The sequence below is a fragment of the Papaver somniferum genome, chromosome 10 (genome assembly GCF_003573695.1).
Source record: "Papaver somniferum cultivar HN1 chromosome 10, ASM357369v1, whole genome shotgun sequence".
Taxonomy (NCBI): Eukaryota; Viridiplantae; Streptophyta; class Magnoliopsida; order Ranunculales; family Papaveraceae; genus Papaver; species Papaver somniferum.
The window spans coordinates 77,133,139-77,197,200 of record NC_039367.1 but is presented as its reverse complement, the minus strand read 5'-3'; the positions used below and the strand labels follow the sequence as shown (position 1 = coordinate 77,197,200).

The 64,062-nt window shown below is 35.4% G+C and overlaps 3 protein-coding genes across 3 annotated transcripts; 1 reads left to right on the top strand and 2 right to left on the bottom strand.

Annotated features, from left to right (window-relative positions):
• The first annotated feature begins 35,477 nt into the window (after positions 1-35,477).
• On the top strand, positions 35,478-39,102 carry LOC113315809 (protein tesmin/TSO1-like CXC 2). Its single transcript, XM_026564059.1, has 11 exons — positions 35,478-35,538; positions 36,045-36,205; positions 36,325-36,874; positions 36,924-37,022; positions 37,158-37,618; positions 37,690-37,761; positions 37,902-38,082; positions 38,167-38,256; positions 38,335-38,401; positions 38,573-38,711; positions 38,838-39,102. The coding sequence occupies exons 1-11, from the start codon at positions 35,488-35,490 to the stop codon at positions 39,100-39,102; spliced, it is 2,136 nt and encodes a 711-aa protein (XP_026419844.1). The 5' UTR covers positions 35,478-35,487.
• Positions 39,103-41,069: 1,967 nt separating this feature from the next.
• On the bottom strand, positions 41,070-41,510 carry LOC113315808. Its single transcript, XM_026564058.1, has one exon. The coding sequence runs from the start codon at positions 41,508-41,510 to the stop codon at positions 41,070-41,072; it is 441 nt and encodes a 146-aa protein (XP_026419843.1).
• A 391-nt stretch (positions 41,511-41,901) lies between these two features.
• On the bottom strand, positions 41,902-44,388 carry LOC113318824 (40S ribosomal protein S3a). Its single transcript, XM_026567080.1, has 7 exons — positions 44,234-44,388; positions 44,085-44,132; positions 43,849-43,954; positions 43,301-43,438; positions 43,026-43,211; positions 42,733-42,933; positions 41,902-42,303 (listed from the first exon to the last, which is right to left on the bottom strand). Exons 1-7 carry the CDS (start codon positions 44,242-44,244, stop codon positions 42,208-42,210), a joined length of 786 nt encoding a protein of 261 aa, XP_026422865.1. The 5' UTR covers positions 44,245-44,388; the 3' UTR covers positions 41,902-42,207.
• Positions 44,389-64,062: the final 19,674 nt, after the last annotated feature.

The following is a 64,062-nucleotide window of genomic DNA, read 5'->3' as shown; positions in this document are numbered from 1 at the left end:
TATTTATTTTGCATCTTATAAAAAAAAAAAAAAAAATTCATTGCATCGTATTTTGGTTTGTTTAGTTCATTTTTGGTTTTGTATTCATTCAATAAAGCCAATGGAAGAAGAAATATCCATAATGAAGTTCAACCAACAAGGAATTAGAGGAAAGAATCATAGTGTCAAGATTCTACGAAGTTCAAGATTTCATCATCAAGAGTTGAAGACCGAAGACGAAGATGAAGACAAGGATTGAAGACCGAAGACGTTTCTATGGATGTTGTGAGAGTGGTGCTAAATGCACGTCGAACGGATAACGAGGTAAGTAAGCATATATCCACCTTCGTTAAGTGGTTGATTTCCTTTCTTAGAGATCGTCAGAAAAAGGGTTTTCAAAAATGATAGAAGATGTGGGTTTTCAAAACAATTCGGAGGGTTTTTGCCTTCCTACCATTCAAGGTGTCGCAGGATTCTCTCTTCACTCCTACCTGGACACATGTGTGACCCCATAAAAAGCTATTTATTATTGAGAGCAACTTCATAAAACCCTTTCTTGTGAGGCAGAGTCGAGATTTTCGATCACTCCGAACCCAAATTTCTTTCGATAAGGGATGGTTATTTCTCTCTCAACTTTTAAGGATGAGATTGTGTTCATTTATGTGTCTAACTTCTTATGACTAGTGTGCAAAATTTTTATGTCTTATTAGCGCGTTGGATGCTATCATTTTGGGGAATTAGCAAGTTGGAAAAGTAGGTTTTGTAGGTAGACCTCTTGTAAACCTTCACGAGACTAAAAATCGTCCACTAGGGACACCTGGGGGTACAAAGGCCTGTTATTCATGCTAAGAGTAACTGTAGCCTCGACGACACGGAGTTGTATGTATTTTAGTTTAATTTGATTTGCTCGAGGACTAGATAAGTCTAAGTGTGGGGGAATTTGATAGGTGTTTAAAACACCTTGATTTATTATCAATGTTTATGCTTTCTTTGCTATATTTCTTGTGAAATATGTATCTTATGTTTGCTTTTGAGTTATTAGGTGCTTTGGAGTCATTATGAGCAAAAGAAGGAGAAAATGTTCATTTGGAGCGTAAAGAGCAGAGTCGTCAACTCGCAAGCGAGTGATATGGGAGTCGAGCCAAGTCAACATACATGGCTGCCATTTGGTTATCCCTTATCCTTTTTATGGTGCCTAGAGTCATTATGGGTATCCCATATCTACTTCACTTAAGTGGGTATAACAATTCTCATTCCTACACAGAAACCCTAAAATTAAGAGAAATGACTTTCTCTTGCCATTTCAATTCCGGCTGAAATTTAGAGAGAAGGAAAGGAGGCGCAGCCATGGAGAAACAGGGATTGAATTCAACAAGTAGGAAGTGATTATTGTTGAAATTAAGAAGAATCTGAAGTCGAGAAGAACCATGGGAAGACTGAATTGATGGTTTAACCGAGATTATGTGATTGAGAAGAAGAAATTGAATGGGTTTTGAATCTGGTGTCGCGTTCTTGGAGGAATTGATGGGGTCTTGCTTTGAATTTGCAGTTGGTAGCTATATTGAGAGATGGAAATGCAGTTGAGTGCCAAGGGTATGGTTTGTGAAGATGAATTCAAGCACAGATGCAGATGAAGAACCCAGGGAAATAATGGTTTAGCTGGTGTTGTGTCAAAGTAGGAAATGGAAAGAATGGCTTTGGTGTTACTGAGAAAATGGAGATGTTGTTTTGGTTGAGAAGAAATAGTTCTTACTGCAGTTGACAATGAAGACTTAAATGTGAGGTGTGTGTGCGAGAATGTATGAACTGCAGGAACTAATGGAGGTTACAACTACAGTTTCAGGGAAGAGAATACATGGAATTACAGGAATTATAGTTGGAGAAGCTACATAATGGAAGTCTGGGTCTGACTTTAGAGAGTATATGAGAGTGCCAGGAGCCGGTGGTGCACAAGGAGGAAGAAATGATGCTGCAATGACGGTTTAGATGGCTCGAAGGGTGTGGATGTTGTTGCTGCTTCAGTTGCAAGATTGCAGGTGGTGACAGTAGCTGAGTTGCATTAGAAGTTATGTTGGTGGAGATCAAAGAAGCCGAGAATGATTGGCTTACTGCTACAGAATGAAGTGAAGGTTGAAGTGGTGGAATCTGTCTGACGCTCAAGTGCAGGCAGTTGGAGTTGTTGCTGTTGTCTCAGGTGGTTTGTGTGGGCTGAACTACAGGTGCTGATTGCAATGGTTCTTAGTTTTCGTGGTTGGAAGCTAGAGTCGAAGTGTCTGGAGTTTGTTAACATGGAAGCAGAGATGGTTACCGTTGATTTGCTGTTGAGGTGAGGCCGAGAGTTGGTCAGTATTTGAAGAGGAGATTGAATTGGTGTTTGAACTCAGGTGAATTCAGGGAGAGAATGAAGCTGCAAAGGATAAATGAAATGGCACTGAAGCTATTGATTGTGTATGCTGTATGAAACAGATTGCTAGTGGTGTTGTTATGTGGAAACTCGAGAATGTTGGTTGTCTGTAGATGAAGATTGGAACCTGAAATAGAGAAGACGATGCAGTTTACAAGGACAAGCTGATGTTGCAGTGAATTAGATGTATGTTTTAGGTTCAAGGGCATTGCAGGTGGATGGTTATGCTGAGCTTGTGCAATGCAGGTAAGTGATAGTTACAGCTGAATTTGGGGCTGTTAACTGGTGCTTCTGGTGTTGAACATGACTTGCAAGTAAGGAGATGAATGCATAGAATGAGATTTGGTATGAGGCAGAGGTGTGAAATTAGTGGATAACTTTGAGAAACAAGTGAAGGCCTAGAGAGTGATGCAGTGAAATCTTGCTGGTGGTTGAAGCAATGATGATGTTGTTGGTGTTTTGCAGGGGTATTGAAGCTGAGATGCAGTGAACACATCCTTGGTGTTGTGTTGTGGTTGTTGCCGTTGTTCTAAGCATCAGGTGGTAGTGTTGGTTGGCATGAAGCTGTTGCTTTGAGTTGAGGTTGGCAGTGGTGGATTGCAGGTATGAGATTATAGGGAAGATGATGATGTGATGCTGCCAAAGATTGTTGCAGTTACAGGATCGTGGAGCTGAAGAAATGGTTGCACTTGTGTTGTGGATTTGTATTAGAGCAGAATGGAGTTGGTGCTTGCTGCCATGGGAAGGAATTGCAGAAAGAACGGTCAGTTTCACCAGAACTAACAATTGAGATAAAACTGGGTTGTCAGTTCCATGAGACTGACAAGCCAAATATTAATTGGGCATAACATCCTATGGGCTGGTTGGAGCGGACAGTTTTGGCAGAGTTGGTTGAAATGGGAGATTCAGAAGTCTCAGGATATAAAAAAACCTATTCACATAACAACATGATCTTATCTTTACTTCTACTTTTGTTCTAGGGTTTAGAAACATGAGAACTTTCCTTTTTCTTCTTGTTATGAACTCCATGAACATGAGATATATTATTATTTTTGGTTATGGATAAAGTTGATTTCACATGACAGGAATCCTTGTTTGATATATTAGTTTTGTCTCAGTATTATCGTTTATGATTCACCATTAATATTGTCTTATGATCTGAATACTTGTTTGATCGAGTCGCGAATCGGTTGAGTTTGTGTTCATCTTCATTGCTAGATTAGGATTTATTATACGCAAAAGGGATAGATTCCTGATGACAAGTAGCATAATTGTGATTATTGCTTGTAGTGATACATCCTAGTAGTCACATGTGAGTCATAACCTTTGCTAAATCGGATTAGTGCTTTTACACGTTCAATTGCTTTGATTGGCGTGATTTCATAGAACTTAATGCATATAGGGAATTAAACTTGATTAGTGCTTTTACACGTTAGGTTGTTCTCTTAGGTAGAATTCATATTCGCATCTTTTAATGTGTTTGTTGATGACAAGAGGAGATTTGCGGGATATTCTTGTGATCAAGGTATCCTAGGGCCTTTGATAAAAGTTGATATTAAAATATCAATTCTAGTTATTGTGTAGAAAACATGTTTGTGAATGAAGATGAAATCCGTGACCAATACTTTCTCATCCTTGATTTGATTTTTTTACCTTTATTGTTTGCTTTTATTTAGTTTATTATATAAAAATAAAAAAAAACCCATTGTTATTTATAGGAAACCGAAGCATATTGACAACCTAAGTCCTCTCTGTAGGAACGATCCTTTCTTGCCCTTGCTATATTATATATTTTGAGTAGTAAGAAAGTGTAATTATTTTTGACGCCTACGACAACGATCAAATATTTTTATGGGATATGTATTGTTTGCGTCCGTGAACTTGAAGGTCCCATATTTTGTCTAAAGTAAAGTCGTTCATGAATCGGTATTCTTATTGATGAAAGGACGAATGGACTTTTGACATATACAAAAGTTAAGCCTATGCAATCATGTATTTGATGGAAAATAGGATAAAATCTTTTGTTCAACAAGGATAAAGTCTATTATGTTGTTATGATGGAAAATATAATAGATCCTTGTATGTTATCCACGGTATTGATCTTCATTGATCCATTTTATTATGTTTTACCGTGAAGGCTCCATTGTGTGTCTTATGTTGAGCACCTTACAACTAAGTCGATTTACCTTGGCTCTGTTGGTTGTTCCATAAGATGCTATATGTCGAGCATTAGGAACTAAATTAATCAACTAGCTCGGTTATTTAGTTAGTACTCCATAAGTCTTTTTTCTTATGTCGAGTACATGTACGGTTAAGGTTGTCATATTCTATGATGAACTTAGTCGGGGTTCCATAAGTTCTCTTATGTTGAGCCCAAAATAATTAAATTGATTATTTCGGTGATTAGTTTGGTTGTTTGTATTCCAATTAGATTAATTATAGGTTCTCTTGTAATTAATCTAGTTGAGTTTTCATATATTCCACAAGTTCTTGTGTTGAGTATATGAAAGGCTACACTATCATGTTCTTTGGTTAATGTAGTCATATATTCCGTAAGGTTTTCCTTATGTTGAGTATTTGAACGGTTAAGTTAGTCATCTTCGTGTGATTGACTTAATCGTAGCTCCGTGAGTTTACTTATGTTGAGCACTTTCAATTAAATTGATCACTTTTGTGGTTTGATTTAGTTGCGTATTCCAATTGAATTAATCATGGGTTTACTTGTGATTAATTTGGTTGAGCTTTGGATATAGAAAATCATTCCTATGGTTTTTGGTGTCCAATAAAAAATCCTTATTTTCTTTCGAAATTAAGGTCGCTCTTGTTGTTCTCTCGGGAATGACTTCAAATGGGGGAGAGTTTTTTGAACTTGTGCATAATGGTAATATCTTGCGGGGAGTGCGGCTGTGGAATTTTATAGGGGTTATCTTGTATCTTAAAACTCCTTGATGAATGTTGTTAGCTTCGGCTATTAGATTGCATCTAAATTAAGTTGGTATGTATTTTTCTTTTGGTCATGAAATGTCTCTTGTGGAAATTTCATTATGATTTCATTCTTGTACCTTTGCCAATTTTATTGACAAAAAGGGGGAGAAGTATTGTAGTTCACACTAAAAATACATATGGTTTTCGGATCATTGTGTAAGGGGGAGTGGTTTCCATGATCGAGATAGAGTATTGACTAAGGGGGAGTGATACATATCACTGTAGTATTATTTTTAAAGTCGTGGTACAATTGGACTTTGATGTTATATAATAATACTATGACACTGTATAATTATGATCGAGAATCTCGATTTCTCTCATTGTTATAGCTGCTAAACTTACAACCTTTGGGATCATTGGAGTACTTGGAAGAACGGAGATTTCAAGGAACGTTGAAGATTAGACTATGGCATAGGAGCCACTAAAGTTTATCTTTTTTTGTATTCCATATGTATTAATAGTTTTGTCACTAAAATTGACAAAGGGGGAGATTGTTAGAGCATAGCTCGGTAAACCTCGCATGCGTTGCTATCTCAAGCATGTTTGTCAATGTTAGTGATCAAAACTATAAGTCTTGATTTCTAGCCTACATAGCTGAGTCTCGGACTAGGATAGAAAAGTGTAGTTGAGCTCAAGGACTTCATGGCGATTCATCATACAACGACGAAGATCTGTACAAGGAACCGTGAAACTTCATCAACAAAAAGGTATGTGGAGACTTGAACTTATCTATCACTCAAAAGTCTATCTCTTCTATCTCCTACTTCTTATGAGACAAAAGTCGTATGATATATAGATTAGATCATACACATTTGACATTTCGAGTTGAGCATTCATTGCTTATCTTTTATCTCAAAATCGTGTGTTGGTAAAGCGTTTCACTTTGATCAAGTTTATCTTCACCTAGTGACGAAAGTCATGAAAAGTTTCAATCACTTTGAGAATTGCTCTGACGTGAATCGGTATGTGAGTAACGGCTACATAGCGTCCTCTGATAATGTCTCAATGATTGAAATGAGAGTTTAGATTACATAACCATGTATTCCTTGAACCGAAGTTTTCGAACTTTGTTGATCAAGAGAAATCGGGAGGATTGTGGAAATGGCTTGCCAAGTCCGCGAATTGTTAGAAGTTCTCGACCGAGAATTTCTGCTGGGATTTTCCAAATACTCGTTTGTGTGCTTAGTCCGCGAACTCAGTCCGCGAACCCAGTCCGCCAACTGGCGGAAGTTCTCTTTCCGAGAATTTCTGCTGAGTTTGGAAAACTCAACCGATTAACTTAAGTCCGCGAACTTGTTTGTGAACTTAAGAGGTTATGATCTAAAGATGTGCTCTGAACATGAAACATTAAATTACTAAGGAATGCTTTATGCAAACCGTGGCTATAATGTTCATGAGCCGATTCAATCGAATCGAATCATGTTTGCTTCAATTGTGTCTTGTATAGTTACATAAGATCTCATAGCAATTGAACAACTCTGTAACTAGTTCATTTGAGTCAATTGAACTAGTTATGGTGAAGAAGAACAAGGTTAATATGAAATGCTCATATGGTTAACCTTTTGGGTTACTATGTTGAACCAACATACACGTACACGTTTGGGCATGGTTTTCACGAACCCAGTAAACGTCTACCCAAGTGTGTGTGACAAGCTAAGTTTTCGATCTAACGGTTGAGAAATATTAGCTTGAATCTAAATCAGGTTTTCATCTAACGGTGAATAAGGATTGCTTTGTAACTAAGGCAAAACCTTGGTTTTAAGGCTATATAAAGGAGACATCTAGCATTGCGCAAAACTAATCCCCACACGTCTGTGTGCTACTAGGGTGCCTGCTAGAGTCGATCTCCATTAACCTTTGATTTTCTTCTCTAAAATAAGGTTAACGACTTAAAGACTTCATTGGGATTGTGAATCCAGACCGATACTACTTTATCATAGTTGTGTGATCTGATCTTGCATCTTCTATCGTACGAGTACAATCGATTGATTGGCTTGAGATCGTGAGAGTTCTCCGATAGGCAAGATAAAGAAGTCACAAACATCTTCGTCTCACTGTTTGTGATTCCTCGACAATCCGCTTGTGTAGTCAGGAAGGATTGTAGAGTGGTGATTGATTAATCTAGGTTGTTATTCGGGAATATAAGACCGGATTATCAATTGGTTCCTGTTACCTTGATTTTATATCTAAAGACGGAAAAAAACCTAGAGTTTATCTGTGGGAGACAGATTTATCCTTTTATAGACTTTTCTGTGTGAGACAGGTCTGTTTATTATCAAGTCTGTGATTTTGGGTTACAACAACTCTTGGTTGTGGGTGAGATCATCTAAGGGAATCAAGTGCGCAGTATCATGTTGGGATCAGAGGCGTAGGAGTACAATTGTACCTTGTATCAGTGGGAGATTGATAGGGGTTCAACTATAGTCCTGTCCGAAGTTAGTTTGCAGTAGGTTAGTGTCTGTAGCGGCTTAATACAGTGTGTATTCAATCTGGACTAGGTCCCGTGGTTTTTCTGCATTTGCGGATTCCTCGTTAACAAAATTTCTGGTGTCTGTGTTATTTCTTTTCCGCATTATATTTTATATAATTGAAATAATACAGGTTGTGCGTTCGTGATCATCAATTGGAAATCCAACCTTTGGTTGTTGATTGATATTGATTGATCCTTGGACATTGGTATTTTGTACCATCCAAGTATTCCTTGTATTTGATAAAGATTCGCTATTATTTTTAGCTTGAGTAAAAATCAAATCAAGAGAGAGATATTAATTCCTTGAGATACTTTTATCTAGATTGAGTCTGACTGTCTAGTTGATTCTCTAGCAAAGTATTTAGGAGTTAGTCCATACAGATTGCTAATCGAAATATTGGGTGGTGTTTTTAGACCCCCGCTTTTTCAATTTTGTTACCCAAATCAAGTGACTCTAAACCACATAGTGCGTTTACAGTTAGATATAACGCCCACTTATAGATAGAAGCAATCAGGCGGATATGGTATACACGTCTAAGTGGCTATTTGATTTGGAGGGGATAGACATGTAAGTTATTTTTCCTTGCGTATTCAAAAGAAAATTCCTTATTTGGAATTGTAACTATCTATGTCAATGGCACATACATGATGGGTACTCTTGATGTAATAAGAGACCTTAAAAGCTATTTGAAATCCGAATTTGAGATGAAAAATCTGGGGAAAGATCGACCGAATACTGATCTTGTGGTATATTGTTCCACAAGTTTGCATATGTCTAAAGTTTTCAGGCAATTTAATAAAGACATGCATCCTGATAGCACTCCCATGATTAGTCGCGTTTCAAATGTAAGTAAGTAACCATTTCGTCTAAAGGAAGATGACGAAGATGTGTTGGGGATGAAATTCCCATATCTAAGCACAATATACGCATTGTTGTACTTAATATAATAATATACTCGAAATTTTACATCCTCAGGGAACTTGTTGGCTAGATATAGCTCAGCGCGAACGCAACGTCATTGGAATGGTACAGTGAATGTAATCATGTACTTAAAAGTAACCATTGACATGAGTTTGTTTTATTCCTGCAAATACATAAAAAGGAATGCTAAAGGAATTGCAATCCAAAGGTTGTTGATTATGAAGGAACTATGATCTCTTCTCCAACTAAAGTAATCAGGGGGAGATAGGGTAGACTATTTTCTAAGTCATTACCGATATTCAGTTTTGAAAAGTACATGACTAAAGGAACTGTCAGGAACAACTCTGAAAGTAATCATGGGGAGATGCCGACATCAGGGGGAGGATCCAAGGATATGATGTCGACATATTTTACTTCGAAATTAAAGTTGTGTTGTACTCTTTTTCCCTTCGATCGAGAATAGTTTTTCCCAAAGGGTTTTGTTACTCGACAAGGTTTTTAGCGAGACAACACTAAAAGCATCAAGTATGTTAAACGTTGAATACATAAAGATCGCTTTGATATTACTGAAAATATCTGAATCAAAGAAATGAAACGTGATAGTATGTTAAGCAACGTAACTTTCAGAATCAACAACAGGGTCTTATTAAAATTCAAGTCACCAAAGTAAAGTGTGATAAACTCCTTTTGACTGCACAAGACTAATGAAAATTGTCTGACATCAGGGGGGCACCTAATGGTGTGTTGAACTATTTTCCTTCACCGAGGTTGCTTTTTCCCACAGGGTTTTGTTACTCGGCAAGGTCTTTAATGAGACAACAACAAACACCGGGAAGCAATTTCCCAACTAAGGCTATTATCTCTCCCACGAGGATTTTCTGCCTTAGGAGTTCTGATGCAACTAGTCAACTTTTATGGAAAAAAGTGATCATCTGCAACAGATCACCTTTACTTGCATCCGTCACGTTGTACTCTTTACCCTTCATCAAGGTTTTGTCCCACTGGGTTTTTCCTTATTAAGATTTTAATAAGGCAACATATTCGAGTCCATTTATGTTCTAAGTTTACTTAATATTGTACTCTTTTTCTTTAGTTCAGGTTTTGTCCTTCTGGGTTTTTCCTGGCGAAGTTTTAAGAGGCAATTAACTTAGACTCTTCGATCTTTGAAAATCGTATTGCATGTGATGAACTACATGTAAAGCACGTGACAACATTGAAGTACTACATGTGAAGAGTTTTACCAAGGTTTTATCCCACTGGGTTTTTCCTTGTCAAAGTTTTAATTAGGCGATTGATTTCGGCACAAGTCATCAAGAAGAGGATGACATTTGAAGAACTACATTCAAAGCACTAAATGTGAAGTATTATGTATAAAGCTTTGTTATTGAACCGCACAAGGGGGAGTGTTATAGGGCCTGTGGCCCATGGATGTGTGGTCCATTAGATGACTAGGTTTTCCCTTTCCTATATATATAAAGAACATTGTATTATGTAATCTTTGATGCCTATTTATCAAATAAGAAGTTCTTCTCCTTCTCTATCTTTATCTCTATATCTTGCTTTAACCTAATCGATACTACAAAATGTTTCTATCTCCTAGGGCGATGTACAGATCTTTACTTTTTATTTTCTAAAATTCTTCTTTCATGTTATACCAAGAAGTGAGTTTGGTTAGTTCTTTGGATTTGATGTTATAGGGGAGGTTTTTGTTGGCTATGTCTAACTTCATTTTGAGTTTTTTTTATGTTGGTATTTATGTTACCCTAAAATTCTCTATTCCACTTTTTTGGAATGCGCTCAACATTTACCAGTTTTTTGGAAGATGATATCACCCCATTTCTTGGGAAATCCAATTTTTCTTTATGATTTTTATTAGAAATGTCCATTCGACCCTGTCAAAGGCCTTGGACATATCTATTTTGAACTCGTTGAGTTTTTTTAATTTCTCATATTATGTATGAGCTCGTGAGCAACAACTATGTTGTCGGATATCTGCTAAGGAGGAATCATTTTATTGAGGAGTGGTTTGATTCTGTTGGCTATTAATTTGGATATTATTTTATAAGAGGTGTTACAAACGGCTATAAGTCTGAATTCAGCTGCATAAGAAATATTTATAATTTGATAGCCATGTTTATATTTATTGCGCAGGTGTTTTAAAATGCTTTTCAATAGTATAAAATTTACGAATATCCGTGGAATAGTTTGAGAGAGAAATCATTTCCAAATTTTACTGATTATTTTAAAAAGATAGTTAAAATTATTTTACTGATTATTTCTAAATAATTATAAAAAGAAAAAATATTTGGAATACTCCTCCCTTCTTCTTGCCTTTAAGAATTGCGCAAACTTGAACTATGTCATCTATTTAGGGACGAACGGAGTATACTTTACAATGAACCGTATTATCCAGCGCAGCAATTTAATAAGCAAACAAACGCCGTTGGATGGTTTTATAAAGGTTTTTTTTTTATAAGAAAATCAGAATCATCCAGACTAGAAGTATCGACTTGATACATTTCATTGATAATATCATTTCTCATGTCGAGATGATTTATCAGTTGTTCTAGTTGTTCATTTTTCATCTCCCGGCGGTTATAATTTTGTTACATAAAACTGAAATGTTTGATGTAAGAGCGTTTAACTATTTGCTAACAAAAATAAAACACATAACTTTAAAATTAACAAGTGAACCTAATTGTGAACAAGAACTCTTGGACGATCTCAATAATCAATATCCAAGATAACCTAGTATTGCAACAGTGCGTGAACTGAATTCCAACAAGAGCAAATCTTGTGATCTATATTTCAAGATACGAATTCTAAGAACAAGTCTTGTAGGTTTACTACAGTTTTAATTAAAAATTGTTTAGGTTGATTATGGAATCATTTGCGTCTACTTGAAATATATCAGACAAAATATAATGCGGAAAATAAAAGTAAAGCAAGGCACAAAGAAATTTTGTTAACGAGGAAAACTGCACCTGCAGAAAAACCACGGGACCTAGTCCAGTTTGAACACTGAACTGTATTAAGTTGCTACAAACACTAGCCTACTATCAATACTTCAGACTGGAATGTTGTTGAGATCGAACCCACCGTCACAACGATCCAGTTACAGCCGTGCTCCTTATGTTTCTTGAATCTCGCAAGATTCTGCGCACTTGATTCCCTTAGTTGATGTCCTTTACAGCCTAAGAGTTGCTTCAACCTAAGTGAAGACTTTTTGGGTTTTGAATCCACAAAACACCGGTTTTGATTTCCCTTTAGGTAATGAACCAAGGTTTTGGAAATCTTGTGTTTGTTTCGAACAACTACCAGATAAAAGTAGAGATATCAAAAACAAACTTGTATATTAGGGTTTACAACTTACAATCAGTATGCAAACGGACAAGGAGTCTGTGAACCTGATTTTGCGTTATTGCTTGTGTTGGTTGAGTGTCATAAAAACAGCCAAGAAGGAGTTGTGTTCATAAGTTGGTTGCAGTTGGTTGAGTATGTGATGGCGTGAAGCTTCGAGCAAGGGCAACATATGTTCTTGGCATGGATTGAAATGGGTTCATTTTGGGAGTAAGATCAGTTGGAAAGAACGGATTCCTTGGGTATGTAGGTTCTATTCTAAGATTATGGGAATGTTTTCATAGACAAATCTAGGTAGTTGGTGGTGATATCACCATGGTTATGGCAGCAAATGCAGGAGGGTCCTAGTCTCGCTAACAGATAGTTGAGTTGGTTTTGCCAGTGATAGGAATCGTTGCTGGTGGCGATTTCGGCATCCATTGAGACTTTACAACTGAAAAACATCATTATACAGCATCCTTCATGGAGTAATATGAGCTTCTAACAACGGTTGGATATGGTGTTGTAATTGTTCCATGCTGCTCATGTGTTATAAGGCATAAAAAGATATGGGTGTTGCTGATTTTTACATTTCAATGACGCGACAAAATATGAAGAAGAGTTTCTTATGTTGGTTGACCCGGTTCGATTTGTATGTGTTAGAGAATTGCTCTGTCGAACTCGCATGCGTTGCTATCTCAAGCATGTTTGTCAAGTTTAGTTGTCAAAACTATATGTCTTGATTTCTAGACTACTTATAGCTAAGTCTCGATTTAGGACAGTTTAGTGTAGTTGAGATCCAGACTCCATGACGATCATCTTACGAAGACGAAGAACTACTCAAGAAACCAGTGGAACTTCATCCGACTAAAAGGTATGTGGATACTTGAACTTATCTATTACTCAAAAGTCTATCTACTCTATCTCCTACTCTTGAGACAAAGTCGTACAAGTATGATAGTTTTCATACATACACATTTTCTATTTCGAGCCGAGTTTACTTGCCTAACTTTTTCTCGAAATATGTGTTGGTAAGCTTTTGCTTTAACCACTTTTTATCTTAACCCGTGACGAAAGTCATGATGACGTTTCAATCTTGAAAATAGTTTTGATGACGATAGTTGTGATTGAAACCTAGAGTTGAGATTACGTAAACAACTATGGATATAAGCATATATAATGTGTTCGCACATTAGTGTATAAATACATGTGCCGGAAACCAAGTGTATGCATATGTGTGCATACGGTATTGGTGAAGGAGACAGGTTGGGTACATGTACCCGTACGCGTACCAGCGGAAGTTTTCGAACCGAAAAATCTGCTGAGTTTGTAAGTTTGCAAACTGTTAAACCAGTCACCTTAGGTACGCGTACCCACAAAAGTTTTCGACCGAAAATTTCTGCTGATTTTCTAAACTCAAATCCGGTAGCTATGGTACACGTACCCGTACGCGTACCCAAGTTGGTTATATTTCTCAAATCGGAAGATCATGAACTTAAACAATAAATCAATAAGGAATGCAATCTTTGCAAACTATGGCTATATTGTTCATGAATTGATTCAAGTGAATTAAACCGATTTTTTTTCAATTGTGTCTATTCATAAAGACCTAAGCAATTGAAAAACTCTTCAACTAGTTCTTATGAGTCATTTGAACTAGTTATGTGAAGAAAATGAATAGGTTAATATGAAAGTACTCATATGGCTAACCATTGGTTAACTATTTGTGAACCAACTAAGTGTACACGTTTATGTATGTTTAATCAAACCTTAATGAAATATATTTCGTTTGTGAGTGACAATCTATGCTTCGATCTAACGGTTGAAACATATTAGCTTGGTTAAATCAGGTTTTTCATCTAACGGTGAATATTGAATGCTTTGTTACCAAGGTAACTTGGATAGCAAACCCTGATTTGAAAATACTATATAAAGGAGACATCTAGCAACTTGAAAAACTAATCCCCGCACCTCCTGTGTGATACTAGTTGGTTTTGCTAGAGTCGATTCTCCTTTAACCTTAGGTTTCTTCTCGAGACCCTGTAGGTTAACGACTGAAAGACTTCATTGGGATTGTGAAGCCAGATGAAACTACTTCTCTTGTAGTTGAGCGATCCGATCTTTCCATTTTCTATCGTACGAGTTCAATTGAATAATTGACTTGAGATTATATCTCCGATAGCGCAAGATAAAAAGAAATCACAGACATCTTCGTCTCATCGTTTGTGATTCCACAATCTCTAGTTTCGCTACCATACGATTTAGATTATTGTGAGGTGATTGATAATTCTAGGTTATTCTTCGGGAATATAAGTCTGGGTTATCAATTGTCTCTTGTTCACCTTGATTTTATCAAAAGACGGAACAAAACTCTTAGGTTTATCTGTGGGAGACATATTTATCTGTCATCATAAACTTTTCTGTATGATACAAATTTGTTTATTAAAGTCTTCGACTTTGGGTCGTATCAACTCTTGGTTGTGGGTGAGATCAGCTAAGGGAACCAAGTGCGTAGTATCTTGCTGGGATCAGAGACGTAAGGAGCGCAACTGAACCTTGAATCAGTGTGATATTGATTAAGGTTCAACTACAGTCCATACCGAAGTTAGTTTGTAGTAGGATAGTGTCTGTAGAGGCTTAATACAGTGTGGTGTTCAATCTGGACTAGCTCCCGGGGGTTTTCTGCATTTGTGGTTTCCTCGTTAACAAAATTTCTGGTATCTGTGTTATTTCTATTCCGCATTATATTTTTTTATATAATTGAAATATCACAGATTGTGCGTTAAGATCAATCAATTAGAATATCCAACGTTTGGTTGTTGATTTAAATTGATTGACACTTGGATATTGGTCTTTGGTACCATCCAAGTTTATCTCTCTAGTAATTGATAAAGACTCGCAGATTTCCATTTGCTTGAGTATAGATCAAATCGAGGGAGTGAGATATTAACTCTTTGATATACTTTTATCTAGATTGAGTTTGACTGTCTAGTTGATTCTCTAGAAAGTATATTGGAGTTAGTCCATACAGATTGTTAATCGAAATATTGGGTGAGGTTGTTAGACCCTCGCTTTTTCAATTGGTATCAGAGCAGGCAAACACGTTTAAGACCTCCAAAGTCTGTGTTTGTAAGCGATCTGACTTGATGGACAGTAAATTCTCTATAAACGCTTCACCAGGAATAAATCACAATCTTAGAGAATGTTCAAAAAATCTTGTTATTCTCCAAAAGAAGTTGGATGAACAAATCCAGATCAACCTTGATCTTATTGCAGAAATTGCAAAACATATGGATTTGAAATCTGTTAAAACTCCTTCAGTTGTGATGAATAATCCCTTTGATTCCTCTCTAGTGAATCATAGTAAGTCAAGTGTTAAAAAAAGTGCATGCTTTGAGAAACTTGATAGAAGGAAGAACTTCTCAAATAAGATTACTGATGTTGGCCCCTGTATGTTTTGTGAGTCTCACAATCACACTCAACATACGTGTACACGCTTTCAGAAAAGCATAAATGTTGCGAGTAATCTTCTCAAGAAAACTGAACAACTGTTTACTTGTCTAAAAAGGTGTACAATACTAACAAGAAACTCTAAACAGGAAAGTAGTGTTAGTATGGGAGCTTTTGCCTTAAAATCAACATCACCCTTTCAATGGTTTCTTGACAGTGGTTGTAGCCGACATATGACTGGAGATCTTTCATGGTTTGTTTTTACAAGCGACTTTGAAGGAGGACCAGTTACTTTCGGAGATGGGAGATGTTGCTACATTAGCAAGAAGGGAACGATTAAGCTTCTCGGTGTTCCAGAAATCATGATGTAGTATACGTCAAAGGTATGACTGCAAATCTTCTTTCTATTAGTCAAATTTGTGACAAAGGCCATAAAGTTGTTTTCAATGCAAATGGATGTGACATTGTAGACAAAACTGGAAAAGTGATTTTTCAGGGAACTCGTGGCAAAAATAACTGTTATCTTCTTGATACTCAGTTTAGTAACTGTTGCAATTTGACTAAGGTGGAATCTACACATCTTTGGCATGAGCGTTTTGGTCATATCAATTATCGTCTCTTAACTAAGATCATTAATAAGTACTTATTAGAGGCGTTCCCAAAATCAATGCAAAGATTGACGGTGTATGTGGTGCCTGTCAACAGGGTAAGCAAACGAAAGTTCACCATAAGTCAGTCATCTCGAGATATTCTCACTAAGGCTCCACTTGATTTAATTCATATGGATCTCTTCGGACCAATTCAACAACCCACTGTTGGAGGAAAGAAGTACGCCTTAGTTATGGTAGATGACTACACCAGATTCACTTGGGTAGCATTTCTAGCTCATAAGAATGAAATCCTAGGTGAATTTAAGATTATTGTTAATAGGATCTAGAATGAACAAGGTCGTAAACTAAAGAAAATTAAAAGTGTTCGTGGCACTGAATTCAAAGACCCCAAAGTATTTGAATTCTGTGATAAACTGGGGATTATTCAACAATACTCACCACCCATCACTCCTCAAGCTAAAGGAGTTGCTGAAAGAAAGAATAGGAATATTCAGGAAATGGCCAGGGTAATGCTCCACAACAAAAACTTACCTCTAAGGTTTTGGGGAGAAGCTGTCTTTACAGCGTGTTACTTGATCAACCGTGTCTACCTACGGTCTAAAACCCTAAACACTCCATATGAGTTGTGGTATGGTAGAAAACCCAACTTACACTATCTTAGAGTGTTCAGAAGTAAGTGCTACATCTTGAAAGATCGAGAACAAAGAGGGAAATTTGATATTAAAAGTGATGAAGGTATCTTTCTGGGCTATGCGTCTGATAGTCGTGGTTTTCGAGTATTTAATCCCAGAAAACAAGTAATGATGGAATCTGCTAACGTTATCATTGATGATATTAGTGATTTTCACCATGATTTTTCTCCTGTTGAGCTGCCTCCAACCGAGACAACTGAGAAAGTCAAAGAAATTCCGGATTCAGTAGAAGTTATACCTACTGTTGCTGATCCTGATCTCTCTAGTGACGAGGAGAAAAACACTGATCAGGCCGTGCATGTTGAACAAGAACGTATCCCACTGCGATATCTCTGGGTTCAAAGAAATCATGATCCAAACAGTATCATTGGAGGAAGAGATTCTACTGCAAAGACTAGAGGACAACTTCAAAATTTATGCAATTTTGGTTGTTATTTGTCACATGTAGAACCAAGAAATATTGATGAAGCTCTCAACGATCCCATATGGGTGAATGCAATGCATGAAGATTCAAATCAATTTCAAAAACAAGATGTATGGAAGCTTGTACCTTGTCCTCCAAATGTCAACATTGTTGCACCAAATGGATATTTAAGAATAAGTCTGATGAGTTTGGCACTATTGTCAGAAACAAAGCAAGACTTGTCGCTCAAGGATATTCACAAATCGAAGGAATCGAATTTGACGAAACCTTTGCTCCTGTGGCACGCCTTGAGTCCATCAGATTATTATTAGCTCATGTTTGTTTTCTTAAGGTAAAGCTATTTCAAATGGACATCAAATCCACTTTTCTAAACGGAACCTTAAAGGAAGAAGTCTATGTAGCTCAACCTAAGGGATTTGAAAAAACTGACTTCCCAGATCACGTCCTTAAACTTAATAAGGCGTTATATGGGTTGAAACAAACACCTCGTGCCTGGTTCGAAAAACTGACCTCATCTCTTCTTGGGAAAGGTTTTTCGAGAGGAGGAGCTGATAAAGCATTGTTTACCAAGTGGAGTGGAAAAGATGTTGTGATTTCTCAAGTTTATGTAGATGACATCATCTATGGATCAACATCGGAGAAACTTGCACAAGAGTTTCAAGTGTCTCTTGGAAAGGAGTTTGAAATGAGCAATGTTGGTGAATTAAAATTATTTTTGGGTTTACAAATTCAACAACATAGGGATGGAATTTACTTATCTCAAGAAAAATATGCCAGAGATCTTGTTTCAAGATTTGTCCTTGCTAAGTCTACCCATAAAATAACTCTTATGCCTACGACTGGTAAACTGCATTGAGATGATAAAGGTGTAAATGTTGATCAAAAACTTTATCGATCTATCATTGGAAGCCTTTTATATCTGACAGCCACTCGACCTGATATTTCTTTTAGTGCTAGGTTTCAGGCAAATCCAAAGGAGTCTCATCTTGCAGCTGCAAAAAGGATCATACGCTATATTAATCACACTGCAGGAAAAAGTACATAAGGGGGTTTCTACCATGTATGACTGAATCTTGTAGCTTGGCATAGAAAGAAACAAAATTTACAATCCCTCTCAATATGTGAAGCAGAATACATTGTTGCAGGCTCATGTTGTACTCAACTTCTATGGATGAAACAAATTCTTGCTGATTATGGAATCAACACTGGAACAATGAGAATCTTATGCGACAACACTAGAGCAATTTTCATAACAGAAAATCCAGTCGAGCACTCAAGGACTAAGCACATTGACATAAGATATCATTTTATTCGAGATCTTTATGAAAATAGTATCATTAATATGGAGTTTGTGCCCTCGGAACAACAATTGGTTGATATTCTCACCAAACCATTAGATATTGCTACGTTTCAACACTTACGACAGTCTATTGATGTCGTTCTGGTTCATTAGTCTTCCATAACTCTTTCCCCTGTTATTCTCTCGATCTTTTGGGAAATTGAGTTTGGAATTTGAGGTGTAAGGCTATATTGCACATTTGTTTCTAGTAGATGTATATTCTAAGTATCTTAGTGTTATCTTAAAATCCTTATTTTATTGTAAAAGTAAGGTCGCTCTTGTTATTTTTTCGGGAATGACATCAAATGGATGAGAGTTCTTTTGAACTTGCGCTTAATTTTCATATCTTTGTGGGGAGTGCGGTTGTGGAATATTTAGGGGTTGTCTTGTATCTTTATAAACTCCTTGATAAATGCATTTAGCTTCGGCTTTATGATTGCATCTAAACAAGTTGATATGTACTTTTTTTTGGTCTTGAAGCATCTCCGTGGAAATTTCATTAGGATCCCGTTTTCGTACCTTTACCAATTTTATTGACAAAAAGGGGGAGAATAAATATGTAGTTCACACTACAAATACATATGATTTACGTGTTTTACGGATCATTATGTAAGGGGGACTGGTTTTCATGTTGAGATGAAAGTATTGACTAAGGGGGAGTGATACATATCACCATAGTATTGTTGTCGAAGTTGTGATATAAGAACTTTGATACTGTGTAATAATACTATGACATTGTATAACAATGATCGAGAACTTTTGTTTTCTCATCGTTATGGCTACGGATCTTCAACAACTATGATGTTGAATTGAACATCTATGGAATCATGGGACTACTTGGAAAAGACGAAGTTTTCGAGTAATGATGAAGCACCAAGGAGATCAAGCATGTGGACGAGAAGCTATTAAGTTTTATTTATTTTGTAATCCATATGTATTGATAGTTTTGCCAGTAAAATTGACAAAGAGGGAGATTGTTAGAGCATTGCTCGGTCGAACTCGCATGCGTTGCTATCTCAAGCATGTTTATCAAGTTTAGTTGTCAAAACTATATGTCTTTATTTCTAGACTACTTATAGATAAGTCTCGGTTTAGGACAGTTTAGTGTAGTTGAGCTCTAGACTCCATGGCGATCATCTTACGAAGACGAAGAACTACTCAAGGAACCAGTGGAACTTCATCCGACTAAAAGGTATGTGGAGACTTGAATTTATCTATCACTCAAAAGTCTATCTACTATATATCTTACTCTTGAGACAAAGTCGTATAAGTATGATAGTTTTCATACATACATATTTGCTATTTCGAGCCGAGTTTACTCGCCTATCTTTTTCTCGAAATATGTGTTGGTAAGCTTTCGCTTTAACCACTTTTTATCTTAACCCGTGACGAAATTCATGATGACGTTTCAATCTTGAAAATAGCTTTGATGACGATAGTTGTGAATAGCGACTATTATAACATTATAGAAGAATGTTTCAATGATTGAAATGTAGAGTTGAGATTACGTAACCAACTATGGATATAAGCATATATAATGTGTTCGCACATTAGAGTATAAATCCATGTGTCGGAAACCAAGTGTGTGCATATGTGTGCATACGGTATTGGTGAAGGAGACAAGGTTGGGTACGCGTACCAGCGGAAGTTTTCGAACCGAAAATTTATGCTGAGTTTGTAAGTTTACAAACTGTTAAACCAGTCACCTTAGGTACGCGTACCCATGGAAGTTTTCGACCGAAAATTTCTGCTGAGTTTCTAAACTCAAATCTGGTAGCTATGGTACACGCACCCGTACGCGTACCCAAGCTGGTTATATTTCTCAAATCGGAAGATCATGAACTTAAACAATAAATCAATAAGGAATGCAATCTTTGCAAACCTTGGCTATATTGTTCATGTATTGGTTCAAGTGAATCAAACCGATTTTTTTTTCAATTGTGTCTATTAATAAAGACCTAAGCAATTGAAAAACTCTTCAACTAGTTCTTATGAGTCATTTGAACTAGTTATGTGAAGAAGATGAATACGGTTAATATGAAAGTACTCATATGGCTACCATTGGTTAACTATTTGTGAATCAACTAAGTGTACACGTTGAGGTACGATTACTCAAACCTAAATGAAATACATTTCATTTGTGTGCGACAAGCTAAGTTTCGATCTAACGGTTGAAAGATATTAGCTTGGTTAAATCAGGTTTTTCATCTAACATTGAATATTAAATGCTTTGTTACCAAGGTAACTTGGATTGCAAACCCTAATTTGAAAACTATATAAAGGAGACATCTAGCAACTGGAAAAACTAATCCCCACACCTCATGTGTGATACTAGCTGGTTTTGCTAGAGTCGATTCCCCTTTAACCTTAAGTTTCTCCTAGAGACCCTGTAGGTTAACGACTGAAAGAATTCATTGGGATTGTGAAGCCAGACCAAACTACTTCTCTTGTAGTTGAGCGATCTGATCTTGTCATTTTCTATCGTACGAGTTCAATTGAATAATTGACTTGAGATTATATCTCCGATAGGGCAAGATAAAAAGAAATCACAAACATCTTCGTCTCATCGTTTGTGATTCCACAATATCTAGTTTCGCTACCGTACGATTTAGATTATTGTGAGGTGATTGATAATTCTAGGTTGTTCTTCGAGAAAAATTAAGTCTGGGTTATCAATTGGTTCCTGTTCACCTTGATTTTATCAAAATACGGAATAAAACTCTTAGGTTTATATGTGGGAGACAGATTTATATATCATCATAGACTTTTCTGTATGATACAAATTTGTTTATTTAAGTCTTCGACTTTGGGTCATAGCAACTCTTGGTTGTGGGTGAGATCAGCTAAGAGAATCAAGTGCGTAGTATCCTGCTGGGATCAGAGACGTAAGGAGCGCAACTGTACCTTGAATCAGTGTGATATTGATTAGGGTTCAACTACAGTCCAGACCAAAGTTAGTTTGTAGTAGGCTAGTATCTGTTGCGGCTTAATACAGTGTGGTGTTCAATCTGGACTAGGTCCCGGGGTTTTTCTGCATTTGCGGTTTCCTCGTTAACAAAATTTCTGGTGTCTGTGTTATTTCCATTCCGCATTATATTTTGTTATATAATTGAAATATCACAGGCTGTGCGTTAAGATTAATCAATTAGAATATCCAACCTTTGGTTGTTGATTTGATTTGATTGACACTTGGATATTGGTCTTTGGTACCATCCAAGTTTATCTCTCTAGTATTTGATAAAGACTCGCAGATTTCCATTTGCTTGAGTATAGATCAAATCGAGAGATTGAGATATTAACTCTTTGATATACTTTTATCTAGATTGAGTCTGACTGTCTAGTTGATTCTCTAGAAAGTATATTGGAGTTAGTCCATATAGATTGCTAATCGAAATATTGGGTGAGGTTGTTAGACCCCCGCTTTTACAGTATGAAGATGTGCAACTGGTGGAAAATGGGAGCAGTAGCTGAGTTGAATGTTGTGTCGGTCTAGCTTGTGCAACCAAGGACTATGATTTACAAACCAAGGAGTTAGAGACTAGTGTTATTAGGATTCAGAAAGTGGTACTGGTGTTTGGTCCGGAATTCGGGAAAATATTGTATCCTGAACTAAGAAGGTCAGGGGATTGGTGTTTTGTGGTCAGTTTAGGAAGGAGTTGGATTTGGATATCGGTGGGATGGGCCTTGGCAATCATCTGCTAAGAGGTTCCTGCTAGTTTCCATATATAACTTCAGTTACAGACTCAGGAGGAGGAGGCCGGTTTAGGGATTTCTTTTGCTGGGGGCGACAGAGCAGCAATTTTTGAACAGCCGTGAAGGCAAGAACGGAAGAAAAAGAGATTGAAGGGAAAGGAGTCGATTCAGTGACAAAGGTTTACTTTTTCCCCTATTTTTCTTGTAATTATTTTTATGGGTCTGAGAAATCCATACCTATGGATTGCTGATTTTTGTAACTAGGGTTTTATGTTGAAACCAATTGGAATATTGGTTATTTTGAATTGGTTAATTGATAAAAGACTATTATGATTTGAATAGACTATTTTTTTTATTATTGTTTGTCTATTAATTGAAAAATGAGTTGTTGCTTCGCCGGTTTTGAAAACCTATGCCCGTAATTGATAGTTTTACAAATATTTTTGGTCTCATTATTTGATAGTCCATGCTTGGGTTAAATTCTCTGTTGGGTTATGCTTAGAATAGTCAAACAATATTTGTGAACTAATATTTAGTTTCGTACAACTTTCACGCTGATGCAATTTGATGGTGCATGCTTGGATTTGGTCTTCTAATGCGCTATGTTTGGATATACCAGTAAAAGTTGCGACTCTAATACATGTGATAGGTGATGTCAATAGAACGGAAGATAAACATATAATTATAATTATGTTTCATTTCAGTAATTGAATAGGAATAGTGGTGGATACGATAAACCCTGGTTATCAACTTTCTCATTGCTTAATTAATTCTTTTTGTTTCATACTTTTAATTCTGTAGTTCTAATAATCCCAAAGACATCATCTCTGATTAGTTACGGTATTTCCACCCTCTTTGTGGGTTCGATCCGTACTTGCCTCTGTCTACTAGTTAGACACCGTACGATTGCGGTTATTTATATATTAGTATTTCCAAATCTTATTAATTTTTGGGGCCGCTGCCGGGGACTTGTCTTTAGGTTTATAATTTTAGATTTAATTTTTAGGTTTTTGTTTTTTTTAGTACTAATTTATTTTATTTGTTCTATATTACGTTTTTGGGCATTTGTCTTTTCACTATAGGTTTTGGATTTTGGAGCGAAAAAAAAAGTTGCCAAAAATTTTGGTGATCAATTAAAGATTTGGAGTGGAAAGACAAAGTGAAAAGAACGAAGAGAAAAAAAGAAAAGAGATAATTTTTTTTAGACTTTTTTTTAAAGATCTTATTAGTTTGTTTTTTTTAGATTTTGTTATTTTTTTCTTTTTTTAGGAATTGTATTAGGAAATCATTTTATAAATTTCTTTTTCTTTTGCACTTTCCTTTTTGGACTTTGGAGTTTTTTTTTTGAACTTTAAACCCTACGGAGGGTAGTTAAATATTGAACTGCACAGGGAAGGACGACAACTACGATACTATCTCGGCCCCTCAGGTTCGTACACTGACATAGGAGTCGGTGGTCCGAGTCGACTTCAGCGGTTCATACCCCGTCTGGAACACGAGGTAAGTTTTTCTAAACACTCGTGAATCCCCTGTCAGCGGGTTACTGTACTCCTTCGTATGCATATATGTTGAGGACTTGAATACGGTTTTATTTCTAGTAAAGGGCAAGGTCTGTCCAATACAAGATAAGGACTCGGATTTCATTATCGTTTCCTTCTTGCTTGCCTTAAGAACACGTAACCTACGCAAACCTAAGCCTTAAAATTTTGACTAGAACAAGATCGATAGGGTTACGAGCTTATAGAAAAGTCGTTCAAAAGACATATCAGTTGCTCTATTAAGCCTAACTCGAAGTTCATGATAATTACTGTAAGTTAAGCGAGCCTCCTTGTAACCCGAGAAAACGTTGCCGGCGAGGCAGGGGTATTCAAGCTCTATTGAGCTTCTCTGTTTCTATTTAACTTACTTTAATTCATATTGATTCCAAAGAGTTTTGTTGAAATTGTAAAGAATTTCCTTTCGGAAGAATAGAAGTTGGTCTATAAACAATCTAAGGGATCCATCATGCTTTTTGTTTACTAGAATCAATAGGCTTGTTGTGGTGGAGTCAGCTTCCCTTCCTTTTAGGATTTTTTTTTTTGGTAACTCAATCACTCTATTTCATCCCGGCGGTGGTAACAATTCGATGCGTGTTCCCCACCAAATCACTTAGAGAAACATATAAGTTTTCAAATAAAATAAAAATAGAAAGTAATAAGGACTCGATAAGATATGGTGAAACTTATTTTATTTTATTTGAAAACCTTATATGTTTTTATTTTATTTGAAAACCTTATTAATTTCTGTTTTTTATTTTATTTGAAAACTTATATGTTTATCTAAGTGATTTTGTGGTGCACGCGCATCGAATTGTTACCACCGCCTGGATGGAATAGAGTGATTGAATTACAAAAAAAAAAAATCATAAAAGGAGGAGAAGCGCTGACTCCACCACAACAAGCATGTTGATTCTAGCAAACAAAAAGCATGATGGGTCCCTTAGGTTGTTTCTACACCAGTTTTTATTCTTCTGAAAAGCAGTCCGTTACAATTTCAGCAAACCTCTCAGGAATAAATCTGAATTAAAATAAGTTAAATTGAAACAGAAGAATCTCAAGGGAGGTTGTATATCGTACCCCTGCCTCGCCGGCAATATTTTCTCGGGTTACAAGGCGGTTCGCTCAACTTGCAGTAATCATCATGAACTTCGAGTTAGACTTAATAGAGCAACCAATATGTCTTTTGAACGACTTTCCTATAAGCTTGTTACCCTATCGGTCTCGTTCTAGTCAAAATTTTAAGGCTTAGGTTTGCGTATGTTACGTGTTCCAAAGGTGGACAAGAAGGAAACAGTGATGAAATCCGAGTCCTTATCTTGTATTGGTCAGACCCTTGCCATTACTAGAAATAAAACCGTATTCAGGTACTCAACATATATGCATACGAAGGATTCCATTAACCCGTTGACAGGGGATTCACGGGTGTTTAGAAAAACTTACCTCCCGTTCCAGACGGGGGATGAACCGCTGAAGTCGACTCGGACCACTGACTCCTATGTTAGTGTACGAACCCCAGGGCCGAGGCAGTATCGCAACTGTCGTCCTTCCCTGTGCAGTTTAATATTTAACTACCCTTTCGTAAGATTTAAAATTAAAATAAATTCCAAAAAGGAAAGTGCAAAGAAAAAAATTACAAAAATATAGGATTTCCCAATACAATTTCTAATAAAAAACTAGTAAAATATAAAAAAAATCTAAAATAAAATTCTTTTTTTTTTCTTTTTCTCTTTTTCTCTTCGTTCTTTTCGCTTTGTCTTTCCACTCCATATATTTAATTTCACCCAAAGTCCAAAACATGTAGTGAAAAAAACAAACACCCAATACGTAAAATAGAAGAAAAAAATACTAAAAAAAAAACCTAAAAGTTAAATCTAAAATTCTAAATCTAGGGTGGCGCCAAAAATTGTTGATATTTTCACAGTGGTAATTAATAGTGGTTCGTTGAGACTTGTGAAGATTGTGATTTTAGATTTAATTTTTTAAGATAAAAGAAAATAAGGAAACTAATAAAATGAAGAAAATTCAAATGAAATTGATTTCAAGGTTTTAAAATTAGACTAAGGCTCTGTATTCCATAATTCCATCTAATTGATTGGGTGATAATAATATTTCAAAAATTATTATTAAGCTTTCTCCCTATTAACTCACTACTAATCGGTAAGGTTCCAAAAAAAATATTGTAAACACTAAGCATATATTATCAAAGAATTAATTCCAAGCATAATATATCAAACTCAATGACAACTAGTTAAGAAAACCATTTTTCTTCTTATGAAAATAAATAATTTTAGTGATTTTAGTGAATTAAAAAAAATAATTATACAAATTGCGGAAAGAAATTTGCCCATCAATTATGTGTGAATAGTTTCCTCCATCACCTTAATCATGCGAGAATTATCTCATCATTGTGTAAACTCTCTCAAAGTATGTATTCATTGCTCAAAAGATTGTTTACAAAGATCAAAAGGAGAAAAATTATTACAACAATGATTTTTCTCTCCAAAACTCTCAATAACCCTTCTCTGTTTCTCCAAATCCTTTTATATACTCAAAAGCTCCAACATCTCTCCTAATAACTCCCAAAAATCCTTTCATTAATCGGAAGTAAAGAAAGTATTTTTGGGAATATTTTATTACCTTTTTAACCTCCTACATGCATTTATTTTCTCCAGACGCACTCCTATGCGTTGATGAACAACTCAGCTAGAGTCAAACACACAGAATACACACGCCATATTCCCAAAAATAACACCGAGAATATTCGAGAAATATTCTTTCCTCCTTGTTTAAACAAACAAAATATTCTCAATAAATTCCCATAATATATTCTTCCAAAAATCATTTTCAAAAATGATTCCAAAACGCGGGTGCATATAGTAATGGAGGGTGTCCTTATCCAATTAGTGAATGCCTTTATCAATTTCTTCAGGTGCCTTTAACACTTTTTAGCCAATTTTTTCACAAAAGTTTATTTCTCCAAAAATACCTATACAGACATAAAACACCATAATAAATACAAAATCAAGCACTGACAATACAGGAAATTGATATCAGTATTAACACCATAATAAGTACAAAATGTGTCTATCAAATTGTTGCAGGTGTTGATATCAGGATGAAGACTCATTTGAAGGCAATGCAACTGATGTTGAAGGGTAAAAATCCAGTGGCACTGGATCACTGAGTGTGAGGGGTAACAACATCCGCTATTAAAACAGCTAAAACCTTGAGACTTTGTTGGTCGAGGAGACACACAGGTAGGCTTGCATCTTTTCATGTATTGTGAGTCTCATTGGAAAGTTTTTATGGCAGGTGACTGTCCAAGGTATGCGTTAATTTTCTTAATGAACTTTAGTTGTCATTTTTATAAATCTTGACTTTGTGTGGATGGTGGAATTCAAATTAAAATGTAGTTCACTTTGATTTTGGTTAACCTTAGTTAATTTAATTACAATCAGTGCACCGGATATGTACTCGAACTGAGCGAGTGTATATTTGGTGTGCCAAGAAAGAATTGAGTGTATAATTGATGCACCGCATTTGACAACGTGAATCACTCTGGAAATGTAATGTTGTTCAACCCAATATTATGTCCAATTACAAATATTTTGTAGGTACATTAGTATGCCATTATGTACACAACTTAGATGAGCCAACTTAGTGAGAGTGTTTCACCTTTGTCAAATTTGGCCATTGTAACACAAGCTTCATGGGAATATTGCATATTTACAAACCTTTTTTTTGTGATTGCTTTGGAATGATTTGTGTCTATTGATGAATGTGAACTAATACGAGAGCCAACTGATTCCAAGGAGCAGCGACCAAGATTTTGAATGTGCAGAGAGGTGGGGTTGTGCACCAGGAGCAAGCTGAATAAGCAACCAACCCAATCTTTGGATACCCTTTCTTAAATTAAGAAACGATACATTTCAGTGTGACATGCTCATAATATAAAGTTTTAAATGTTCCAGAAGACGTTAAAACTTAGTAAAGACAACATTAAACGATGTTTACTATTTTACGAACGACTAGAGGAAAACTTCCCTTAAAGCATCTTCACAATGAAGTTCTTGAATTGGACAACCTAGTGGAACACCAAGCTTCTAAATTCTCTCCTTCACTTACTTATTATTTGACGTTATGTACTGCTTTTTATGGACAATTCTTTGTATGCAGTGAAGAATTTATTCAGTGCCAGTTTTTTTACAGTGCAAGCAAAATCGAAGCAGTACAACAGATATATACTGAAATATTTATCTCTTGAAGCCATTATGAAACGTTGGTATCAAATTATATTAAGCTCTAGTTATATTACCACCGCTCAAACTGTAAAAATCAATTAAAATGTCAAAATAAGTGTTGAATGTATGAAAAGTCACAAAAATCCAACTAATTTTTTTCAGTACGTCATATATGTATTGCTAGAACTTGTTGTAATAACCAACTGTTTTTTTTTTTTGCTCAACAATAAGAATGTTATTAACCAAAGATTTTGCCAATGAATACCAAAAAAGTCACTAAGAACTTAATTCAAGATTGACAGAAATGAAAAAAAAGGGAAATATCCTTTTATTATTTATAGGCTGCACATACTAGTAGGATCTATAATAGGACTGATCTGGATTTTCCAGACCATCCAGGAAAGATGGTTTGTCTTCAAATATTATTTTCTCTCCTTGCCTTAGTGTAACTCCTTTATTTGCAAGTTTATCTGCAGAGAAGTTAACTTCTCTGTAGCTATGTTTTAATTTCCAACTAGAGATTCTTGAGCATATGTTCCTCCACCTGCTCACTGCATACCATGGAATTCTTTTTTCTTGAAAAGATTTCATGACTAATGTTGAGTCTAATCTAAAGATGAGTTGATGGAATCCTTTACTTACTGCTCATTCACCTGCATTTGTTATTGCCATCACTTCTACACAGAAATTTGTAGAAACACCAAGCCCTCCTGCCACTGCAACAACAAAATCTCCAGCACTGTTCCTTCCTATAAAACCATATCCTGAGATGCTTAGATTCCCTTTTGATGCACCATCTCATCATAGGAGTAGTTCATTATGTCTTGGTAATTGGAAAAAGATCTTCATAATTCTAATGTGTTTAACTTTTCCGCTCTTGAGATAAAAATTTAACAGAATTTGTAAGTCATAGGTTGTAGTCCACATGTAAGCTTTTAATCTAATTTCACTTGTTGTTGTAAATTGTATCACTTGTTTCTGTATATACTCCATGCTAGCAATGACATTTTCAAACACACACCTACTCCTCATGAACCATATTTCCTTCATTACACAGAATGATGTAATTCTCCAGATTTCTTTAACTGCTGGACTCTTACCCTTTGACATCTTTATCACTTCCTCAAAGGATTTAGGTTTATTGAATCCAAATTTATTACTTAGCTAGTCCCATACTTGAACATTAAAGAGACATTTCCACAGAATGTGTTCTAAAGATTCTTCATCATTCTTACATATGGAACATCTAGATACTATATTAAAGTTTCTTTTCCTTATGTTCTCATCAGTAGAGAAAATTCCTCTAGCTAGTTTCCACATTGTACTAGATACACTAGGATGTACTGAATTATTCCATACTTGTGTAGTCCAATGCAGTTTAGGGAACTTCTCTCTGATGCACTCCACTGCAGATGCCACTGAAAATTCTCCTGAAATATTTCATGTCCATATTCTTCTATCTGCCCCTCCTTATGCTACTGGCAAATCTTTAAGCTCAATCATTTCCAGAATTTCACTAGGAATTACCCATTCACCTCCTATCAGAAAGTGTGATACTTTCATATCAGAGAACTGTTGTATATAACTATTTTCAGGATATAAGTTCAATCAGTGAATTATCTAGTACCCACTTATCTCTCCAAGCAGAAATTGAGGTACCATCACCAACCAGCCATCTTGTTGATTCATTTATGTCATTCATTACCCATTTTATACCTGACATACTGATGATTTCCTGTAATATCCAATCCATTCACCTTTTTTATTTTTAAACTTTGCATGGTAAAATTTAGCCCATTCATCTGATCTATTTTGTATTTTCCACAAGAGTTTCATCAGTAAGGCTTTATTTATTACCTCAAGCCTTTTCAATCCAAGACCTTCTTCACTTACTGAAGAGCAAACTGTATTCCATTTGAGAGTTATAATCTTCTTTACTACAGGATCATCAGACCATAATAAGTTTTTAATTATTTTTTCACATACTTTTAGCACACTCTTAGGTCATTTATAAACTGACATATTATATATTGGAATGCTGCTTAAGACAAATTTAACCAATATCAATCTTTCCTGAAATGACAGTAGTTTTCCCTTCCATCCTGCAAATCTATCTTGCATCATTTCCACATATCCCCAAACATGATGAGATTTAATAGCTCCTGGATTCAAAATAACCCCCAAATACTTGTCAGGAAACTCAGCTAATGGAATATTACATTCTTATGTTATTTGCATTCTTCTTCTCTCACTAGTCCCTCCTATGAAACACTTACTTTTTTTCCATACTTATCATTTGACCAGAGGCTGGATGATAGGCCTTTAGTAATTCCATTAATCTTCTCACATTTCTTCTTTCTCCATTACAGAAAAGGAAGATGTTATCTGCAAAGAAAATATGAGATGGTTGTATGCCATTTCTGTTAAGCATAGCTCTTAAAGCACCCTCCTGAACCATTTTTGAAATATGTCTACTCAAGATATCTTTAGCTATAACAATTAACAGTGGAGAGAGTGGATCTCCCTGTCTAAGTCCTCTCCCTACTGAAAAGTATCCTACAGGGCCTCCATTTACTAACACTGAAATTTTTGCAGATTGTAGGAGTGTATGCGACCAATGAATTCCTTTATCTGAGAAACCAAATTTATGCATCACTTGAAATAGAAATATTCAGCTTAGAGATTCATAAGATTGATCGATGTCTAATTTTAGCGCAAAACTACCCCCCCCCCCCCTCGTTTAGTATCCATCTCATTTATCATCTTTGATGCTAATACTATTTGTTCTTGCATTGTTCTTCCTTTAATAAAATGCACCTTGTTGGGGTGAAACCACTTTATGAATAATTCTTCCAATTCATGTTGCCAAGATTTTGGTAAATATCTTGAAACTAAAGTTCCTTAAACCAATAGGTTTGAACTGCTTAGCTTGTTTTGCATTTTTAACTTTAGGAATCAGCTTCAGAAAGTTAGCATTCAATCCAATTGTTATAAAACATCTATTCCAACAGAACTGTAATGCTTGAATAAAATCTTTCCCAATGATTTCCCATGAGAATCTCTAAAACCATCTTGCAAATCCATCTGGTCCAGGGGAATTTCAGGATTTAGATTAAAAACTGCTTCCTTAATTTCTTCACCTGACGAAACTGAGTCTATCATTTCATTATCTTCCTCATTAACAACTTTGGGAATAACTTCAAAGAACTCCTCCTCAAAGTTCACTTCCTTGAATTTGAACTTATTAACAAAATGTGAAACTAGAATATCAGAAATGCCTTTTTGATTTGCTATTATTTCACCCTCGGGATTTTCTGTTTCAACAATCACATTTTGAGCTTCCCTTATCTTCATACTTACATTAAATAATTTTGAATAGAAGCTCCATCTTTCATTCACAATACTCTTGATTTTTGTTGAGTAATTTCCTTCTGTTGTTGAATAAGAATATCTTGTCTTCCTCTTGCAGAAACCAACTTATTTAATAAACCATTATCACTTAGATTGATATCAGATGCTAAGGAATATTGAAGTACTTATTCTTTTGCAATTTTAAGTTTATTATTGACATCACCAAAGGTAGACCAATTTCATTCATTTATATATATTTTTAGTGTTTTCAGCTTTCTAATAAACATATATATATATATAGGATTACCTTCCAGATACTTATTCCATGAATCAGAAATTACTTGTAAGAAGTCAGGATGAGTCCTCCACACTTTTAATGCTCTAAAAGGAACATTACTTGGTTTAGGAGTATCTGCGTTAGCTCCATATAATGTACAATGATCTGAAACACCTCTTACACCAACTTTATATCCCCAACTTGGATATTTTTCAACCCATTTATCATTATAGATTGTTTTATCCAGGTTACAAACAATTATCTTGGATCCAGCTCTATTATTACACCAAGAGAATTTAAATATTGTCTTAGAAGCTTGAATTAAACCACAACTATGAATACATACATTGAATTCCAACATAGAAATCCTTAAAGGTCTGAGGCCACCCACCTTCTCATCTGCTGTCAGAATAGTGTTGAAATCACCCAGTACTAGCCATGGTTTGTTTAAGAAACTCACATCAACCAACTCATTCCACAGTTTTCTTTTGTTAACAGTTAATGAAGCAGCATGAACACCATTTATTTATGATCCCCCAACTTCCACTGTTATAGATTGATCTGTAATAGATATTACTTTTGGTTGATTAATAAAAGCACTCCAAAGTATCCATATATTACCTTTTTCATTTTCATAAGAATTGTGAATAGCTTCATAATGCATTCTAGGGAGTCTTAATTTCTTACAAAATTCAGAAGAATATATTACTTTAGGTTCTGCTAGAATAACAATAGAAGGACTAAAAGAATTAACCAAACTTCTTAGCTTGTCTTTGGCTTTGACTCTCCTCAAGCCTCTGACATTCCAAAATATCACTTTCATTTAGAAGATTTAGGTTTAACTCTTGTAATAACCAACTGCAATGTCAAAGTAAGTGTTGAGTCAATGAAAGTCACAAAATGCAACCAGTTTTGTTAAGTACAACATATAGGTACCACTGGATCGAACTGCAAAAATCTATTCAAATATCAAAATAAGTGTTGAATCTATGGAAAATCACAAAACCGACCCTGTTTTTTCAGTACATCATATATGTATTATTGAACTATACTATAAATTGCAACTGCAATGACAATATAGGAGTTAAACCTATGAAAATAAGAAAAATTAACCAGTTTTTCTCGGTACAATGTCTACGTATTTTTGGATCATGTTGTAAAAACCAACTGCAACGTCAATATAAATGTTGAATCCATGAAAGTCACAAAATCCAACCAGTTTTGTTCAGTATAGCATATATGTACTACTAGATTATGCTCTAAAAATCAATTAAAATGTAAAAGTAAGTGTTGAATCTATAGAAATACATAATCCAACCAGTTTTTTCAGTACATTATATATGTACTACTGGATTATGGTGTAAAAATCAATTAAAATGTTAAAATAAGTGTTGAATCTATAGAAATCACAAATCCAACAAATGTTTTCAGTACAACATATATGTACCAATGTATCAAACAGTAAAAATTAATTGCAATGCCAAAACAAGTGATGAATCTATGAAAATCACAAAATTTGACCAATTGTTTTAGTCTAACACAAATGAACTGCTGGATCACACTGCAAATATTAATTGCATGTCAAGATAATTGATGAATCCATGATGATTCAACAAATTAAACCATTTTTTTTCTTCAGTACATCATATTGTACTGCTGGATCAAACTATAGAAAAAAAATCTGCCGATGATTCTTCTAAATCATATTCTATTACTTTTTGTTTAATGTTGTTTTGCTTTATCTTCTTGTGTTGCACCATTTTTGTGTAGATTTTTTTGTTTTTTTGCTTGAAATTGAAAATCTAGGTTATAAATTCAATAGGTCTTTGTAATTCTTTAACTAAAATTCAGGGTTTTGATGATTTTCCAATAGGTTTTCATGATTTCAATAATGCATGTTTTGAAGATTTAGTATGGGAATCTTGGATCTTCACTGCAATCGCCACCATGTCTACATCGTTAAGAGAGCGATACGGAAGAAAACGAGTAAAAGCAAGAAGAAAAAACCAAGAGAAAGATTGGGTTTTTAGAGAGAAATAAAAGTCCAAAAAAAAGAACCATTTTTTAGGGACCATGGTTTTTTTGGGGGGACCATGGTCTTATTAGGCCAACCTCCCTATACTTATAAGGGGTGTCCTAAAGTTAGGTAAGTACACATTTACTCTTTACTTTAATTTAAATTAAAAGTAACCTAATAACTATATAAATCTAATCATATATATCTAATCTAAATAAATCTATTAACCAAAATCAAAAACAAAAATAGGGGGAATCGAAATTTTTAGTTTTGAAAAAAAAAATTATCCTCTTCTTCTTCTCTCTTTGCTTGATGTTCCTCGTCCGATTGAAAAATGAGTATTAACCATCAAAATGAGTTCAAAATGGAAGTTGCAGAGAGAAGTTCGGTTAGGAATTATGTGAAAAACTTTGTCGAACTAACCGAACCTAATGAAAATGATGAACATGAAGAACAGTTTGTCTATTTCGCAAAAAAAAATCCCAATGTCGCAAAAAACATTTCCCAACCGAATCCTAATAGTTCGGTTAGTAGCAAAAAACATTTCCCAACCGAACCCTAATAGTTCGGTTAGTAGCAAAAAAACATTTCCCAACCGAATCCTAATAGTTCGGTTAGTTGCAAAAAACATTTTCCAATCGAACCTTAGTTCGGTTATTTCGCAAAATATTTCCCAACCGAACCATAGTTCGGTTATGTCGCAAAAAACATTTCCCAACCGAACTTTAGTTCGGTTACGTCGCAAAAAACATTTCCCAACCGAACTTTAGTTCGGTTACGCCGCAAAAAATGTTTCTTAACCGAACTTTAAGTTCGGTTTGATCGTAAAAAATTTTAAATTTTTTTATAACCGAACTATTTAATGCTCACACCAAATATAGAGTTCGGTTTGATCGCAAGGAAAAATTTCAATTTTTTGTAACCGAACTTCTTACTGGTAACTAATCAATACTAAATAAATAAATAAATATAGATTGAAATCATAATTAGGACATAAGTACACAGTAACGGTCAGTATGAATGTACGGTTACCTGGTTATTACATGAACCGTATACACAAATCCCGCCTTAATATTCTACTACTAAGAAAATAAATAGTTACTCCCTCCGTTATTTTTTAATAGGCCAGTTTCTATAAATAAATATTTCAAAAAATAGGTCAGTTTCCTAATTGGGAAAGTCAAATGTTACTTTAATTTTTTGGGACCATTTTTCTTTTAACTTCTTTTGATGACAAGTGTTATGTGGACCATTTCACTTATTTCTTTGACTGACAAGTGTCATGGGATCATTTCACTTCACTTCTTTTATTGACAAGTGTCTAGAGGACCACTTTCAATAATTAGTTCTATTAATTCCCTTAATTTTTCTCAAAAAAAAAACTGGCCTATTAAAAAGTAACGGAAGGAGTATATTTTTATGTATAAATAAACAAAGTTGATGAGTAAGATAGAGAAACAAAAAAGAGAGGGAAATCTGTTTGTACTTGGTTTGTTCTTCACTAAAACGTGGCAAAGTTTGGTTTTTTCACTGTAAAAGTTGGTGTAATAAAAATAATACTAGTAATAATAAATTTCGTTTTGTTCTTTGGTGCTGGTGAATTTTTAATGGTGGTGGTGGGTAACTGTGTAGGGTCTCTTTCTTTTTATCTCTAGAAAGAAGCAAACACTTTGTCTTTAATTCTTCCCGCCTTGGCACTCTTTCTTCTTGTTCAATTTAGAGAGAGACAGACAGAGATACAGTGTTCTTGACAATATGAATACACCAGAAAAGACACAGATCGGAAGTGCACCGCATAATTTTCAGGTAATTAATGGTATCTATGTTATTTTCTAATTAATGGGTAATTATTAGTATAATTGTAATGGTGGTTTACAGTTTCTAATGTTTTTTTTCGCATGTTGTTTTTTTAGTATTGTGCTTGTGAAGATGCAGTAGTATATTTCTTTTTAGTGGGTATGATCACAAATTTTTGTCTGCAGGTGTAATAGTGTAATCGTGTAATCGTGTAAGTGTCAATTCTTGTTTTTGAAAAGAGAAGAATTTTGAGGTGTTGTTTTCTTGGGTACTTAGAAATGAGATTCTTACAATTTAGTTCTAGTTATAGGGTTTTGAGATGAAATTATTATTGTTCTGTTTAATTAGTCATTTTGTAGGATCAAGGGTTTGATATGGGTCGTGTTTCTTTGATTTTTGGTTCAAATTTTTAATTTTCACTTAAAATTATAGGGTATTTAGTTCGTTTTTTTTTTCTTCTTCTTTTAGTTAGTCTATATAGGTTGTTCTTCCTGAAATGTTTCTTTCGTTTGCAGGAGTCTCCAGTGTTTAATTATATCAACAGTCTTTCGCCTATTCAACCAGTTAAGTCTACGCACATTTCCCAGACAATCACTGCGCTTAGTTTTGCGTCTATACAATCTGCCTGCACATCCTCCTATGTCATTTCCAGAAAGCAGCCAAAACCCTTGCAAAGGTAATTAATTATTGCTGCGTCTCGTTTGTTTGTAGAGTACATGTTATGAAAGTGGTGACTATGTGAAGAGACGTGTTTTCGTTGCTTTTCTCTTGTATGATTTATTCCTTCTGTTTTAGGCGTTGCTTTTATGAAATGTCAAAGTGCGAGTCTTCTATTGTTCGAAATGAAGGAAACAGAAGTTTTGAGGTTCTAGATGCCATTGAGGTATCGCAAGAATGCCCTGCTCAAGAGACTATTTTTGATACATCTTTTGAGAACTCGGAGTTTGTGATTGAGTTGGCTGGCACCTTAAAGTATGATTGTGGTTCCCCTATCAGTGACTTCACTTTCCATGACAGCCAGATGGATCCTATGTCGGAAATGAAAAGCCCTTCAGCATCACTTGTTCAAAGCGTTAATATTTCCTTGGAGTCGTTTGGAACTGAAGTTGATGATTTGGCTGGTTCATGTCAGCTGGATGAAATGGAGGAAGAAACAGGATGTTGTTGGGAAAATTTAATCTGTGATGAGTCTAATCTGCTACTCTTTGATTCATTCAAAGATATAGAGGCTCATAATGGGGAGGACCAGAATGTGGTGGATTACCGTGAGACTTGTTCTTTAACTTCTCTGTCATCTGAATTACTAACCGATGATGATTCGCCTACTCCAGAACCTATTGATTTGGTTGATTGTGGACAACATGAAGGAAAAGAACATTTAATTCAACGAGCAGAAGGAAACTGATGGCTTTATTAGTAATTCTCAAGGTGATCAAAATGCAAGTGAGAAAATGGACGACAGACTGAGAAATAGTAGTTTGCTAGCTTGTGAGGTAAGCTATTAAATTTATTATAGGCTTGTTCTACACAAGTTAGTTTTATGCATAGTCATCGTTCTTACTCTTCTTTTGTGTTTAATTTTTGCTCGCTTTCTAGTTAACAACACAATAAGGGTTTTTTATGTGTAGGCCGACTCTCATCAGCAACACAGCATGCGAAGGCGATGCCTACTTTTTGAGATGGCAGAATCTGATAAAGAGAACTTCGATAATCGTGCAGCTGTATCACAGACTAATGGAAAATCTAATACTAATGATATGAAGTCGGTTAAGCCCAAGTTTGGAAATGGTTCCACACCGTGTATGCTACCTGGTATTGGTCTGCACTTGAATGCTCTTGGAGCTTCTGCAAAGGATTGCAAAATTGTCAAGCGTGAACCTCTTGCTTCTAGAAGTCAATCAGCCACCATGCTGGGTTCTATCACTTCGTATCTGGATCATTCTCGCGAGGAAGTACTTCTTCGCGAAGACTTGGATAAGAAAATTACCAAATCTGAGATGTGTGATGCCAAAAATGGGGTCCAGGATGCTCCTGCTGCGTTTAGAATTAGCGAAGAATTTAACCAGGGGAACCTGAAGAAGAAGAAAAGGTATGCTTCCTTATATAGCATTGAATTCTTAAACAATCATGTACTTAAGTTTCTACTCATATTTGCAGCAGTAGAGTGGAACAAGATGGAGATAGTGAAGGTTGCAAGAATTGTAACTGTAAGAAGTCAAAATGCTTAAAACTGTGAGTTTTTCACAAATGCCTCTACTTTTCCATTTTATGGTGCAGCGTTTTACTGGTCTAAAAAGATGCATACATGGAATTTACTCTCAAGTTTCATCTGAGACATGCTTATGGTTAAAATATGGAATTGGCCCACGCAGTTACTGTGAATGTTTTGCTGCTGGAATCTACTGCACAGAGTCCTGCTCATGTTTAGAATGCTATAACATACCTGCGCACGAAGATACTGTTCTGGCAACTCGAAAGCAGATCCTATCTCGTAATCCACTTGCATTTGCTCCAAAAGTGATCAGAAACTCCAAATCTGTTGCCGAAATTTGGGTCTGATAACAAATTCTTTAATATTTGACTTCAAGCAACTTAAAGTTTAGTTATGCAACTTAGAATGTTTCTTTCCCCGTGTAGGAAGAACCTAGCGAAATATCGGCTCGGCATAAAAAAGGATGCAACTGCAAGAAATCAGGTTGCATCAAGAGATACTGTGAATGCTATCAGGTATTTTCCAACTTCAGCTCAATCTGTATATGCTCTCAATATGTGTTGTGACCTCAATTGTTTAGTTCGTCTTTGAAGGGTGGGGTTGGTTGCACGATCGGCTGTAAGTGTCAAGGGTGTCAAAATACATTTGGCAGAAAAGATAGTGAGTGTTTGATGGTAGTTCTTAAGCTTCATAAACGTGTGCTAATGAAGTTTCATTTACAAAACTGAACCTAGATGACATTTTCTTTAATCCCACATATAACCGAGTCAATTTTGCATATATACTATATGTACTTATATAAATTAACCTAATTCTATTTTTTCCAAGAAGCCGAAGCAGAAGAAAAAACTGAAACCTGTATAAAGGAAAAGGTTGATGAAAGTTTATCTAAAAACAAAGAACTGAAGGATGAAGAGCAAGCTTCAGTTCATCTTCCGTGCCTGCCTCCTCTTCCTTTCGCGATTCACAGGTTTAAATTCTACGGCATTTTCTGAAGTTAACACAAGTTTTTATAATTTTGTCCACCATTAAAAATTGCATGGGTTTTTAATATTCAACAGTCAACATCATATCTTGAACTACTGTTTTTCTCCAGTGGGATACCTTGTGTACCTTCCAATGTTGCTCAATCGCCTACTAGTCAAACACTTGAGTCAGATTTTGTACCAGACATTATGTTGCATTTCCAAGACGAAAGGCCCGAGGTTCTGAAAGGCAATTGCTTACCCATGGCTGGAGTGAAGACCGCCTCTCCAAACAGTAAGAGGGTCAGAGTTCCTCAGAATGAGTTTGTGTTTCAAAAAAGCAGAAAATTGGTACTGAAATCTATATCTTCTCAGAGTAGGAATAATGCCCAGTGATGCACTGAATTGTTTATAAACTATGTTGGTTGTGTGTTTGAGTCTGTATATTTTCACATGTAAAATAGTTCTGTAAAGTTCATTTAATCTTGCATCTTTCTTTGGTTTAAAAAGTTCTTCAAGGTGAATATCAGTAACATTATAGCTACCAATCTAACTCGATATCTGGAAAACAGAGAAGAAAAACATCCATCGACTACTGTGGTCTGGTTTTCCCCTTAACCTTAAGAGACACGAGGTAAAAAGATAAACTTGTGGACATCCTAGTTTCGATCACCCAAGGACTGTACCATCCTACTAAAGGTACATCTGTACCAAGATGAGTCAACGGGTTTCCAACAACCATCCCATTCAGCATCATTATCTGGATGAAAAGTGGCCTTATTACTTCCTGTTACAGCTATCTTTATATACCTATACCATTTGCAATCTAGTTCCATTTCAGCTGAGATTAAGATCCAAAAATTAGTTCCCTCTGAACCTTTCTGTTCTATCTTGAATAGCTTGAGAGTACCGTTGCTATGCAATTGGAAGATGTGGAGGGAAAGGTGGAGCTTGAGAATGAACACGGTAATCTTTTTTTTTCTAAATCACATTTCATTATAATAAAAGAAACCTATTTTGAGTCATACTAGATTTTTTTGAGGCATACTAGATAATGCCAAAATAGGGTCACTAAATAAAAAATAACATCACCCCTCATCCACCATTTTTGATAATGGCATAATTACCCTTATATAATTAGTGTAAATGATTATGATTATAATTGATTAATTATGAATTTTAAGGATTGATTAAACATTAAATTATTAGTGGTGAATTAGTAGAAAAATCAAATTTATGTGAGAGAGTTGGGATTTTTGAGAGGAAGAAGAAGAAGTGAAGAATAAAAGCTTGGGTTTTGACTTTTGAGATTTTAGTGATTAGAAGTGACCAAAATGTGTGATTCAAATCAGAGGTAAACTTCTATCGAGGTTTAATTTCTTTTTATAAGTTGAATCTGCCAAAAAATTGAATTTTTAAAACCCAGATCTGCTGACCAGATGAACAGTTCGGCTGATAACTTTTGAGCCGAACCTCTGTTTTTTTGAAATTATAGTTATCAGCCGAACGCAGATATAATTTCAAAAAAATAGAGGTTCGGCTCAAAAGTTATCAGCCGAACTTCACTCAGAAACTGATGTTCGGCTTGAAAATTGAGGTTCGGCTGGAAAATTGAGGTTCGGCTGAAAATATTGTAAAGTCGCATTAACCGAACATAGTGTTTCTCTAAATCATACACTAAGTTCGGCTCAAAATTGATACTGCAAGATCAGCCGAACTGATCTTCTGAAAACCCTAATTTCATCTTTGAAATCATATTCTACCGATCAAACAAAATAAAATCAATCAAAAACAAGATGGGTTTGTTACACATATATTCTAAAATACATCTAAGAGCAATTGAGATTTGGATTTCACATTCCAACATCGCTCACTTCAATTCGTGTTTCCTTTGTTTGATTAATTTCTTTATTGAATTAGAGTCCTAGATGTTTAAGTTTAAAGTTTATTTTAATTTTTAATTTTAGATTTTTGAGGATAAGGGAACTATGACAAATTGAAATTATTTAGGGATATATAGGTAATTACACTATCTTTAGACACCCCTTATAAACCCATCCTAGATAATATAATGGATGAGTATGCCTCAAAAAAAATGATTATGCCTCAAAATAGGTTTCTAATAAAAGAGAGGTTACAAGAAAACAGCCCATTAATACAGGCCCAAAAAATCAACCAAAAAGGCAGCCCACTAATACAGGCCCAAGAAAGAAAAAGAGAAAAGAAATGAAACTACAATTACATCTGAGACAACATTCTAAAACATATTTTTTTTCAGCAGAATCTGTAATATGCAATCTCTGGTAGTTCAATTCTTGTGAGGAAGGAAGGTCTTCCCATGATAACTTGCCTTTCACCAGCAGCTAAGTTAGCACCTCTTTTAGCTCAGAATCTGCAGAAAAATTTGCTTCCCTGAAGCTGTGCAGATATATGATAGATGATATTTTACTGGTTGCTTTTATCCATCTCATGTGAAGAAACCAAGGAACATTCCCCTGAGAAAAATTCCCAATTACTGATTTTGAATCAGAACATAAAACAATGTTTTTCAGTCCCCATTCCACTGCTAATTCTGCTGCACACACTACTGCATACACTTCTGCAATGTAGTTAGTGCCAGTGCCAATGCCCCCAGATAAGACTTCAAGCACTTGACATACATGATCTCTCACCACAACACCAAAACCAGCTGCTCCAAGGTTACCCAAGGATGAACCATCACAACAGAACATAGTGTATCCCATAGGAGAAGGATTCCAATAATAAGTCTTGATATACTGAAACTTACTGTGTCTGTAGATCATAGTTCTGGTTCCAGTGTCTGTAGATCATAGTTCTGGTTCCACTTATTACTTTTCATTCTATATCCACCTTCAAAAACCATCTTCTTTATTCTGATTTTGAATTGTTGTTCATTTGGTTTTATATCCTCAAATATTCTTTTTTTTTTTTTTTTTGAAACCACAATTCTTTAATGACTGAACAAGCTGCAGTTATCCAATTCAACATAACATAGTGTATCCGGTAATCTCAATGTGCAAAAACTGAAGCCGAAAATGCGGAAACTGATGATGAATTTGGTTGGCATGGTATAAGCAGAGGATGTGCACGTCCCTCTTCTGAGTTTTCAGTTGACAGAGTGGACAGAGGGGAAATGTTTTAGCAGATTTATGTCTAATTTGAGAGTCTAAAAAGTATGGCATCTGAGAAGCATATATAAAAAATGTATAGTTCTAGAAATAAGTAACTTACAAACATTTCAAAGTCAAAAATAAGAAGTGCATCCTCATAAATCAACCAAAATGAGTGCTTTAACTAGAGGTTGTCGTGAATTTAACAAAGGACATGCATTGCTCTCGAGAAAATTTAACAAGGAGACAATATAAGTGACACTAATCCCTCATCTAATCTAAGCTCCGACAACTGCAGTTTCAACCTCCGGTACTGTTTACTCAGCCAGCTTATCTACCTGCACACATTTTTGTAGTAGTTACCATGAACCTAAGCTCCAACAACTTCAGTTTCAGCCTCTGGTACTATTTCCTCAGCAGGCCTATCAACCTTCACACCAACATCCTCAGAGTAGTCACCATGAACCTAAAAAATAAAACAATCAGAAATTAATACACTTAAATCATCACATATAAATCTGAGAGTGCTAACTAACACAGGGAAGAAAGAGAGTCAGCTTTGCTTTGCAACCTTTCACAGAGAGTTCAGAGTGAGAACTGAAAAGTTTTAAACTTCAGGTGCATTCCATAAACTTCTATTTTACTGGATACTTTCAAATCAGAAAGCTCTCTCTACAAGGTTACGAGGCCGTCTATTCTTTCACAACTTCAAATTTTCTAAACTTCTAAAGAATATATATGTACTAAAGAAAAGTTCGGCGTACGGAAACTTAAACAGTTCGTCGTATGGAAACTTAAACAACCACTCCATTCAAAATACCAAAATACCATAAATCACGTAAAGATTTAAGTTAAAGCGTCTTCTAAGAAAGCATAAAACAAGAGTGAGATATACCTCCATCAACTTTCCAAGATCGAACTTTGGAGCCTTCAAGATCTTGACCTTCCTAATAAACACATTCTGCAATGGATAAATGCTTGATGTAGCCTTCTCAATCTCCTTTCCAATCATTTCAGGAATGAATTTTGCCACCAACTCTTTAAGATCACACGAGGAGGCCTGGTTTACCATGATTTCAACCATCTTGCGACGAATCTGACAAAACAAAGTACAGATGTTACCTATTTACCCAAATGAATAACATGAAAAATATAAGAAAACGTTGAAATTGAAAGACATAACTCCACCTGTCGGATCTGGCTAGATTGAGCATAACATGTTCTCTTGACCTGTTTCTCTCGCCTCTTGGTGAATCCAATACAGAACATCCTCAAGGTAAAGTTGTCTGTTGTCTTGACATCAACATGGGCTTCAATCAATGTCTGCCACTTTCTTACAAGAGATCTCAACTTGTCTGTGGTAAAATCCATTCCCTGAATATATCAAACAAGATCAATATACACACTTCACAAATATACATCACAAGAAATCATGAATAGGAGAAGAAATTGTAGATAGTTACCCAGAAATTTGTAAGAACATTTTTTCCTTGAACATCCTCAACTCGAAGTCTGAACTTCTTGTATGATTGATCCTCATCGGCTTGAAGATCAGCCAATGAAATCTCAAACACTCGGTGCTTGAGTCCTTCAGAAGCAATCTGGGAAACAAGGAGAATAGAAACATTTCATTGTTAGCAAAAAAAATAAAAATTCAAGGATTAGTTACGGGGTAAATTTATGTTAATATACATTGTTAAGATTATGGGGTATAAATGAAACCAATGCTTTAATCAATGGCTATGTAACAGTTGTCTAAGATTATGATTGATTAGCAGACTCAGTAGTAAAAGATGAAACAAAGAGAAAAGCCAGTGAAAACATAAGGTGATATCATAGCTATTTGCTAAAAGGACATCATGTTGCAAGGGTCTAGGTTTATGCTCATCATGTTGCCCACATAAGCAGTTAAACCCCAATGACAATTAAAACTTGTTACTAGTAAAATTTCAATTCCACAAGTTATCATGTGTGATACATCATAATAAAGAATCCAGATAGTTCTACAAACCTTAGTTCCCTGAGTTTTACTGACTAGGGTTTTCCCAATATTCCTAACAGAGAAGAGCGATGGTGCTTTGATATCATACCAATCCTTCTTTGCAAATGGATCAACACTACAATAAAGCATTCATTCAACAAATAGATCATCAAGAAAAACAAAACAAAAGAACAACAAAAAAACACAGGATCTCAATTTTGGGTTTCTAGGGTTTTTCAAGGAAATGAAAATCTACTAATACTTACGTCTTCTTCTTTCCTCCCTTCTTTCCCTTTGAAATCCTCTTGTTCTTCCTGTAACATGAACAAAAACAAAAACAAAAACAAAAGAACCCAAAAATCAGATGATGCAGTAGCAGTGATTTACACAAAGCGGAAGAGGGAAAGAGACGTACCCGACCGCCATTGTCGAGTGAGTCGAAACTTCTTATTCTTCTGGTTCCTGGTTCTAGGGTTAACACTAGAATGTCTAAGCTCTCTCGACTCTAAGCTCTAAACCCTAATTATACATTGTTATCATTTATATAGAAGCGTCTTCTTTTTTTCCCCATTTATCTCCCTCGTGAAAACGGACTCTTGTTGATCTAGAACGATCTAACGGTTGTCATTTCTCAGGTTCCATGGGCAATTTCAATGGGAATCGGCGAAATAGGTATAGATTTGGGCCATGTGGATAGTAGATACCCAAAACGAATATGCACTCACTTGTCTTAAATCTTTTGTGTTTCTCTTTTGTTCCTACGACAGAAATGCAGTCGCAGAATTCTTAGTAAAATTTGTAAAAACTTTAAAGTCAGAATTGGTTTTGGGTTCACAATCCTCTGCCTTGTATTAAACAAAAATTATTAGTAGATAAATCCTTTGTATTATTTCTAAAGGGAAACGAAAACAATTCTCTTTATTTCCAAGATTGCTTCCGAAGGACTCAAGCAATCTGGGAAATTAAGTTTCATGGAGAGGAAAACAATGGTTTTTGTAAGAAGGTTATTATTGGGGCGTCACATTTCATTAGAAGGGCGTCACCTAATAGGACAAAAACGGGTCACCCATAAGTAATATCAAAAACCCCTTATCTCAAATAATTTTGTAATGACTAAACAACCCTTATTTAGTTAATTTTAATTTAATTTAATTAGATAAAAATTAAATTAATGAATTTTGTTGTATACTTGGTGAATTCTTGGACAAAATTTTTGTGGGAAGAAAAATTGGCTGTAAAATAAACTTCTACAGTTGGATTCAGGAATGTTTTGAATTGATTTAGAGAAATATAGAACTACTATATTCGGAATACAAAACAGTGTTATCAGTCTTACGAACTGAGTATGTATGAAACCGTAGTACATCTATTCGTACACGTAACGGAGTAGCTATATATCGACTTTCAGATTTGTGTAATAAGCATACTTGTATGCATATCACGAAAAATATAATTGTTTTGTGATCCGGATAGGTATGTATATTCGTATATGAACTATTTTGGAACTGCGGTAAGCGAACCGGGTTAAAGTATCAAACAGGTATGCGAGCCAAAACAGTTCTACGTTCTAGAACCATTTATTACCCAAACCGGTACGTAAAATGAAATGTTATGTGAACTCCGGAACCGGTAAAAGTATTTAGTTTGCAAACCGGTACGTGAACTGAAAAGTTTTGTAGACTCTGGAACTTTGAGTTGATTCAAAGTTTGCAAACCACTGAGAAGTTATGTAGAATCCGGAACTCGGTAATTGCTTAAAGTTTGCAAACCGGCTTGCGTACTGTGACTCAGCGGACTCAGGAATGGTTCAAGTATTTATACCTTATACATTTACAAACTATGTCGATTTTGATTCAATTGCGATTAAAATCATTTCTATCAGATGATTTGCATTTGATCGATTCTCTAATTAACACTAGACTCATTTGATCACATAATTGTGACTCAAGATTAATGTCTTTGTGAAGATAAATATAAGTGTTAAGCTTTTAAGGTCAAATCGTATAGTTTCAGCTAACCATGTTGAACATAGTCTTTATACACAGTTCGGTTACGGTTTACCTAACCATATTTTATATCTTGTATATGTGAATAAGATTCAAAGCTTTCATCTAACGGTGACTATTTTTTTCTTGGTTCCAACTCTATCTTAGCTTAAACCTAAAGCAACACATGCTTTGAAGTTTATATAAGGGGAACTCTTGGCAACTGGGATCTTTGAATCCTAACACTACTTTTTGGTGTGTCTTAGTTGTATCTAGAGTCGTCATCTCCAGACACCCTTTTAGGGTTTAGCGACTACAAAGACTTCATTGAGATTCATAGAGCCGGGTCCAGTTATCTTTTATCTTGATAACTCGAGTATCGTAATCTTGATTGTTTGTAGAGCCTTGCTCCATCAATCAAGATAGATAGTAATCACAAAGTTCTCTTTATCTCAGACTTTGTGATTCCGCAAGTTTTATACGTGTGAGGTGAATAATTATCTCGGCCGCACTTCGGTTGCATAAGTCCGGATTTTGAGGATATCCAGACTTATGTCTAAGTTGCTATCGATTTCCATCACCTGGATCTTTCGTTAGATCTGATCATCCGTTTACATCGTAAATCAGGAAATCAATTATAGACTTAATCCGTGGGAGACAAATTTGGTTTAAAGTCTTCAATTGAGTTGAAGCAACTCTTAGTTGGTGGGACTCCTTCTAGGGAAATCAATTGCGCGGAGTCCTGCTGGGATTCAAGAGGCGTAAGGAGCTCGCCGTACCTGAAGCAGTGGGAGACTGAGTCCGGGCTCAACTACATTCCAGACCGAAGTTAATTGGTAGTAGGATACTGTCTGTAGTGGCTTAATACAGTTTGGTGTTCAATCTGGACTAGATCCCGGGGTTTTCTACATTTTTGGTTTTCTCGTTAACAAAATTTCTGGTGTCCGTGTTATTTATTTTTTCGCATTATATTGTTTATCTTTATAATTGAAATATCACGGGTTATGCGTTGATCAATCAAAGTACATACGTTCGACCTAGTTTGTTCGATAAGACTTGTTTGATCCTTGGACATTGGTCTTTGGTACCGTCCAAGAACTCTCTTTGTAGTTAGGTTCACAGATTCAATTCTGTAAACGTTCTAACAATAAGAGAGAGAGAGAGAACTCTAAGCACTTTCCTTAATTGATTTTTTACTCTCAGAATTGTGTTGAGTTTTTCCATACAGATTGCCTAAGAAAAAGTTAGTGGTGTATCTTGGTACCCCCAGTATTTTCAGTTGGTATCAGAGCAGGCAAAAATGTTAAGACCTAATAAGTATGTATTTGAAGCAGTCTGACGATATGGACAGAGACGAAATCTCGATAAACGTACCACCATATCCAGGGGACTCATAATTCTCTTCCATGACCGATTTAAAATCCGTAGAAGAAATTCTTTCTAAACCTCATCTAGGTTTAAAATCCTTTGAAGTACTTTCAGGTCTTGGAAAGCAAATTGAGAATCTCTTTCTTGGTGTTGAGATATTTCTCCAGAAAGAACAAGATTCTCTCGATAGGCTAAATCATGTTATGATGAATAATGTTCGTGTTGAGATTGACATTGATTTGTTGATAAGTGAGTGTGCTACTCCCTTCTTGTGTAGCACAAAGAGTTGTAAACTGGATGTGATACAAAAGGAGTGTAAGCCTCATATGACTGAGAAAACCTTTTTGGAACATGACTCAATTCATTGATCGAACCCTTATACATCTTGACAAAATAACTGTGTGTTGGTTTTTAGTAAAAACATTAAGATGTCTCCCTACACCAAGAGAGTTGCCTTATGTAGTGTTAAACGTTATCTTCAGACATCGTTATTAAAAAAGATGCAAAACAAGACATCAAGGAAACAAATTTTTTATTTTGAGTGTCTCTCTAAAGTCTTGCAAGGCTCTTAAAAATTCAGACACTTGGGTTTTTCACAACTCATCTGGATGTAAAAGCAGCTGGAAGGAAGTCCTCTCTTGGAGTCAATCTATCAGAAATTTGATCGAACCAACTGTACTCTCATATTTCTATTAAAAGTGGTTCAGAAATAATTTACGTGTTGAGCTTCGCTCCATAAAAATAATCTATTTATTGTCCTTTAAAAGCAATCTTTTGACGAGGTCTCATATTGAGGAAGTCATTTTTTTTGTGCTCTAAATATCCACTGGATTAATTTTTCGAGCTACAAATAATTGCTCATGAAGGATGATAAATAGCTAAACTTTTAGCTCTTGACTACACATGTGCGGTTCACGTATGGTGAATGTGGACACGAACCTGAACAAGTTGGATCTAGTAGCAGAACTAGTAGGTTCGGGTCCTTGCACTTAAAAAGAGAAATGACTCTCTTGTTTTCTCCTTCAACCTCTCGAAAGTTCGAGAACTCTATTAAACACCCAAGGGTTCGTAATCCATCAGTATCCCAAAATTCATTTCTCAACTATCTTAAGTTATTTTGGTCTCTTTGAACTCGTGAACTCTTTCTGATCAAGGGGTCGTCACTTTTCTCTCATTTCGTCACCATTTCAGAGCTTCACCATTGATGACAGTTCACAAACTCGGTAAGTTTTTCACCCTATTTTAAGAATGTCTTCAATTGGAAAATGAGTAGGAAGAGATCCCTTCATGGTGAAAGTTCAAGCTCTCGCAATCGTGATGAAACTTACTTTGATCCAAGCATGCAAACTGAGTTCATAAACAAGGAGGCTCGTGACCTCTATAGGGAATATAACACCAAAACTCCCATTATGAAAAGAATATATGATGCATCAAAACTTAACGTAAAACATCTTCCAGGGTTCTTTAGTCATCGTGAATGGGGTATAAATATTCATCCCATGGGAACAACACACCTAAAAATGACAACCCAATTTTATGGAAATTTACATGAACGTGATATGGTTAACTGTACCTTCAATACCTTAGTCAACAATAAGTTTTTTGTTGTGGATCCAAAAACTATTGTTGATCTCTTAAATTTGCGGCGGGTTGGCTCCTTTCAAGTACCGCAACCGGAAAACTTTAGACCTACCCATAGTGAGCTTGCTAGTCTTCTACTTGCAAAAACTATACCTTGGAAGGATGCAAAGATCAATATCAACAATGTTGAGTTGTTTCTAAAGGCTGCTAGAAAATTGGTTGTGGCAAACTTGATGCCTAGCACAATTGACTAGCTGTGGTGGAACATATCACTTGCTGAATTGGTTTACTATATTGCACAAGGGAGTGAAATTTATTTTTTTGGTCTTATTATTCGTTAGATGATAAGTGTAAGACATATTTCTAAGAAGACTCCGGGATTTTCTTGCCTCATTACAAGGATTTGCAGTCAGCACAACATTCCTCCTATTGGAACCAGCATTGGAGGCCCAAAAGCCTTGACCATGGACAATATTGAAAAGCTGAGTAAATATCCGGCTCAAAACCCTGAAGTTGCTCTTCTTTAACAAAGGGTTGGTTGCTTGCAGGAGCAACTGGATTATGCTTTGGATGTTCATCCAGATTTGGCAGAACCAATCTGTAGGATTGCTGAAATTTTTTATCGCAATAAGGCATAACTAGTTTCGTTATCATATTTTCATATGTTATGAATAATTTTTTTTTTTGAACTTCTTGTGTTAAATTGTTAAAACTATTATGGTTGTAATAACGTTGATGGTATTTTAGCTTTGAATGATGTTATCCTTCAATTAAATTGCTAAATGTGTCAAGTCCTTATGAAGTTCAGCTAAAAACAGGAGTAGGCTTATTCTCGAATTTCCTGAAAACTTTCCTTTAAATACTAGGAAAAATTCTTTTGAGGATTTCATTCTTGAGAAGGATAACTAGGGTTTGGTATACCAAAGATTGTGATTACACATAGCTATTTCCAACGTTTTTCATCTTGCACGTTTTTAGATTTATTTATTTATTTAAATTCTAGAGTTGTTGGAAGATGAATTTGCAGTATGTAATCATTTTGGTTTAATTATTGTAAAACTCTTATGAAATATTTGTGCTTGTACGTTCTTGTGAATCAAGCTAATATTTCATATATGCTCAGAAGTTAAATCTATTATGTTTTTATAAACGAAAAATAGAACAAACTCTTTGAAATTTTTCTCACGGTGTCGATCTTTTTGTGATCACACTTTTGTGTTTCGCTGCTTGACACACTCTGTAAGATTCTCTTATGTTGAGTAAAATTGAGTAAAATTGTCTCGTTGTTCGTAACTGGCCTTGAGATTAATTTATATCGATAATATGGATACAAATCCTTGTGATTTGTTAATGTCCAAAATCCTTTTTTTTCACGAAAGCAAGGTCAGTAGGTCACTCATGTTGTTCTCTTGGGAATAACATTTTATGGGGGAGAGTTCTTAAATGAACTTGTGCTTAATTGCAATATCTTTGTGGGGAGTGTGGTCGTGGAATTATAAAGGGGATGCTTGTATCTTTTTAATCTCTTAGAATGAGCGTTAAGTGTTCATTACTATGTGATATCATCTAAATAAGTTGATATGAGGAGTTGCATTTTAACTATGCTATTATGTAGTATCTCCGTCTTCCTTAAAACTTGAGATATCTTTTAGTTGTACTCATTACGATCCCGCGATTTTCGTACCTTTGTTAATTTTATTGACAAAGAGGGGGAGAATTATTTAGCAGTTTCATACTAAATACATATGGTTTACAGATCTTTATGTAAGGGGGAGTGGATCATTTAAGCAATAGACTTTGCCTATTAAACAAAAGATGTAAGTGTTGATTAAGGGGGAGAAAGATATCACCGTAGTATTACTTCAGAGTTGAGATACAATTGAACTTTGGAGATAATAATAATACTATGTTTCTGTATAACAACGAGTTGAGAATATTTGTTTTCAAAAAGTTGTTATCGCTATGGAATCGGTTCTTCAACAACAACGATGCTGAGTTGAACATGTTCAGAATCATTGCAACATGAAATAATAAAGAGTTCAAGGAGAGTTGGAGAAACCAAGGAAATCAAGAAGACATGGTGGATCGAGGAGTTTTTCGAAAAGTTTATTTTTGTTATCCATATATGTTAACAATTTTGTCACTAAAATTAACAAAGGGGGAGATTGTTAGAGCATTGCTCGGTCGAACTCACAAGTGTTTCTATATCAAGATTGTTGTCAAATTTAGTTGTAAAAACTATATATTGATTCCTAATCTACAATTAGTTAAGTCTCGGTCTAGGATAGTGGAGTTGAGAAACGATTCAATCATCATTTGTGTTTTACTGTTTGAAGGCGAAGATCAGCCGAAGCTTTTGGAGAACTTCATCAACAAAAGGTAAGTGAAGACTGAACCACCTATTTCTCAAGTTATATTCACTTTTTATCCTTGAGACGATTGTCGCATAACTAATTAGACTAGATTGCATAGATAAGAATTTCGAGTCGAGAACTAATTATTTAGTTCACGAATTTCTCGAAATATAATGACTAGCTTAATGAACATTTGTTCATACTTGATCAATTTCGGTGGAGAACAATTTATTGTTCGGAACCAAATCATGATTCAAGTTTATCATTCAAAAATATCCTGGAATAGTGGTATATGTCATTGATATTATTCAGAAATGTTTTGAATTGATTTAGAGAAATATAGAACTACTATATTCGGAATACAAGACAGTGTTACCAGTCTTACAAACTGAGAAAACGGTTATATGTCTGAAACCGTAACACATGCTGAAAAGACGAGGGTACCAAAATACACCACAATCTTTTATTTATCCACCTATAAGTCCTCTTACCAAAAGTGATCGTCTATGGACAAAGTCGAGACAATGCAACAAATCGGTATTCACACTTTGTGTGATTGTCTATGGATACGAGATCGAGACAACACGACTACCAAAGTGTGATACTTGATAATAGGTCGGATTAAACCAAACTCTATAGGATCACTATCAAGTATATCGGAGTTAAAGTTTGTGTATTTTACTTTTAATTATAATAAAATAATTATAATTGCAGAAATAGAAAAGTAAAAGACACAACAAGATTTTGTTAACGAGGAACGCAAATGCAGAAAAACCTCGAGGCCTAGTCCAACATTGAATACTCTCAGAATTAAGTCGTTATACAAAATATAAACCAACTTTGTATAGTTGAGACCAAACAACTACCCCTAGTTCACTTAGTTCCCTCAGTATCCCTGCGCTTCCGACTTCGATGAGTGCACGCACTGGAACAATTCCTTCGTATAGTATTCCAAACAGTAAAGGAACAACAAATCTGTTTGGTAACAACTCTTTCAATTCTTTCAAGATAAAGATATCTCAAGTCATACGCAAAGGCTCTTCTGTTTAATCTAATAGATTCCTTTGCCTGGTTAGATCAATCTATCCAATAACTAAAAAGTACTCAAGTTTAGATTCGCAATCAATCGATATAGATTCCAACAAAAAACTATAAAAGTGATGCCGAACTCACACAGCTAATCAATCTAATAAATCCGATTCTAGTTGGACCCCAGCCGATCAAGGTTTGTGCACGCCAAAGATATGAGAGCCAAATAAGAAATCTTCTTTGTCTTCAAATCTTCTTTAATCTTCAATAAACACCTGCACAATACCACTTGAATCTCTTGTGATCAATCACACACAAAAATGGAGTCTATTAATAATAGATTATCACAAGATTTATTTATATCTACAAACAGTTCTAAAGATCCCGTCGATACTTCGATCTAGTTTGAGTGAATCTTATATCAGAAGAGAAGATTCTCAAGAATAAACAAACTAGGTGCAATCAAAGTTTCAACAACCATTAGTTAATCAAATCAATCAAAAACTAATAACGCTACAATTATTTAGTTTCCCACCAACGGTACTCGTAGAGCTTCTTGATCCAACAAAAGTATTTAAACGAGCAGTCGTAAGAGATCTCACCTAATTAGGATACTTTCCTCTCCGATTAGACAGCTACACTAGAAACAACAAAAAGATGAAGTTTGCCTGGCTCTTAGAATAGTTTGCTAGAAATGCAAACTTAGGTATTTATAGACAAAGGATGTTTGGACACCAAGGAATTTCCAAAATCAAAAATATTCTCAAGATATGCAATGAATAGCAAAAATCGGTTTTCTTAATTCCAATAAATACTTGTCCAAAATGTCCAAAATCTTTTAATAGAAAATCTCCAATTAGTAAATGCACATTACTAATTTTTATTCTCAAGAGATATGCATCTAATTGCGGGTAATTAAAGCATACAAAACCAAAAACCTTAATTAAAAGATTCTCAATTTATTTCAGCTCAAGATCTCCTTGACCACTAAGGAATATGTTTGAACAATAAATGATAAGAGTTATTGTACGTGTTCAAAGTATGTTGACATCTTTTCACTATACATTCTTATTCGTATTTATATGGATTTACATTCTTGGAGTCGGTTATACCACACTTCCAAACAAGTTTAGAATTGGTTCACCTGTATTCCAAGACTACTATGTGATTGATCAAACATCAAGTCACATACATGGGTTCAATCGGTTTTACCAATGTTAGAGTATTGCTCGGTCGAAATCGCATGCATTGCTATCTCAAGCATGTTTGTCAATGTTAGTGATCAAAACTATAAGTCTTTATTTCTAGCCTATATAGCTAAAGGTCTCGGACTTGGATAGAAGGTGTAGTTGAGCTCAAGACTCCATGGCAATCATCATACAAGACGAAGGACTACTCAAGGAACTGGTGGATCTTCATCGACTAAAAGGTATGTGGAGACTTGAACTTATCTGTCACTCAAAAGTCTATATACTTTATCTCCTACTCTTGAGACAAAAGTCGTTTTGATATATAGACTTTTATTATACACATTTGTTATTTCGAGCCGAGTGTAACTCTCATATCTATTTCTCGAAATATGTGTTGGTAAGATTTCGCTTTTTCCAAATTCATCTTTACCTAGTGACGAATGTCATGTTATGTTTCAATTACTTTGGAAATTGCTCTGACAAAAAATGGTCTGTGAGTAACGGCTATATAACGTCCTCTGAGAATGTTCCAATGATTGAAATGAGAGTTTAGATTACATAACCATTGGTAGGATATAAACATTGTTGTGGAAACACATATATGTATAAGTCCTTATTCCTTGAACCAAAGTTTGCGAACTTTGTTGATCAAGAGAAACAGAATGTGGCGTGAGCCAAGTCCGCGAACTGGCGGAAGTTCTCGACCCGAGAATTTCTGCTGGAGTTTGTGAACTCCTTCCGTGAGCTTAAGTACGCGAACCCAGTCCGCAAACTTGAGCAGGTTATATCTAAAATCGGTTGTTCTTGAACTCATGTTTATATAAACTAAGGAATGCTTTTGCAAACCGTGGCTATAAAGTTCATGAACCGATTCGAGTGAATCAAACTGTTTTTGCTTCGATTGTGTCTTGTGTAGTTACATAAGATCTAAGCAATTGAACAACTCTCTAACTAGTTCATTTGAGTCATTTGAACTAGTTATGGTGAAGAAGAATATGGTGGATATGAAAGTGATCATATGGCTAACCATTTGGTTAACTATTGTTGAACCAACAAATGTTAATGTTTGGGAACGGCTACATAAACCCAAAATTGGACATTTCATTTGTGTGTAACAAGCTAAGTTTTCGATCCAACGGTTGAGAAATATTAGCTTGAATCTAATCAGCTTTTCATCTAACGGTGAATATTGAATGCTTTGTTGCCAAGGTAACATTGATTGCAAACCCTGATTTGAAAGACTATATAAGGGAGAACTCTAGCAACTGGGAAACCTAATCCCCACACCTTACGTGTGATACTAGTTGCATATCTAGAGTCGATTCTCCTTTAACCCTTGGTTTCTTCTTCTAAAACCAGGTTAACGACTTGAAGACTTCATTGGGATTGTGAAGCCAGACCGATACTACTTTTCTTGTAATTGTGTGATCTGATATTGCATCTTCTATCGTTACGAGTACAATTGTAATAATTGTCTCGAGATTTATATCTCCGATAGGCAAGATAGAAAAGTAATCACAAACACTTCGTCTCATCGTTTGTGATTCCACAATATCTTTTTTCACTGCGTAGATTAAGATTATTGTGAGGTGATTGATAATACTAGGTTGTTCTTCGGGAATATAAGTCTGGTTTATCAATTGGTTCCTGCTTACCTTGATTTATCAAAAGACGGAACAAAACTCATAGGTATATTCGTGGGAGACGGATTTATCTATTACCGTAGACTTTTCTGTGTGATACAGATTTGTTTATTAAAGTCTTCGACTTTGGGTCGTAGCAACTCTTAGTTGTGGGTGAGATCAGCTAAGGGAATCAAGTACGTAGTATCATGATGGGATCAGAGACATAGGAGCATAACTGTACCTTGCATCAGTGTGATATTGATTGAGGTTCAACTACAGTCCAGACCGAAGTTAGTTTGGAGTAGGCTAGTGTCTGTAGCGGCTTAATATAGTGTATGTTCAATCTGGACTAGGTCCCGGGGTTTTTCTGCATTTGCGGTTTCCTCGTTAACAAAATTCTGGTGTCTGTGTTATTTCTTTTCCGCGTTATATTTGTTTGTATAATTGAAATATCACAGGTTGTGCGTTGTTCAATCAATTAGAATATCCGACCTTTTGGTTGTTGATTTAAATTGACTGATACTTGGATATTGGTCTTTGGTACCATCCAAGTTATCTCTCTTTGATAAAGACTCGCAGATTTCTATTTGCTTGAGTAAAGATCAAATCGAGAGATTAAGATATAAACTCTTTGATATACTTTTCATCTAGATTGAGTCTGACTGTCTAGTTGATTCTCTAGAAAGTATATTGGAGTTTGTCCATACAGATTGCTAAGCGAAATATTGGGTGTGGTTGTTGTACCCCCACTTTTTCAACCAAGATTCATCTTCTTTTGGTCTTGTGATGATCATCTTAAAGGCTAAAACCCTGTGTGGTAATCTTTATATCGTTTAACTGATCAATTATTTTTTCGATTTCGCTAGTCCTTGCTCTGCGCCGACCCTATAAATGACTCTGCTTCCTAGGAGAAGGGTAGCCTAGTATGTAAACACAATGATGAACCGCGGCGAATCCCAGACGACCTATATCTAATAATAGCAGGAGATCCTTAGTAGTTGGAGACCCTACTACTCTTCCACGGAACCTCATTGATACAAGTATTGAATACAACTTAATATTTTCAATTGAAGGGCTCATCTCAACTTGACGCTCGTCCTAATTAGAGTCGGTCGTCCTAGGTTGAGACGCTCAGTTCATCTTAGGACGCGATGGACAAACCCTTTTATTTGAGGATTTGTACATCCACTTTACTTTTTTGTTCGTCCCACTATGGGTGTAAAATGGGAAAATATGCTTGTCTGCCCACCCCATTGGAGTTGCTCTTAAGCCTATTCCTATGCACCATGTCAAAAAATGAGTTTGCCATGCCATGTGGCATGGCAAATAAGTTTCCCCACTGTGGTAGATATGTCAAATTTGATTAAAAACATATATTTAATTGTGTTGGGTGAGACCCTAATGAGTAAAATATATATTTGTATTTGTGTGGTGGGGTATTTATAAAAAGTTTGGTATTATAACATATTAAGTGGGACCCTTTAGATATAAAAATATACTAGAAAAGTGAAAAAATAGGAGACATTACTCGGAGATAGTCTGACCATCGTTGGAGGACCATCGCTAGATGGAAAGACCATCGAGCGATGAAATCTCTATCGCTAGATAAACACTTCATCGCATATGCCTATATGTAATTTCTGACATATAGGCATATGAGTTTGGCATACACATAGTGGGTGCATATATGGCAAAATCTGATGTTTGCCATATGCATAAGAATAGGCCTTACACTAGTGATTATTTTCGCCTTTATGGTGAAATGCACTTTTTGCACTGTCTGTGTAGATGCAATATCTTGGTTGCACCTGTTATGAATGAAATTCGCAAGTGCAACACCTAGTTAGCACAATATTTTCATATTAATCCACGAGTTTAGATAATTATTAAAATTTATATAGTAGTTTTTCTCATTAAAATTTATACAGTAGTTTTTCTCAAAAAGTAAGGGGTAGCATAGGAAAAGAGGTATTTGCTTAATAAGATACTTCCCTTCTCCGCCCATATAAGTCGGAGTGTCGGACAGACGGAGTCCAATGTACAGTAAAACTATTTTAATATAATACTCTCATTAAAATAATAGAATTTTCTGGTCCCGACTCCCGACTCGGGTCCTTAGTGCTTAAATAATAAATTCGATAATATTATAATATAATACATTCCAAAAATTTATCTTAAACATTATTATGTCCCAAAAACTATATAAAATAATAACTCTATTAGAAAATAAAAAATAATTTTCATACATATCAAATTTATATGTAAATTGCATGTTAAATGCTATTTCTCGGACTGATTTTACATATTTACGGTGAAATAGAAGATGTTTTGTTCTTCGGTCAACGTAAAATCACTCATGAAATAAAAGTGTTTCTGCTTCTTGGGTATATACTTCAGTCTAAAGTCAAGGGGGCAACAAGATGTTTCACTCAAGATACATGCGAGAGAGGAGTTTCTTTTCGCATAAAAGAAGTTTCACTCGAATTATTCACCCAACTCTCTTTGGACTCTGGATTATCTAATTGATTGAACTACGCGCAACCCGTGATATATCAATTATATAAACAAATATAATGCGAAAATAAATAACACAGACACCAGAAATTTTGTTAACGAGGAAACCGCAAATGCAGAAAAACCCCGGGACCTAGCACAAACTACATTACTCCACCCTAAAATTCTAAAATTTTATTATTTAATAAAGGAGAATTTTGAGTACCGAAGTCACATTTCTAAAACGAATTATACACGTACGTATCCGTTCTGAACAATGAACCGTTGACCGACTTTTTGACCGAATCCGACCTATTCAAATCCGTATAATTCCCGTACGTATGTCGTCCCGAACTATTCTTCGTACCCCGAATTGCTAACTAGGCTCTGGATAGAGGTGAAAGACACTTGCAGTCCGCGTAAAAGGAGTCTTAAACTTTGACTTAAAGTTGAAACACTAATCAATAATGTGAAGAATCACTCATAACACAAGTGAAAAGGAGAATATTTCCTTCGTAGTACATTAACACCTCTATACAAGAAGAATATGACGAGCATCTTATGACTGGTTGCTTTAATCCATACTCCCTCCGTCCCAAATTAGATGACCTAGTTAGTTTAAGAAATGCAACAATAATATAAATTAAAGAATAAAAGAAGACAACAAGCTAAGCACTTCGAGTATACCATGTCAAATGTCTTTTTTGTGAAGCTCTCAGTACCATTTGTGTGGTTTAGAGCTTGTCCCTTTCTCGCAGATATGTATTGTTGCATTACGGAAAACTCTATAACTTGGACAACTAACATAGGCCAGATCTGCGACAATTAATCCAGACCTTTGATCATTTTCATCTTCACCCCATTATCAATCCCAATGTTATAGTTGTCTCGACTCAGTCCATAGACAATCACTTTCAGGGAAAGGACTTATAGGTGGAAAAGTTTTAGATTGAGGTATATTTGGGTACCCTCATCTTTTCAATTGGTATCATAGCAGGAAAACACGAAAAGATCTAACAATCTGTGTTTGGTGCGATCCAACCTATAAGATATGAGTCAAAATAATAAAAGAAAAGCTAAACTTATGAAGAAAACAGTTAACGTATGTCAAGATAATGAGAATAAGATCTCAGAGAAGGTCAATGGAAATTGGTCTCGTAAGTCTTTTTCGAAAATAAAAGAAAAAGTCTATGACTAATGACTTGATTGCGAATCAGGTTCCTGATAAGAAAAGAATGAATCTGTTAGAGCATAGCTCGATTGAACCCACCAAGCGTTGGTATGTCAAGTTTGGTTGTCATATTTTAGTGACCCAAAACTCATTTTAAGAGTCGCTTGATTATGTACTAGAGTCAACTTCATATAGGTTAGCTTTAAAGTATTAGGATATGAGACATTACAAGTATTGCGAAGACTTGAAGAAGTGAAGAAGTAAGAAGCTACAAAGACAACATCATCCTTCCACTTGAGGTTAGTGATATTCGACTTGAACTGTTTCATTCCCTAACGTATCTTTCAAGTCGTGCATATTGAAAACGAAACTGTGAAGCATGAACACTCTAGATAGACATAGTATTAAGGAATACAATATGAAGTTTATTGCTTAACCATTAAACTTTGTAGATAAAACATCGACATAATCGTTTAAATGCTATTGTGATTATGCATGGGTATGAGGTGAGGATTTCATCCTAGGAAACAATGTTTTACATGTGTTTTGAGGAAGTAAGTTCATAAACTTGTTTATGAATCGAAAAGGAAATCGCCAGGCGTTATTGGGATTGTTATTGATTGCATATCTTGTGAACATCCAATATGTCTGATTTAGTATAACCGCTCACGACTTATTTGTGTTCTTGGTAAAACTATTCACAAAGGCCTGACTTTTGTATTGGTATGACTTTTATTAGTGAAACCGATCTTAAGTAATCACCTGAGATGGTATGATCGAGTTTGTGATTTGTTGAACCGAATCTGGGTAAAGGGGAACCGATCCTATGAAAAGGTGCAACACATCACGAAGGGGAATCGATCCTTGTATGAGGTGCAACAAGTTTGTAGAAAAAGGGGAACCGATCCTATGGACATGTGCAACATGTTTTTAGGCAAAGGGGAACCGATCCTATGGACATGTGCAACACATATAAGTTAGATACCATATATATGTGGAGAACCGATCCTAGTACCTAGTCAACCGAATTTTGGAAAGCTAGTGTGACTATGCACAGTACTCACATGGATGTAGAACCGAAACTTGTTTTGGTAGAACCGTTAAACCCGTGATTTTTGATTGAGTGTTTCTTAATCAATCGCAGAGTAATTGAAAGTCAGATGAACCAATTCTAAACTTGTTTGGAAGTGTGGAAAATCGGTTTCAAGGTTGTAAGTATGAAAGATGACTTACAAAGTAAGGATGTCGGCATACTTTGAACACGTACAATAATGTTTATCTTTTATTGTTCAAAGTTATTCCTTAATAGCTACAGGAAGAAAATCCCAGGATCGAAATATAAATAAGTTAAGAATATTTTAATTAAGGTTGTTAATTTTATTTTAGGAAAATGAGAATTAGTAATGTGCATTTACTAGTTGAGATTTTCCAAAGAGATTTTCGGTCATTATTTTGGACAGAGCATTTCCAGGAATTATGAAAACCGAATTTGGAATATATTGAATATCTTTGAGAATATTTTCGGTTTTGAAAATTCCTTGGTGTCCAAACTTCCTTGTCTATAAATACTTGAAGTTTGCATTTCTAGCAAACTAATCCTTCGTGACAACAAACTTCCTCGGTTGTGTTGTTACTGGTGTTGCCGCCTATTCGGACTGGAGAGTAACCTAATTAGGCGAAATCTCTTACGGCCACGCAGTTTAAAGTCTTCTTTGGAATTGAGAAGCTTTACGGGTACCGTTGGTGGGAAACTAGATAATTACGGTTTATCTTGTGTTTTCGATTGATTTGATTGACTAATGGTGGTTTAACTTTGATTGCACCTAGTTTGTTTATGCTTGAAAATATTCTCTTCTGATATAAGATTCACTCAAACTAGATCGAAGTTTCGACAGGGATCTTTAGACTGTTGTTAGTACTAAAGACGATCTTGTGATAATCCATTGTTAACAGACTCCGTTCTGTGTGTGATTGATCACAAGAAATTCAAGTTGTTGTGTGCAGTTGTTTATTGAAGATCTAAGAAGATTTGAAGACAAAGAAGATATTGAAGATTTATGATTTGGGGTTCATAATCTTTGGTATGCACAATACTTGTTTCGGTATAAGAGGATCCAACTATAATCGGTTTATCCTTGTGGTAGATTGGATTGATTAGTTGTGTAGATCGACATCAATACAATTCTTTGTGATTAAAAATATTGATTGCAAAATCTTAATAATTACCTTTGGTGATTGAACATAAGATAGATCTAAGAACCTAACAAAGGAGTTTACGTTAAGATAAACAGAAGAGCCTTTGTCCGACTCACATCACTTGGTTGAATAGAGTTGATACCAAACATATTTGTTGTTCCTTTACTGTTTGGAATACGAACCAAAGAAATTGTTCCAAGTACGTGACTTATTCATAAGTTGGAGGCGTGGGAATACAAACGGAACTAGGTGAACTATAGGTTTAGTTACTTGGTCTCAACTATACGAAGTTAGGTTTAATTTTGTGTAGCGGCTTAATCCTGAGAGTATTCAATTATGGACAAGGTCCCCAGGTTTTTCTGCGTTTGCGGTTTCCTTGTTAACAAAATCTTGCTGTGTCATTTACTTTATATTTCCGCATTATAATTATTTTACTATAATTAAAGCAAATTACACAAACATTAATTGCTATTTAATTGATAAGCAATCATATTGTGTTTGGTTAAGTCCGAACCTTTTTATCAAGTAAACATACTTCGTTGTTATATTGTCTCGATTTCGTATCCATAGACGACCACACGAAGTGTGAACCGATTAGTTGCATTGTCTCGACTCAGTCCATAGACAATCATTTTCGGAGAAAGGACTTATAGGTAGGAAAAGGTTTAACTTGAGGTGTATTTGGGTACCCTCGCCTTTTCAATTGGTATCAGAGCAGGAAAACACGAAAAGATCTAACAATCTGTGTTTGGTGCGATCCAACCTATGAGAAATTGAATCTTTGTATGATTCAGTCAACGTTATTCAAGAGTTTGAATACTCAAAAGTTGAAGATGTTACTACTTCCTTGACTCATAATCCAGGAGTTGCGAAAACATCTATGTCCATCTTTGATGGAAAGGAAGATGCTGATAAAGAGTTGGTAAAACTCCTAAAGCCCATAAAATTTATGTCTTCTAAAGTGGTGTTATTAAAGACAGAGACAAATCTTCTTAAACAGGAGATCAGAGATAAAGACATTCAACTGAATTGTCTGGCCAAAGAGAATATGGATCTCACTATCAAGCTAGAAGCTCTTGGTAAATCTTTTACTGTTAAAGAGACACATCCCATGACTCTGACAAATGATTCTGTTGTGATTTCTTCTGATGCCGAGGAAACTAAAAGTCCTTTCTCGACTTTTACAGACTGTGATAAAATCAGTTTAGTCACATCTGAAACAGATCAAGATGATGGTAGTCTGCCTAACTACATCAAGTCAGAAGAGGATGAAAAACCAGCTTCTAGATCTACTGATGATCAAGCGAAATCTTGTACAAAGGAAACTTTGAACCGATTCCGTGAGAGATCTTAAGTAATACAATTTTCAGTCACTTGACAGGAAACTTATACTTCTTCAACATACGGTGGTAAAAATATTGAAGGAAGTTTTTTGTCTTGAAAAACTGAAAGACCATTCCTCAGTAGAAAGACAGATTATACCACTACCCGATAAGATCAACTCAAAAGAATCTGAGGAAAGAGTAGATAATCGCTTCTGGAAGAAGGTTCCTCCTCACTCGTATCGAAACAATCCTTGTTTTGATGAAGAACGACTTCAGAAGAAAGGGAAAGAGAGAATCTCTGCCAAAAGAAACAATTACGAGTTTCCAATAATTGTTTCAGATAATCACACTGATGTGAATCATAAGGAATCCCTTAGAATGAGAAAATCTTATGAAAATATCATTGAAAGAATTAAGAGAGATTTAGCCATCTCCGAAAATTCTCACGTCAGAACAATTTATCCACATGATCATATCTCTAGAGTTAGAAAAGATCATCGTCTTGGGAGAAAATATTTTGGGGCAGAAATTTCCTAAGAGAAACATGAACTATGTTTCTGATATTAACTGTAAGCTAGAAAAAGCTTACTCCGACGCAACCTAGTTGTATCAAAATTGTGCATTCTCATCCTCTTTCGTGCTCATGTTTATGGATGGGAAAGGCACAATAAATCTGGAGCACAATTGTTTGTGTAGTTGTTTATCAGAAAAGTTGTGAAACCTTATGGATAGTTGCAGATCCATAATTGTCTAAAAATGTTCATGTTTATCATGATCTTCCAAAAATTAGGTTATATTTGGAAGTTTCGAATTTTAATAAACCTTCCAACTTGGGAAGTTCGGACAAAGGAAACGAAATTTATTGTTTAATATTTTCGGTTTCTCCTGATATCTTTCGGTCCGGAAGTTGTCTCTTTTTAAGGGAAATTATCTTTTATAGAAGGATTGATACCCTGATCAATCCTTCTATATATATATGAGCAAGCATGCCTCCAATAACTCGCAGTATCTCAAAGGCTAATAAGGAGGAAGCTCAAAAAGTTAAAGATTGTCAAGGAATCAATACAGAGAGGAAGAATAAAATCATATCAAATATCATGTTTGATTATGATTCTGATAGTTCAGTTGGATCACAAGAAGAGTCATGTCTATTGGATTACAACCTACAAGATCCAACCAAAACCAAGTGGATTCGTTCTGATAGTATGATTGACTATATCCAAGGGTTTGAGGAACTAAGAACCAATCTCATAATAACAGTTCGAAATCAAGATTGGCTCAAAGATAAGATTGAGGAAACAAAAGCTGATATTGCTGATGTGAATATTCCAGTTGAAAAGCTTGAGAAACAAGAAGTGGTTGCCGACAAGTCTCTTGAGACATACTTTAAAAGTTTGAACACTGAAGAAACCTCAGTGAACAACAAGAGCACCACTAGAGATTAGTTATATGCTGTAATACTTAATCTAAGAAAATAAACATCAATTTTTGATTTCTCTCAATGATTGTATTAAGTCTAGTATGAATAAAACTATCCTATTATGAATAGAATTATTTGATTTATTATTTTTTGTAATGGTTTTTGATTTACATAGCCGGTGCCTGAATGCTTTATTATTACTATGGATGCTTATGAGATGTTTGATTTCGGTTTTATTACCTTGATATTCAATCTTATAATATTGCGAACCCTTATGGTTTGGCTGACTTTTTGATTTAGCAGGATTATGTTACAGCCCATGTTGGTAGGCTTCATCAAAGGATCACGAGGGGTTCTGGTAGAAACAATATGTGAAAAAGTTACAATATGTTGAATCGGTTTTGGTTTAGCATAAAAGCATATGTGTTTCGACGGTTTTCAACTTTTGCTTGCAATTGTTAAAACTGATTTTCAACCTTTCTCTGGTAAAGGTTGGTTGTTGTTATT

Coding starts and splice junctions, on each gene's coding strand:
- LOC113315809 (XM_026564059.1), top strand. CDS start 35,488: ATGAATACACCAGAAAAGACACAGATCGGAAGTGCACCGCATAATTTT. Junction 37,619..37,689: donor AACCTGAAGAAGAAGAAAAG/GTATGCTTCCTT, acceptor TATTTGCAGCAG/TAGAGTGGAACAAGATGGAG. Junction 38,083..38,166: donor AATCTGTTGCCGAAATTTGG/GTCTGATAACAA, acceptor TTCCCCGTGTAG/GAAGAACCTAGCGAAATATC.
- LOC113318824 (XM_026567080.1), bottom strand. Junction 43,955..44,084: donor AAGGGAGGAAAGAAGAAGAC/GTAAGTATTAGT, acceptor GCTTTATTGTAG/TGTTGATCCATTTGCAAAGA. Junction 43,212..43,300: donor ATGTTCTTACAAATTTCTGG/GTAACTATCTAC, acceptor TGATATATTCAG/GGAATGGATTTTACCACAGA.
- LOC113315808 (XM_026564058.1), bottom strand. CDS start 41,510: ATGATCTACAGACACAGTAAGTTTCAGTATATCAAGACTTATTATTGG.